Source organism: Nanorana parkeri, unplaced genomic scaffold (genome assembly GCF_000935625.1).
Source record: "Nanorana parkeri isolate BGI_ZX_2015 unplaced genomic scaffold, ASM93562v1 scaffold528, whole genome shotgun sequence".
Lineage (NCBI taxonomy): Eukaryota > Metazoa > Chordata > Amphibia > Anura > Dicroglossidae > Nanorana > Nanorana parkeri.
Genome location: NW_017306796.1, coordinates 1,015,513 through 1,077,996, shown reverse-complemented (window position 1 = coordinate 1,077,996; position 62,484 = coordinate 1,015,513). Strand labels below are relative to the sequence as shown.

At 41.3% G+C, this 62,484-nt stretch overlaps 2 protein-coding genes and 1 pseudogene across 2 annotated transcripts in view; 2 read left to right on the top strand and 1 right to left on the bottom strand.

Moving 5' to 3' along the window:
* Window positions 1-8,444: 8,444 nt before the first annotated feature.
* LOC108791120 (zinc finger protein 567-like) lies at window positions 8,445-20,933 on the bottom strand. The gene is made up of 8 exons (XM_018561504.1): window positions 20,902-20,933; window positions 18,033-18,142; window positions 17,177-17,236; window positions 15,110-15,257; window positions 14,409-14,507; window positions 12,798-12,905; window positions 10,927-11,022; window positions 8,445-9,422 (listed from the first exon to the last, which is right to left on the bottom strand). Exons 2-8 carry the CDS (start codon window positions 18,108-18,110, stop codon window positions 8,554-8,556), a joined length of 1,458 nt encoding a protein of 485 aa, XP_018417006.1. The 5' UTR covers window positions 18,111-18,142; window positions 20,902-20,933; the 3' UTR covers window positions 8,445-8,553.
* A 31,111-nt stretch (window positions 20,934-52,044) lies between these two features.
* Window positions 52,045-52,965, top strand: LOC108791119 (annotated as a pseudogene).
* A 3,513-nt stretch (window positions 52,966-56,478) lies between these two features.
* Window positions 56,479-62,484, top strand: part of LOC108791118 (zinc finger protein 436-like) — a 12,085-nt gene continuing 6,079 nt past the window's right edge. Inside the window, exons 1-3 of the mRNA XM_018561503.1 lie at window positions 56,479-56,536; window positions 59,951-60,470; window positions 62,283-62,368. Of these exons, the coding sequence (XP_018417005.1) occupies window positions 56,492-56,536; window positions 59,951-60,470; window positions 62,283-62,368 (651 nt within the window). The 5' untranslated portion in view covers window positions 56,479-56,491. The remainder of the gene's footprint in view (window positions 56,537-59,950; window positions 60,471-62,282; window positions 62,369-62,484) is intronic.

Sequence of the window (62,484 nt, the reverse complement as noted above, 5' to 3'; positions counted from 1 at the left end):
GGGAACACCCTCCCAATGCCGAGGGCACGTAGCCTGGTAAGACGCAGGGAGGGGGGGCGCCCGATCGTCCCCCCCCTTTCCTGCCCTGCCGGGCCAGTGCTCGGATCAAGGGTCTGGTAGGACTGTTAGGGGGACCCCATGTTTTTTTGTCCCCATTTTTGGGGGCTGAGGATCCCCTTTAAAATTCCTACCAGACCTAAAGGATCTGGTATGGATTTTGGGGGGAACCCCACGCACTTTTTTGTGTTATAACTGGGGGGGGCCCCTCCTAACATTCCTACCAGACCTAAAGGGTCTGGTATGAATTGGGGGGGAACCTCACGCTTTTTTTTTTCATCTTCTGCAGACAGTAAAAAAATATATATATATATCATTTTTTTTTTCCTAATGTCATTTTGCTGCAACGAATTCGTCCAATAACGCATTTCGTCCATTAAAGAATTTTGGCCGGACTACCGCTAACGAATTTCGGGAAATCGGGAATTCGGATTCGTTTGCATTCGTCTTAGCTGTAATTCGGAATTCGTTGCAGCAAAATGACATTAGGGGGAAAAAAAATTTCATATATTTCTATGCCATATATTCAATTAAATCTACCGCAATCATTTATGTTTTATCACTCTGACGTATAGATCTTTCTTTATGATCAATCCAAGATACTACTGGATATAGCATCGCATATGGTAGACAGAGATTGTGTAGTCTGTGCTTAAAGGAGAACTATGAGGTGAGTGCTTTTCACTCACCTCATAGTTCTAGCCGACCTGTGACAATGAGACTATCACAGGTCGGCTCAGTAGATCGGGAGGTGAGCGAACACATATCGGCGTTCGCTCACCTCTCGATCCTGTCACGGCTCTCTGGCATTGGGCGTTATTGTTTTATATTATAAGGAAATTATTGTTTATTGTATCTTCTTCATCTAAGAAAAAAACCATATGTATATATTTATATAAATGTTGCATACGCTCTGCTGCCTTGTGTGTGCAGACTAGAATCTGCAAGCTTCTGGAGAGGTGAGTGCTCCTGGAATATAAGATTTCATATAGTGTAGATATCACTCTGTCATTAGTCAGTAAATGGAAGGGAAATGTTAAAGGAGAACTATGAGGTGAGTGCTTTTCACTCATCCTCATAGTTCTAGCCGACCTGTGACAATGAAACTGTCACAGGTTGGCTCAGTAGATCGGGAAGTGAGCGAACACATACCGGCGTTCACTCACTTCTCGATCCTGTCACGGCTCTCTGCCGTGACAGGGGAGGGACTGGATCCCCCCCTCTCCGATCTTCCAGCACTGACTGGCGGAACGGACGGGGGAGGGGGCGGGTACAGCTGGCTCTGCCTCTAGATAGGCAGAGCCAGCTGTCAGTCACGCAGCTGGGCGGATCCCGGCACAATTGTCGGGATCCGTTTCAGCTGCGGCATCTCAGTATACCGCGAGCTGTAGCCTAGGGTGACGGGAGGACGCTAGTTTGTGTCCTCTCGTTACCCTAAGGAGAACTATGGGGAAAAGCCTTAACCCCATAGTTCTCCTTTAACATCCAGATATTTACTCCGTTGCTTTTGCACCTCTGCTGAAAAGTCCGGAAAAAAAGATATCTTAGATCCTTCATACATAATTTCTCTTTTCAATCGAGCTTTAAGTCGGATATTATCACGATCTTTATAATGAAGCAGTTTCACAATAAGGGGTCTTGGAAACCTCCCGGATTGCATTGATCTTGTAGGTATGCGATGAGCCCTCTCCACTGAAAAAAATGGGGAAAAGGACTCCTTACCAAAAATCTCTACTAGCCATTGCTCAATAAATGTACCAGAGTCCTTGCCTTCTACCTGCTCTGGGAGACCAAGTATACGAATATTATTTCTACGAAATCTATTTTCCATGTCTTCCAGATGTTTTAAATGTATTGCCACAGCTGACTACATTGTTATCATCTCTCCTTATAGGAGAAATATCATTTTCCAAGGAGTTAACTCTTTCCTCCACCTCCAGCATTCTCCCTTTCATTTCCTGCATAGCTTGCCGCAAGCAATTTAAATCAATTTGTATATTTTGAACTTGACCAGATAAACTGTTCAGGGAGACATTGCAGGCTTGTATCGCTGTAAATATGTCTCGAAGGGATGGCTCAGATTCCCCCACCGAATCCAACTGTAGAGGCTGGAGGGGAGGACTCTCGGTCGGAACCCCTGATGACATAGGGGGTCTCCCCACAACTTGTCCACTCCACCTTCCACCTCCTCCCCCTGTTGTGTCTGTCCAGCTTCACACATTCCCCCCAGACTGTCTCTGCCCTTGACAGGCTGTTTAATAGTGTCCTCACCAGGTGTTCGGGCAAACTTCTCCAGCTTACTAGCTGCCTCCTTCTGTCTCTCCTGCATGGAGCATTGTGCTGGGGAGCCAGCTCCATCTTGGATACGTTGATTGGAGGATGAGGAGGAGGAAGCCACTCCGTCTTTCTTCCCCCTCGTCATTCTGAATTTGCGGCTCTGAAGTCTCCCAACCCATCATCCACTTCCCCGTGCAGAGCCCTCAAAGCAGAGCAGTCGCGGTAGTTAGTTGAATTCGTGCCTTCCATGCACTATCTCACTGTCTCCATACTCGCGGGGAAAAGACTGGCCTGCGGCCGTTACGTTCGCCGCCACGCCCCCTTGAACGTCCGGCATCTCCAAGCTCAGATCCCTAGCATTGATCTTACACCAAAAGTCTCTATTTTAAGCAGCCCTAGGTACAGAAAATCAATCTCTAAAGGAACCAGGTCCCTGCCCTATGTTCCTCACAGGAAGGGGGAAGATCCATCGAGCTATCACATGGAAGGCCTGGGTGTCTCTCAACGTATAGAAAATATGGTATTTGTATGTCAGCCTTTGCAGAAATGACCTGTATTACCCAGCCACCAGCGCCATTCCTCCTGATCAGAAGGAGAATGTCTCCAACCGGAACACCTAAACTCTGCTGCTGTACTATGGTGGAAGGAAGGGGGCCAAACCTTGACAGCACTGCTTACGGTGGAAGAAAGAGGGACAAACTTTCACTGCGCTGAGTATTAGTGTTTTCTTTGAAAGCTGCAAAGTTTTAGTGGGCAAGTGAAATGACCCGACAATTCATTGTTCTTACCAGTTGTACAGCATTTAGGTATGTGTCCGCTCATGCATGACAAGAAAAGTGCTTGTCAGAAGCAGGAATCCACATAACCCCTCAGCCAGGATCATCTATTAAAAGACTGCTAGCCCCCAAGCGGTAAGATGCCTTACTTGACTTGCCACGACTAAGGTTTGAAGTAGGTCAGGTCAAATTCATAAGGTGCAGATCAGCTCAGTTTGACCTTGGCACAAACACAAAGAATTTAACAGCATGACCCAGCAGAGCTTTTACAACACTGTGATCTTTCTGTAGGAGCTGCAAGCTCTTGGGATTTGTCTTTCTGTATTTCAGGGGGGTTTTTCTGGGTGATTCTGCATTACAACAGCACAATGGTTGTGGCCCTTCCAACTCAAGCTAAGTGGGGGGAAAAATTGTCAGCATTGGGATTTGAATCCACGCCTCCATTTGGACACCAGAACACCCAGGCAAGGTGAAGAGACATCTCTTGAGTCTGGCACCTTAGACCACTTGGCCATCCTGACAAGACCTATGGGTGCTTCTGGCCTCCCTCTTGGAATATCCTCAACTCATGAGGATTAATGAGACCTTCCTTGATGTCATAAAAAGGTATGCTCCCTTGATTCTTCCTTTAGTGGGGATCGGTCACTGCAACTAGGGTACTTTGAGCAAACGAGTGGTTCCCATGTCTGCCAAGTGGTGCCCGTGGCTGCTGTTGGCATTCTCCCCAAAATACAGAAGAAATCCCATGCAGTACACGGTCTGCTTCTATGACTGGCATGTGTGGGAGAGGACTTGCAAGCAATGCCTTCCCAAAAATTAGCATGTCAGATCTAGATCAATAAAAAGTTTAGGCTGGAGTTGGGCTTTGAGCCTTATGTAACCGGTACAATGAACTTCTCTTGTTTTCTCCATCTCTGTTAATGTATGTAAACCCGCTCAATTAAATTCTGTTTGCTCTGATGAAAGCAATTTGTTGTATCTATTTGATAATTGCAAAAGCCCCAAAAAACTGTTGATCCTGACAGAAATCTGGTGAGCGCAAGCAGTATCAGCCTTGCAAAACACCTCCAGTGAGTAAGCATTGTCACCCAAGTACATGAAGTGTGATATCGGCAGGATCAGCAGGAAAAAAATATAGAAAAAAAGCCTAGAAAAAGAAAACTAATGCAGCCACCACATATAGGTAGCTGTATGGTACAATATATTACATTTTTGTTCTTTGGTTTAGATACACTTCAAGTCCACTTTAAGTATGTACAGAGGTTAAGAAGGTTCACACAGTGTTTTGTTATCATTGGCAAAATAAGAGATTCATAGCACCATTTGCCCTATAAGCACTTTTTAGTGTGTAATGGAATAGGTATGCTATTTTATTTAACGTGGACCCGAAATTGAAAAGTAGATCTTTTATCATATAAGGAGCATCACAACATTGTAATTGTGCTTAAGCAGTACACTGAAGAACTATGCCTTTACTGAAAAGATAGCAGTGCACTTCCAGGCACATGACTATGACTAGACACAAAGTACTAGGTACTAAGTACAGCTGCCACAAATATAGAGGTTGCCCTCTTCCTTATGAAAATGCTATCTTCCTGCCTCAGAGTCGCATAACCAGACCAAGTATGCATCAAATGATAGACATAGAAATCTTAAAATTACGTATATTTTTCTTGTTCTGGATCAGTAATTCAGAACATATTGAGGCCAGAGCATCAACAAGACAGCCAAGCAACAAGCATCAGATGGCAAGGACCGAATTGCAGCCTTCCTACCCTGTTTCCCTGAAAATAAGACCTATCCCGAAAATAAGACCTAGTACTATTTTTGGGAATTGCTAAAATATAAGACCTACCCCAAAAATAAGACCTAGTTGTGACCATTCCCAGGGCCGGTGGTGGCATAAGGGGGAACTTGAAGAGCCGCAGGAGAGAATCAGCGTTGCCAACGAAGCCAGCGCTAGTGGAAGCAAAGCGGCACCGGAGGGAGCAGAGCCGCATAAGCCAATGCTCCTCTATAGTGCCGGCTCCTGTCACAGGCGGAGTGATACCAAATGCACTCCGCCTGTGAGGAATCATAGTGAAAGTGCGCTTCGCTCATTCTGGTTACCAAATCGCTCTTTGAAAGGTACGGCACCCCTGATTGCCCTGATCACCCTATTCTTAACTTTGCCATTTTGGATTATTCACTTTGGATTTGCATGAACTTTGGATTGTTGTATAAAAAAAAAATAAGACCTACCCTGAAAATAAGACCTAGTGTGTTTATTTGAGGCCAAAAAAATATAAGACAGTGTCCTATTTTTGGGGAAACACGGTATATCTCTCCACACAGGTGTACTAAAAAGGGAACTCCAGCCAAACCTTTTTATTTATTCTTTAGTTACATAGAAATGGGATAAAAACCTGTCTCATGTTTTCTCTCTGCCTGTATTCCCTCTGAGGCAGTATCCCCTCAGGTGGTCAGTGGAACAGGAAGTGAGAAAAAATCTCTCCAACAGGATCAAAGCAGAAATAAAGAGTTGAAAGTGGTTCTAACCCTTCTCTATCCTAACAATGTGCTTTTTCTGTCCCCCATCAACCCCCTCTGTTACAAACTCAACCTCCCTCCCTCATTCACAGCACTTGCTTCACAACCACCTTTACCCTGGTCTCTATACCTCCCTGCCACACACCTGTACCTCCCCCATCTCCCTTTTACTCTGGACACAGCATCTCTCTGTGCCACCCACTTTACTCCACCAAGTCACATGATCTCCCTCTTATCCACTTAACATCCCCCAGTCACAGTGCCTTTCTGCCATTCACCACTCCTGCATTTCCAGGCACAGAACCTCTCTGCCACCATCACCTCCCCCGGCATGCACCTCACACCCTGGTAAAAAGGCCTCCCTTTTACCCCACCCCACCCTCCCTGTAGATTTTTTTATAAAATATACCAGCCAAACAAATCCACAATCCACATTTTTTTAAGAAAGCAGACAGGACATTAACATTTAAAGGCAAAATTACATAAAATTAGGTGCCAGGGGTACCATTTATGCAGGTTTGCTGGTACTGTGTATATTATTATCATTTTCATTTTATCCTGTATATTACTCAGAAGATTCAACATTCACTATAGCCTATAGACGGTATGTACAGTTGAAGCAGCTGCTATATCTTTCTGATACCCTAATGCAGGGCTCAAAATCTCCACTCGCCTGCTCGCATTTGGCGAGTAAAAATAAAGTGAGGGCGAGTGGAAATTTGGGTCTCCAAGTACTGGTCCGCAGGCCAACTCCGGCTCACGAGCCGGTACTATGTGACTTTTTATGTGTGGGAGGTTAATAAGGGGGAGCGTATTATTTTATGTGTGGGGGGGTTAATAAGGGGGGAGTATATTATTTTATGTGTGGGGGGGTTAATAAGGGGGGAGTATTTTATTTTATGTGTGTGAGGGGGCTTATAACAGCGGGGGGGGGGTGTGCGGGGGGGTGTAACGTTGAGAAGTGTATTATTGTGTTTTAAGCTGCCTATACACCTTACAACCATAGCACAACGTTTGTTATGCGCTGGTTGTAAGGTCATTAAAATTTTGTACGATCGTACTTGGACAAGCAGATCGTACTTACAATCATTGCAAGCCCGCCCCGCTGAGGGGAGGGCTACCGATGATTGCAGTGCTGAGCAGGCAGTGTGCGCTTGCGCACACCGGCCCATGCGGCATTTGCCTTCCGGCCACACCACCAACCCACCAAAAATCGTACGATTTTATGCAGGTTTTCCAGCGTGCTTGGAAGATGAAAGTCGTACGACTGTACAGTAGAAGCGGTCGCACGCTGCCCATACACCTCCCGATTAACGTACGATCGCGGGATCACCCGCGATTATTGTACGATAATCGTCAGGTGTATGGGCACCTTTAGTGTATGTGTATATTAGGCCCCATTCACACCTACAGTATATTTCAGGTTCCTGTGTCAGGAACTTGCTTTTTCCTGCAACAGGAATCCCTAATCTGACGTTTACAAGCGGTAACTATCATAAGATAAGAATTATCATAAAATTATTGAAGGGGGTGTGTTTAGGGGCAGAGTTAAGGCCAGCGCAGGGTAAGGGTTAGGTGGGGCAACTCGTGGCTAGTAACTCTTAAGGCCTGGCTAGTAGCTCAGGACTTGAAATTTTGAGCCCTGCCCTAATGTATCCCTTCCAGCAAATGGCACAGAGATCTTCTTGATTTGAGTTTCATTAAAAAACATTAAAAAAACACAAGACTCTTTAGAGACAATTTAAAGACCATTAATTAAAGGCTAAACCAGAGGCTGATATAATATATCAATTCACAAAACCCTAGTGATATTTCTAAGGGTACTAATAAACCTGGAGAATTATAGCTCAAATTCAGACAATGATGGGGACTTCAGAGTACAGCTGGAGAGTGTAGAAACTTGGAAGTATTGAAAAAGATAGCAAAAGAAAATACATATGCAAATCTTAAATGTCCTTATCCAGCTTTACAATATTCTCCAAGTGTCAGATTATTCTTAAGAGAAAAATTGTGAACTCTGATGTACTGGTACTTTTAGTGCTATCACTAGTTCGTTTTACAGACATTTAAAATGACACTTTTAGTATGCTGATCCTAGCAATACAGAGACTTTCTTTTGCTTAATCATAGATTTAGCTTGGGGGTATAGTGCCTCCAACATGTTCTTGATCTGCATTGGGTCTTTTCAAAACTGGATGTGTCCGTAACTGGTCCGGTGGGCATTCTCAGCGAGCATCTTCATAGGGCATTCGGACCATCTCAGCTGCCTCTTGTGACTAACTTCAAATCAACTGAGACGATGGAAATGTTATTGTTCGAAAGTAAAGTTTTGGTAGCTATTTAACTTCTCTTTAGTCTTGCAACCTATATCTCAGAAATCTGTGCACCAAAAAAACTCCAGCTGGTGCCTGTATTTTTTGAGCATTTGCTTTTGTCAGTGGAAATACACGTGCTCTGGTTGCTAGAGAATGTCTGTTGTCCTTCAGTTTGGATTGACCAGCAATTACGTTTTACATTATTTGTTCAAACCTTTTTAAAGGCAATAGACGCTAGGGCAGTTATAAAACAAGAAGATTTCTTACCAAGGATAACAGGCAGGGAAATGTTTGCCTCTCCACCATGAACTTCTCTCCAGTGACTGATAGTATAACTGCATGTAGCAAAAAAATCTGGTGCACAGTTGTGCTGAGAGGCCAGTGAAGATAATAATGTGCATTTCTGACCTTGGAAGCCCTCATTATTTATCTGATATCAACTCCTAGATCCAAAAGGTACAGTTGACAAAAATGAGGATCAAATCTATCACGTTACTTGCTTTTTTTTCTGTAATGTGTAAGGCAGCCTAAAAACTGAGTTAGCCTCTACAATGAAAGCCTCCACTATGTAAATTACAGGTTAAACTTTTTTAGAAGTGTTATTTGCACTTTCCTCTCTGGTGTGTCCTCTGATGTGTAGTATAACTGTATTTAGAGTTGAAGTGCTTGCCACACTCTCTGCAGACATAAGGCTTGTTCTCTGTGTGAGTGTTCTGGTGCTTGCGTAGGTTCGACTTGTCTGTGAAGCATTTCCCACATTGTGGGCACATGTGGGGTCGTTCCCCTGAGTGGATCCTCTGATGAATTATCAGATATGATTTGTAGGCAAAGTTCTTCCCACACAGGCTGCAGGTATGAGGTTTTTCCCCCGTATGAGTCCTTTGATGCATGGTAATCTGCGATTTGTATGTAAAGTGTTTTCCGCACTGGTCGCACCGGTGTGGTTTCCCACTCAGGTGAGTTCTCTTGTGGATGGTCAAATGAGATTTGGTGGCATAACGCTTATCACACTCATCACAGCCATATGGCTTTTCACCTGTATGAGTTCTCTGGTGTCGAATAAGATTGGATTTGTAATCAAAGTATTTTCCACACTCATCACAGTGATGAGGTTTTTCCTCAACATGCAGAGCTTGATTGCTGGTTTGAGAATACGATCTCCTAACTCTTTCAGAATTCTTTCCAACATTCCTGATCTCTGACTGCTTGTCTCCCTTTGGTTCTTCATGATCTATATTGGTAAAGCTCTCATTTAGAAGCAGCGATCCTTGTTCACATTCTTCAGACACAGAAGTAAATGTGAGATTGCCTGTCTCATAGGAAGGTGATTTTTCAGGTGAATTTTCTTCTTGAAGCCCATGAAAAAAGCTAAGGTCATCCTCTGCTAAACCATCCGGTGAGCAGTTCACACTATAGGAGTCTTCAGGAATAGTCCTGTCTATAAAACTATCAGTGAATGCAGGGTGCGCTGGAAAGAGTAAGGAGAATGTATTATTACTGAGAAAAAACCTAATGGATAAGAGAAGCATTTAAGGGGCACATATCAAAATGCAAATATGTAAAATGTAATATTTATATAGGAAATAGGTGTAGCTTGAAAATGTAAACATATAAATTATAATAGAGGAAATACTAAAAAAATTGTTCCTCTTCCCTTCACAGTTCAAAATGATGTACTGTCTATGCCAGAAAGTAAGACCATAACCGAGTACGCAGTAACGCTAATATTACTAAATAGGTGAACAAAATGCTTCTTTCAAACACAAATCATTAAAAAGATTAAAAATGTTCTCGCCAGTGCAAAGACACTAATTTAGTGTTACACTAAGGGGTTTATTTATACATATTTTCACTTCCAATTCACACAACTTTGCACCGAGGGTACACACATTTTCCAACTGAATACAATGAATGATTGAAAGTTGAGTGAATTTTGAGTGTGTGTGTGTGTGTGGGTGTATGTATGTGTGTGTGTATAAATAAACGCCCAAGATTTTAGGTGATAACAATTACGGGCTTAAGAAACAATTTAAGTAAATATAGATATGCTTTTGCAATAAAATACATAATCATTCTTACAGTAGAAATAAACAGCAGTTAGGGATGAGCAAAGTTATTTTGGTAAACGTTCTCCTTTTTTTCCCTGTTATTTGGAAGGTATATTATGTTTTAAGAGGGGGTATTTAGCATAGTTTAGTTTGGGGGTTTTTAGAGCTTTTTCTATTTGTGTTTTTTATTTATTTATTTTATTGTTTATTTTGTTGTTACTTGTGTACTGTTGCTTTTTTTCCCCATTTTGTGTTTCCTATCCGTTTTGTGCAAAAGAATACATAAAATAATGAGGGCCTGTTTTTTTTAGCACAAGAGCAGGTCCAGGATAGCTTAAAAGAGCTTCAATAACCCTTCGGAGCTATTAAATGCCCACTGCACCCTTAACAAAACATTCCCCATTAAGATCAATGCATTTCAGTAAAATCTCTTGGATTTTCCAGAAAATTTCAAGGAATTTGTTTTTCTCAATTTCAGTCATCCTTAACAGCAACACCTCACTTTCAGGTAAACCTAGGTAGGACAGGGAAGGCTATCACTGAGGGACTGAGTTAAAAGGTAAAGTCTTCTGCTATCAGCACCACAGGAGAATAAAACTGGGCACAATAAGTGAAATTGAAACTTTTTTATGGACTAGTTTTCTGTGACTTTGAGCTAAATTGTACGATATAAATTTATATCAAAACCTTGAGATTCACAAAACTAATGTGTGCAAGGAGACCATTTGACCATTTACAACTGTCATTTTTAAGCTGTCCACTTAAAACAGATTAAACCTTTCATAAGATAATAAAGCTTGGGGTAAAATGCCACTGCACATGCTTCTTTGGGAGGAAATGTCAACCTTTATTTGATCTGTCATGAATCATTCTGTGAGATGTTCCAAAGGAGTTGCAAAGCAAAGTCCAGTAACGCTGTCTTACCTGTCCAAGCATCAACGTGGGTTTCCTGCTCGCAGGTCCTGGCATATAGATCCTCAGTTTGATCATTGTCAGATACATGGTTAGGGTAATATTCTTCTGTCATATGGAATGGAAAACACAAAAATATCATGTTTATGGCTGACACTCCTATTTTTTAAACCAGCATTAACTCTTTTCCACCCAATTAATGCACGATGTTAATTTTTAAAGCATGGTGTCCTAAGCTATTTATGCATTAATAAACATCCTCCCTCTCAATCCCGGGTCACCGGCAGCTCCATTTCCCGCTGATGATCAGGAACCAACAAGAATGGTTCCCAATCATGTAATCACTTTGTCAACGATGACACAGTAATTGCATGCAGGCTGGAGGCTTCCTTGACAAAAGAAGCATTCAGTCTGCAGATGGAACTACAGATGCCTTTTCATCCTGAAGGTGGCAGTGGTCATCAGTTTAATAATGTAACTGTGTGATACAAATAGATATTGATCTATTTGTTAGAATATTGATAGAAAAAATTAGTCATATAGTTATTGTCAAATTAGCCAAAGCATGTTGATACTGCTAAACTTCTACTGGGCATCAAGGACCTCTGGTAATAAAAGGGTTAAAGGGCATATTTAAGTTACTCCACCAAAAAGGGGTCAGCAACTTTATTAATGGGTATACTGTATCATGAAGATGAACTACAAAGTAACAATTCACATACCTAGACTACAATGCAATTTGTATATACTGTATAAAAAATGATTTTTTACATCTTATAATAGCTGTTTTGGCATTTAAAATGTATCTATACCCAAACCTTTTTATTTTAGTTTTGGATAGAATGGGGAAAATTTAGAACTTCCTGTCAGGTTTTACTGCTATCCGGGGCTCCGTGAGAGCGATTTCCCCTCACTTTCTCTTCTGGGAACAATCTTCTACCAAAAAGAAAGAGGGAAAACAGACAACAATAAAAAAAAGCTGGACGCTCTGGCATTCCCCTGCATAACTTTAAGGGGTAAAAAAACCTTTTCACCAGACAGAAAGTGAGGGAATCTCTTCAACAGAGTCTACAGCTGCAGTAAAATAGTGAAATATGACAAGAGTTCTAAACCTTCCCCACGGTATCCACAGCTAAAAAAAAGTTTTCGATATAGATACACATGAATTAATTTTTATCAAAACTGGTTATTTATTTTGTTTTCTTTAAGGCTGTTAAAGTATAATTTTTATTTAAAGAGTATTTTAGGTAGTGGGAAACGATTTGACCCTGTGTCAGTTTTTTACTATTCTACTGCAAAGTAAGGCAGTAATACAGCATACAAATCATTTTATTTTTTTTGCGGAGTGTGTCTTTGTTGAAGTTAAAGGCTGGGTTCACACCTAGGCGTATCGAATATGCGCGTTTGTCGCGCGTTTTTACCACGATTCGCGTTTCCGAGGGCTACTTGGCTGTATCCCAATGGAAACGCGCAACAAAAATGCCCCAAAGAAGCTCCTGTACTTCTTTGGGCATAGGGCGTTCTGTAGCGCGTTCATACGGCCTGTAATACGCCCGGTGTGAACCATACCCATAGGAAATAATGTATTTTGGTGTTTGAGCGTTTTGCAGAGTGTTCAAATGCGCTACAAAGCTCCCAGGTGTGAACCAGGCCTTATCCTCACTTCCTGTTCAGGTGACAATGTTATCACTGGGAGAGAAACTGGGGATAAATCTTTTCAATGAGGCATCAGACAGCACTAAAAACCTGCCAGGGGTTATACCCATTCCTTACTCTGTCCAAAGTTTAAAAACAAAAACGGTTTTGAATGAAGTTATAATTTAAGTATATTAGATTCTAATCTTTGAATTGCAATGATCGCTCAGTTCTGAACCTGATCTTACCAGAATAGATTTGTGAGTCAATTTCCACCTGAAGAATGTCATTTTCATTTGTTTCACAGTCGTCCCTCTCATTGATTAGGGCATTGTCCTGCTCATCTATAAAATTGTCTGGTAATATAAATGAAAAATACAACAATTCAACATTATCTGTCATACAAGTAATAATACCAAAACATTATTTAATACACGTTGTATAATTTTCCCACCCACAGTTTAAAGCAAGTTTAAAGTAGCATAATAAAACCAGGAAAAGACATGCATACTGCCACTGTATGCCCCTCTCCTAATAGCCTGTATGGCTATTAGGAGAGGGGCATACAGTGGCAGTATGCAGTTTACCTTTATCCCTTTACAGTCTATCCCTTTACAGGCTATTATGAGAGGGGCATACAGTGGCAGTATGCAGGTTACCAGAGGGGCCCCTAAAAATGGAGCTTCCAGGAATGGGGTTATTCTTTTTATATGCATGTCTTTTCCTGGTTTTATATGCTGCCACATACACAGTCATGCAAGGTTTTATGGGAGAACAAAGACAGCAATAATAAAACCCCCTTCATTAGTATCAGTGGCAGCAATAATAACCATTCCTCCTTCACTGGTGACAGTGGCAGCAATGATAACCTCCTCTATCAATGGTATCAGTGGAAACAATATTAAACCCCCTTTATTGGTGTCAGTGGTGTTGTCAGCAATAAATAATGCCCATTCAATGGTATTTAGTGGCAGGGCCAGCAAGAAATATTTCACCTTCATTGGTGTTCAGTGGCAGCAGTAAAGAGTTACATATGTACAATGTATACCCAAAAGACAAAAGAAATCTAAGGAATCCCAAAAGCTTGCATGTTTAATAACCTAACATAGCCAATAAAGAGTATTACTTAAGGCAGAAGTAAAGCATCTATAAAAAATATAAAAAGGTTGGGCCAGGTGCTTTTAGCCATAATGTGCTAGTATCCAAAGCATATTAGCACATTATGGCAGACTTACCTGCCAAACCAATCACCTTCAGCGCTGCACTTCTCCCACACTGGCACTTCCATTTCCCTTCCTGTCTTCAGCAGCTTGATTGGCTGGCTGATGACACAACTCCCACGCATTGTGCATGAGAGTTACTTCACCTTGGCATGTCAGGTCTGTGCTCTGAGCTGCGCATGCACGGCTTAGTGTACAGCAAAAATAATGCTGAATGGCAGCACGAAGCTTTTATGGCATGAATGGCAGAAGAGACTAACACAGTCTCTTCTGCCATTCATGCCTACCTACCACTGGAAGTGTGCTGATCTACCTCCAATCAAGGTGGAAAGACCTGCCATGCCAGTCTCAGGCCCGCACAGGGGAAAGTGGAACCCGAGATAGCTGGCAGCAGTGGCGGGGGGGAGGGGGGGTGGTCAACACACTCGCCAGCAGTGTACAAACAATGTTTATTTACATATTGCAGCCCTAAAGAGGTTAAACTACAAACCTTCTGCACTAATCAATGGCTAACACAAGACTCTGCTACTGCTACATATCATTTTGTCAGAGATGGTAGGTTTTGCCTTGTCCGGACCTCTTTGGTATTAGTTGTGTAGTATGTAATTAAATTACAAAGGAGATATTTATTTTACTCACCTGCACAGTTGCTCGAAAGCATTTCATCCTGTTGAGCGCCCATTATTCCTCCATCCATTATGTCCTTCATATATAGAGGGTCATTATTCTCATGACATTCTGTAAATATCAGGAAGATACTTAGTCACAAATGTACATACACAATAAAAGCAATGTATTAAATTAATTAATTGAAAGGAATACTTAATTGAAAGGAGGTTTAATCTTAGGATTTCAGAAGGGCTTCTTTACTGTTGGAGCAAAGTAATTGTGGAACTCTCTTCACAAGATAATGGTGTTAGCCAAGAGAGTTAATAAAGTTAAGATGTCGTTTTGCAGGGAGCATAATAAACAGAACTACGGGAATTACAATGGGCTAACACTCACACACATAGGTTGAACTGGATTCAGCTTTATCCACTATGTAACAATTATTTCAGACATTAGAGTGAAATTGATTAAACCTGCTCCCCTTATGCGGTGCCCCGCCCCTGTCATTCAAATATCAAGTACTAGAACTGTGGATCTGTTCATAAGAAGGGGAATGGGGAAAATAGAGTTTCTTCTTTTTTGGATGTTTAAAGCAAACAGAGGTTAATTTTTTTTAAATAAAAGTGGGCCTTATGCCTGTATTATCTCAGCCATGCACAGCTTAGAGCAGCATAATAGACAAAAATATACTTACTGATGAAATGTTTGAAACTTCTTTGACTTTTACCCACCTTGGCTAATATCTGCTAGGACGTCAGAAGGATGACATTTCTTTGGGTTCTGCACTGTAACCTCATGATAAAATTGTTTATGTTCCTCTATAAAGTCCCACTCTTCTAAAGAGAAATAGATTGAGACATCCCCACATTTTATAGGCACCTGAAATACACAAAGTGGGAGTGTCTAGAAAAAAGATTTTTGAGTATTTTATCTCCAACCCCATTGTTTTTGTCAGTTTTGGATAGAGTAGGGAAGGATTAGAAAATTTGTCAGGATTTCATGGTACCTTGTGTCCTCGCTGAGATGATTTATACTCCCTTTTTGCTGTGCTTGCTTGTAACTGGGACAAAATGTGATGGGAAATTTGAAGATTTTACAGTTGTCACCACCACAGGAGGGGGAAAACTCTATTACCTGGGACAACTGTTTTAGTGACACCTGTCCTCTCATTTTAGGTAGATTTATTCTCTTATCCTGTGGCATCTCTTGGGCACGAAGGGAAGAAAAATCACCCTCATGGGGACACAGACAACAAAAATAAAACAGGAGTTCTAATCATTCCCTATTCTATCCAAAACACAAAAAAGGTGGGGATGTACTTTTAAGCAAAGCGCAAGGTAAACAGCTAATTACACCGCTGAATACATGCAACTTGTATATCCAGCTAAACAAAATATTTTCTAAAAAATGCTCACACCTAAAAGTTTGAAAATCTTGTTACAGGATGTTTTAAACAACATCTGTAATAAAAAGTCAAGCACTATCAAGGCTAAATCTAAGAAACAGGGTTGGACAAATGGGTAGGCAAATGCCATGCCATATAAGCATTGGGGTGTAAACTGTAAACTAAAAATTCTATATAGGTTCACCCCAACCTCCTAATCACCCAAGCCATATATCATACAGACCTCATTATGCCTGCAGCATGCCCACTTCCTTGTAAAATTTTGGATCTTAACACTCCACTCCTAGTCTGATTCCCTGTTAAAAAATACGGCCATGTGCCCTGAAAGGGCATAGGCTGTGTGCAAAAAGGCAAGCGTAGGTGTCATTCTTTTTGGCTGTGCATGGTGCTTGTACATCTTTTTAGGAGGCAGGAGTGTGTAGGAGAGGATAGAGGAATAGAAATTCTGCAGGGAAGCAAACAAGTCATGAGTACTGTATACTGGTTAGTGTGCACTTGAGGTCTGTAATATATATGCCAAGGGTGATTATGAGGGCAATAGGGTGGGGCTTGTTTGTGGCCCAACTAGGTCAACATAACCAATACAGAGAGAATGCAATAGGACAAAAATAGTTAGAGATGTAAAGTCACACTAACACTGAATTAAAATTCGGTGGACACATTTTTCCCCACAAGCAAATCATCAAAAATATGAATACCATACTAACGTTGTTGGTGACCACTACATGTTCACAGCACATATCCATATTAAGATTCACCAATACACTATTGTCTTAAAAGGAAAAAAAAGACAGGAAACCATCAAAGTGAATATATAAAAGACACCTAACTACAAATATAGAAAAAGTTTCAACACCTAAAGAGTTGTGGCAGGGAGTCTGAGACACCGTCACAACCAAATATTATTATTTGTTTGCATTTTTGCAAAGTATTGAAGTTTTATACTATGTTCAGTCTAACCATTAAAGGAGAACTATCACGTACCTGATGGGAGACTGACCGTGTGAGGAGGCTTCCCTTGCACCTCATGTCCTGAGGCCTCTGGAAGTGGAGACAAAGACCTGGCGGACAGCGAGTGGCACAGGTGCCAGTGGTGTTGAAACCATGCAAGCAGAAGGTTGCTTCTGTAGCTGAGCAGGGGTAATCCAGAAATCCGGGGCAAAGCACATGCGCCCAAGTGTTCTATGAACATCACGGAGAACTGGATTTGGCGCATGCGCAGAAGGTGAGGGTTGCTGACAAGAACTATGGGGTTAGGGCTTTTCCCCATAGTTCGCCTTAGGGTAACGGGAGGACACAAACTAGCGTCCTCCCGTCACCCTAAGCTAATTTACTGACTAATGACAGAGTGATATCTACACTATATGAAATCTTATATTCCAGGAGTACTCACCTCTCCAGACAGTAGGTGGGTGGCCCTATGAGGGGAATTCTTCTTCACTATTACATACTCCTAAACAACAGAAAACAATGATATGACAGATATGTCTACTAGCCATTTCAGTTAGTTACAGATTATAAAGCACAGCAAGGTATTTAATCCATTTGCCATTTTTACCAACGTGCTCCATACACTTTGAAACTTGCAGATTCTAGTCTGCACACACAAGGCAGCAGAGCGTATGCAACATTTATGGGGTTTTTTCTTAGATGAAGAAGATACAATAATTTCCTTATAATATAAAACAATAACGCCCAATGCCAGTAGCCTTCATTGTTTTATTTTGGGCTATAAGGAGGCTATTCAGAGTGGGATACTCCCTGTCAACTGGGTATGGCTACAAGGGACTACTCTGAACGGGATACTCCGTGTCAATGGTGCATGGCTTTAGTGGCTATTCAGAGCAGGATACTCCAGGTCAATGGGGTATGGCTATGAGGGGCTATTCAGACTGGAATACTTTGTGTCAATGGGGCAAAACTATGAGGGGCTACTTAGAGCAAGATACTTCATGTGGGATGTGGAAATATCAAGGGACTCTGTGTGTAGCTTAAGATGGTCTGACTGATTGTCGTCCAATGTCCACTAAGGTGATAGTATGGGTGATGGTTTGCACTCCCACTGTCTCTACCCCGGGTGAGTTTTCGTAGGTAAAATGCCATTATCAAAAAATTAGAGGTTCAATAACTACTCTTATGCTATCCAAATTTAATATTTACATATACCTCAACTTGCTTTTAGTACAATTGTTTCCTCTCAAAGATTCATTTAAAGTTTGCCTTATATGACTAGTGTTATATGTTTTTACCTCTCCAGTAAGCAGGTAGATGATCCCCAGGGCATGATTCAAGATCCTCTCAGTTAGGTGCCTCTTTTCCTTTTTCATTTTGGTGTAAATAAATGCTGCAAGCACTGATTCTAAAAAAGAAATGTTGGAGAATTAGGTGAAGCCAGCTAGTTACTCAGATACAGCACATGCAATCAAAAATTTTATTGATGTCCATCAACTTGTATCAGCTTCATCCTGCACAAGTGGCAAAACAGTGGCAACTATATGCTTCCCCCCCCCCCCCCCCCCCCTCAATCCCCCCCACTGCAAGGGTTAAGTGCTTCTTAGGTCTAGGTGGGAGAAAAAGAGGCTGTATTACTTACCTTAACCACTTTCCTCTTCTCCCTGATGCTCCAGGCTGTGTGTGGTCACTCAAAGTCATCACATACAATGCAAGGCTATTAACCCTGCATTGTACGTAGAGGAGGCAGGTGTGTGATCGTGGCCAGGAGCGCTTTAGAGAGACAGCTTCACAGATGGAAGGAAGACCTTGCTGGAGTGAGGTATAAGGTGAATATTACAGCTTATTCCTCTACCCCTAGATAAAAAGAGCGATTAACCCCTGCAGTATGGGGTGTTTTTTTTCTTGTGCACTGATTTGAGCTTTAAGTTTGGAGTTTAGGTGATACCCATTATTGTTTGACTTAAGGTATTAAAGATAAAAATCTTTTGGAACCCCTTAGATGGCTTCTACAGGTTTTATACATTTCTAAAAATGGTTCTGCAACCTACAGATTTATACACAGAGTTGAAAGGAGGGGCAATGAAATATTACTATTTAAATAATACAACTGTTTATTTTGACACACTTAAAAATGAATGGCTATCATAAAGGGTTAGGCTTTAGAGAAAGAGATTAGAGCTTGGGAATGTGATTGGCGTATTTGACTTGGAGATAAGTCCAGGCACAATCCGCACCTCAAATTATTATTATTATTAAATAGTATTTATATAGCGCCAACAGTTTGCGCAGCGCTTTACAATATAAGGAAGACATTACAATTCAAGACAAGATGGTAAGGAGGGCCCTGCCCCTGAAGGCTTACAATCTGAAAGAGGGGGAAATTATACATGAGGGGGTAGCTGTGTGGGGATGAATGAGAGTCATTTTGAAATGACCATATACCAGAGATGCAATTAAATACAACCACAATAGTAATTAGATCTTAAGAGTGGTATTGGGGTGCTTGACGTCACACTTCAGTGAAAATGAGAGTCCCTTTGACATGTTCATATACCTTTGATCAAAGGCTTAACGAGAAACAGGCTTTACTGTCAAAGGTCAGAAATTCAATTACATTTATAGTGGTACATAACATTCCTGTCCCTATTTAAAACCACAGACTAGTATTGTATATATTTGTACAAATTTAGATTCCCATTTCAGCATTATATCAGAGTAATTATGTCTCCCATTACAGCCACTAAGCTTATTCCAACATGCCAGAAGCAAAAATAACAAAAGGATTGCAGAGATAAATACTGTTGAATCTATCAAGAGAAAAAGAAAGTATTTTATTCAAAGCAAAAATCAAGGCAAAAAACCCCCAAACATTTGCAGCATATCACGGAAATACCAGTACAGTTGGAGCCTTTACATGTACATTGTGTTCCTTCGCAAACCTTGTAAGTACAGAAAAATACATGGAGATCCACCGGAAATTGAGTCAGCTCTTTAATTTCAAATTATGAGTTGATGTGGATTACTTATAAACTATAAACAAAAAATACACTTTTTTTGTCTTGATATTCATCCAAACTTCTCATCCCCCTCCCTCTTCCCCCAAAGTCTATATTTGTTATATCTTAGTCTGCAACTTTAATATATACTGACTTATGTTGAAGAAATGTAATTCATCTGTAACTTGAACTGTTACTACTTAATTTAAAAAAAATAAAACAATTAAGTACAAAAAAAAGAGAATTATAAGTCTAAAAACACATATTGATACAATTAATGTGTGTGGCTAAGATAAGAAAATAGCACTGAGCTGAGTTCTGTACATTCTGGTCCTGGTTACATGTCCTAAAATTCCTTTCTTTAGTTAGACTTCTACATACTACCTGCAACCTGCAGAAAACACATACATCTGGTGTAAAAAAAAAAAAAAAGCAACTGACTAGATTCCAGGTGTCATTTTGCCAGCATGGACCAATTAATAAAGTACAGTATCTGATTTGCTGCAATCTATGTTTTGTCTTATATTGTCTTATTTTTGTTTAATTTATGTATTTGTCCTGTAATAAAAAAATATGTTTTCAGGGTTTTTTTTCATTTAAGCTAATAAAGATATATATATATAATTTTATTTTTTTAAGTTCTAAATGAGAAAGATACAGCCTGACAGGAGGACACTATATTTTTTATTTAAAAAAAAAATCTGTCTATTACAATAAACGTACAAAATAAACGCAGTGCTAAGTAAACCATTATGTAAAAAGTACACAAATTACAGTTTAAACACCCAGTAATTATCCTCTTCCCCTCTATTAAATTTACAGGAGCCCTCATGTCTCCTTTTATTTATGCAATTAAATTCCAATTAAGTATTCATTTCATTATATTATATTCTACTACTCTGGAAACTTATAAATCAAAAGGTTCTATTGCTGATTATTGCTATAGCCATAATATGAAAGATTAGATTAAAACAACTTCTAGGTAGCATGATGCAGTGCATGCAGAAATGAAAGCTACTAGATTACCCCTGAAAAGTGCTAGTAAACAATATTTCTAAAATCAGATTTCTAAGCACAATATTTGAGACATCACTTTGTATGAGCGCACATAGAAATACAGAAACTACACAGAGATAAGGCTCTTCTAACAAAGCAGTTCAGCCCATACCTTGCAGTCAAATAGGGTTTTAAAAGGAAGTGATGTTGTGTCCACTCTATCCCAGGATTCTGGGAGTTGTAGTAGTCTAGACTGGTACAGCTGGGACACAGATGCACTGACTGGACTGCAATTCCCAGTGTCCCCTGAACAGTGTGTCTCATTGTGAGGGGTAACCAATCATAGCTTGAAGCAGGATCAGGCATCATTTGTAACTTCACATCTCGCTGCCTCTCTGGGCATTTCATGTGCATTATTGGTCTTTTGTATCATTGGGCTCTGAAGAATAAACATGGATTTCAATATTCTGTGGTATCTGCTAGCATGGAAGCAGAATCTTTGTAGGAGAAGAAGAGGATGTGTGTCAACACACAACATGGAACTGCAACTGTTGCAAGTTATGTAAATAAATATGCCGATCCTGCTTGTAACTGAGACATAGATTTGTAGAAAAGAAGAATGAAACATCTGTATTTATTAATTAATGTTATTTAGTTTAATAATATTTCTTTATTATTTCTGGATATAACAATATAAACATCATATTAAAGAGAGTTACCCTTAAGGGTCTCAGCTAGAAAAAAGAAATAAAGGGGGGAAAAAACAAGAACCCAAAACCCCTCCCAACCCTAATCCAAACAAAGCAAACAAAAAAGAAAGAAAAAGAAAATTTCACAGTCTCATCTCCTCCTCTCCTATCTCCTTTCCCAACATCTGTATTCATTATTACAATAGTGTTTTGTTTTTGTTTAAGCAGTTATTACATTAGCATTGTTACAGAGGAACTCCAAGATTTGGAAAAGTAAAAGGAGAACTATGAGGTGAGCAAAAATCACTCAGCCTCATAGTTCGAGCCGACGTGTGACAATGAAAATGTCATACGTCGACTCTATAGATCGGGAAGTGAGTGAACACATACGGTCGCTCGCTCATTTCTCGATCCTGTCCCTGCAGAGAGCCGTGACGGCTCCCTGGAGGGATTCCCCCCCTCCCCCTCCGATCCTCCAGCGCTGACTGGCGGAACAGAAGGGGAGGGGGTGGGTAAAGCTGACAGTGCCTCTAGATAGGCAGAGCCAGCTGATGGGTGAATCTCGACAGTAATGTCGGGATCCGTCACGGCTGTGGCGGTCTCAGTATATGGCGAGCTGTAGCTCGCCATATACTGAGCTTTGTGTAACGGGAGGACGCTAGTATATGTCCTCCCGTGACCCTAAAAAGAACTTTGGGGAAAACACTGACCCCATAGTTCTTTTTTAACCCTTGCAGTGGGGCTATAATCAAATACGCTATGTGTTGCGCTATGCCTATACACCAATGTGTGTGAACAAATGAAACAATGTGTATCTCTTATTTAGTGACAATCTAGCATGTACTATATTAGGATAAGTCCCATTCATGATTGTAAATCACCTGTGCCATACTACGCTCTGGATGTTTGTGTAACCATCAGAAAGTTGTTTAATGGGTGTGTCTACCTCCAATTTTGTCCAATCCCAAATAGATGCATGCAATGGAACCAGACACACATCATAAACAAATTAGTGCATACTGTTCACGAATACAAAGTGTCCATATAACCAATTAGTCCAGTATTGTGAAGGAAACAAAATAAATAAATAGAGAGCTTCCCCCACACTGCGAGGGTTAAATGCTCGTTCTTCTCTAGGGGCAAAAATAGAGAAAACCTGATGCTGGGTCCTGCGGCAGTGACCACTCACCTTTCTCCCCCGCCGCTAAAGCTGTGGAATGTCCCTGAGTGTCCTCACATCTAATAAACCTGCATTAGATGTGATAACTCACGGATCCTTAGACTGCCGGAGCCCGGGGGAGAAGAGGCTGTGGGGACCGGTCTAGCAGCCAGGCAGGACTTAGAATCAGGTGATTGTATTTTTTTTATTTTAGTACCTAGACTAAAACAAGCAGTTAAACCTTGCAGTGCAGGGACCAGTCTAGCAGCCAGACGGGACCAAGGATTGGGTATTTCATCTTTATTGTCACCCCCTAGACAAAACAAGCAGTTAACCCTTGCAGTGCGGGGACCAGTCTAGCAGCCAGGTGAGGCCAAGGATTGGGTGAGTATTTCTTCTTTGTCGCCCCCTAGACAAAACAAACAGCACCACTGCAAGGGTTAAAAAAGGACAAATGTTTATTAACCCTTGCAGTGGGGTTACCCTTGCACTGCAAGGGTTAACTGCCCATTTTTGTCAGTTAAAAAAGTTATACTTCTTAAACCAATGCACCGCGCTGAGCCTCTCCTAACAGTATATCAAACAAAAAGTGTGTTCAAGTAGGTGACATGTGTACTTGAACAAGTAATACATTCTTTAATAGTAAAGGTTCTACCGTTCACGGATGAATAGAATTGGTTAACTTTGATTGTTAGTAACTTCACACACATTACAATTTTTACACGGATAGAATCCTATTCCTCCAAAAAACAGAAACATTTTCTTAGGGGGGTCCAATACATTTTTTGCAATCTTATCTCTTAATGTAGGGGCCCTTTTATAGATCACCTTCGGTTTCTCAGGAATAATGGGTCCCAATATTTTGTCATGTTTTAGGATATTCCAGTGTCTCCAAATAATTTTTTCCAGATCTCTGTACTGTGTTGTATAATCAGTAATAAAGCATAGAGGTATTTCCTCATTCTTAGTCGACTTATTCTTCAGCAGTTCACTTCTATCCAATCGGACTATCTTCCCCTGTATGTCTTCTGTATATTCTTTTCTATATCCTTTTTCTTGGACAAGATGTGGTTTGATTGTTCCTCATAGTCACATAGTAAGGTACAATTACGTCTAATACGAACTAATTGTCCTTTTGGGACATATCGAATCCATTTCGGATGATGACAGCTATGAATAGGAATATACCCATTTCTATCTGTAGTTTTAAAAAAAGGTTTTGGTACAAATGTTTCCTCCGTTGATAAAAATATGTAAATCTAAAAACTGAGCTTCTTTGCCCCCTATATTATGGGTACATCTAATTCCATACTCATTATTGTCCGATCCATCCAAGAAGTTCACCAATAGGCTCATTGGTCCTTTCCAAACAATTAGTCCATCATCAATAAATCTTTTCCATATTAATACCTCTTTCAATTTTTGGTTAAAAATTACTTCCTCCTCCCATTTAGCCATAAAAACATTCGCCAAACTTGGAGCAAATTTGGCTCCCATTGCTACACCCTTATATTGCTCAAAGACGTCTCCCTTGTACCAGAAGTAATTTTCGGATAATGCAAATTTTAGCATCTTATTAAAAAAAACATTTGCAGTGGTTCAAATGAGCCATATCTCTCCAAAGCCCATTTTACCGCTTCAACACCTTTTTCTTGGGGGATATTGGTATAGAGTGAAACTACATCTACTGTAGCAAATTGCAGATCATCTGTGTACTCAATCTTATCCAACACAGTTAGGATATCCTTCCTGTCTTTTATAAATGCCCTTGTTTGTCTCACTATAGGATGCAGGAACCAGTCGATATATTCCCCCAACCTAGCCAGCACAGACTCAATTCCATTCACAATAGATCTTCCTGGTGGTGTTCTTTTATTCTTTATGTATTTTGGGTAAAAAAGATATTATGGGTACTTTACAACATGATGGTATCAGGTATTCCCATTCTTTTTTGTTTAAAATCCCCTTCTTATATCCACTTGTAACCAGTTTCTTGAGTGCTTTTTTTATATTCCAGGGTGGGGTCTCCCCTTAATTTCCTATATGTCTGATCATCCGAGAGGATATTCTGCATTTCTTCCTCGTAATAACTTTTGTCCATCACAATGACTCCTCCCCCTTTATCTGCTGGTCTTATCACCACATTTTTCTTCTTCTCTAATGACATAACACCCTTCTGGATATCTCCTAAGTCTTCTCTAGGTTTTAATGGTAATTAATTTAGATCTTTTTCAACCAAATTCTTATAAACTTCTACAAAATGATTGCTTTTAATTTGAGTATTAAATGTAGAATTATTTCTATTATTCCATGAAAAAACCATATTGGTTTAAGAATTTCACACTACATAGTTGGCACGGCAGCGGACTTTATATATTTAATTTTGACACTTAGCTTATTGGTATCCATTTAGCGTGGATTAGCTGTTGAAAAAAAAAGTTATACTTACCTGAACCGCAGAGCTGGCTTGTTCTTAGACCGGTCCTTCCAGCCTCTCTCCCCTTCCTCTGCAGCGGTCTAAGGTCTCGTAGATCCTCATGTTCTATGTACAGAGTATAAACATAAGGATGTCGGGGGACATGCCAATGCTGTAGGGTAGGAGGAGAAAGGCTGGAGGGAGCGCTGTGAAAGCTGGGCAGCTCGGAGCTTCATGTGAGTATAACTTTGTTATTTTAGAACCTAGAAAACAATGAGCACTTAACCCCTGCAGTGTGGAGGTAGCCACACTGCAAGGGTTAATTAAAAAAATTCCTGAAGTTCTTTAACGTTTCAAAATCCCGGAGTTCCACTTTGAAGCTGGACTTTGGGATAAGCAAATATTGTCTAAATACAAGAGCCCCGTGTATTCTTGGTGAGCTTTGTGTACTTCTATCAGATCTGTGCAGTAATCCAGAGTGAAACTATACCTCTGTGCAGGAGCTTCCTGTAGGAAAAGAAGTCACTACTGCTCTCTCTCCTTATGCAGGGTGACTGGTCTTGTCTCCGCCCCCTCCTGTAGTTTTCTGCAGGTAGCCTGTAGTTGGTGGGGCTTGCTGGGTCTCTCACACAGCTTTGCTCTCTGCACAGTGATGAGGTCATTACTACTTTTACAAGATAATATCTAGGATAGTAAAGGCATTTGGTGCACACAAAGTGGATTTATATCTTTTGTGGCTATAACACAGGTCGAAGTTTAGTTTTAAAACAGAATTCTAGTCCCAGAAAAATAAGGGTTTCGTAAGTCTGATCATGTACGGTAGTTCTTATGTGTTAGACTACCACCTTTGCAAAAAGTTTTTCATAACACTATGTTTGCCGTGTGTGCAGCTCAGGTTTGCAATCTTCTGATCTATGGAAAACTGACCAGGGTTGGGGCCCTAAAGTGCACACGACAGTGGAAATGTGGGTGTGGCATATCTAAAGTGGGCGTAGTTCAATATGTGGTCACAAAATGTGATTGAGTCACCATAAGCATGGTGAAAAAGAGGCAAGTTTTTATTAAAATGATGATAAATCGCACAATACCTTGTGATTACTGCACGCTACCGCAAAGCACGCCTAGCATGCATTATTACTAGGGATGCACAGATACTGATTTTTTGTTGTCGGTACTCGCCGATACTGAATACCGATACCGGTGCTTCCGCTGGCATGGAGCCGACTTCCTGGGCAATCAGGAAGCTAGGCAGCGGGTAATGACACGCCGCTTGGCTTCCTGATTTCAAGGGAAGCCGACTCCATGTTTGGCCGGTTTTATGCTGATTGGCCGGGAAGCCGGCTTCTCAGCCAATCAACATGGCGTCTGCAAAGGGGGAGCCACACAGTGGCGTAACAATCCCCATAGCGACCCAGGTGGCCGCTATGGGGCCCGGAGCACAGGGGGGCTTGGCCGGGACATCCCCCCGAGTGCCGTACGGGCTGCCTGCGTCGCTATGGCATCTCAGGCTGCTGGCTGTCACTGGCGGGTGTGAGGAGGAATGTGTCACTGTTAGATCACCGACAACCTGTCAGTGATCTGTGCAGCGGCGCGTTCCTCCTCACAGCCGCTATTGAGTCAGTGACAGCCAGCAGCTGTGGAGGAGGAAGGCTGCGCCCGGTGTCAGAAGAGGAGGAGGAGGTGGGCTCGACAATGGAAGAGGAGGTGGGCCCGACAATGGAAGAGGAGGCGGGGCCCAGAGACAGAAGAGGAGGTGGGGTCCGGCGACGGAGGAGGCAGGGCCTGCCAGCGACCATGGAGGCGGACAGCGGATCGGGGCTGACAGGTAAGAGGTGTGCAGCCCACCCGAGAACCTGCAGAGCCCACCATAGAAAGTCTATGGCGGGCTCTGCAGGGTCACTCTCTGGTGGGCTTTTTTAGATCTTAGGTGGGCTCTGCAAGGGCATAACTAGAAATCAAAGGGTTCCATACAAAATTTTGCTATGTGATTTCTATTTACGCCCCTGAATTCGCACCAAGGCATTTGTCGCTCAAAGGTAAGTGCAACAAAACACCCCAGACAAGGAATCCCATTAATTTCTATGGTCCCTGTTCACAGCCGACTGTTTTGTCGCAAGCAGAAAAAACGCCTGTCGCTGGAAAAAGTACATGAGCTACTTTTTGGCCGATTTACAAAGCTTTTTGGTTCCATAGACTTCAATGGGAAACGTTGTGCGACAAAACACGCAAAAATGCTTGAAATGTGCGTTTCCAATTGAAGTCTACGGAACAAAAAAGCGCTGTAATCTGCCAAAAAGTAGCTCATGTACTTTTTCCAGCGACAGGCGTTTTTGTGCTTGCGACAAAACACTCAGGGGCCAGAAATGAGAAATTAATGGGATTCCTTGTCTTAAGCGCTTTGTCGCTCTTGGCGTTGAGCAACAAAACGCCTTAGGTGTGAATGGAGCCTAATGAACCATCCCTGAAAGCCCAGTTATTCTTTGATATGTCAAAGCTCGAGGTCTTAGTGACTCAGTTCATATACACTTTATAAATACAGAATTGCCGATTGTTTTATCTTTCTAAGCTACATAGAAGACCAATATTTACAAACTCTATAAACATATAATAAGATAAACAATAATATGAGAACCTCCAGAAGTATTATATATCTACATAATAAAAAACAATATATATATACACACACCAGTGCAGCAGGTACTAGCCTTTTACAATAACAATCAACAGTTAGCATTCCTGCACATAACATGCATTACAGTACTGGGAAAGTGTCTCCTCATTTTCTGCTTATTGGTTGTTACGAGTCAAATGGTTTCCTCCAAAAGGATTGTGGGAGATGTAGTCACACTCAGCTGGGAACGGCTAGAGTGTGAGTGACTGGAAACCACAACTCCCATCATGCTTCGGAGGCAAACTCACCCTGGTGTCTATTCCAGCACTTCCCCAAGTCTTCACTTCCTCCAAATACAACGCGAGTGTTGCAAGGTAGGTGAGGGCAGAATGTCTTCCGTGTGTGTCACAAGGTCTTTATTGTGCTCTGAACAGGGAGGAGAGGGCTGAGACCCTGCAGCTTCTGGAGAACCACAAGTCCCAGCATGTTCTGTGAGCAGACTCCTGCTGGTTGATGGTGTGTCTGAACAGCTGTAGAAGATCAGTGAACTTCCCTAGAGTCAGTGTGAAGTGTCGGTGTCTATAGGGCCATGGTGCCCTGCGTAGCGGAAATCTTCATTTGTTTTTATTTCCCATGGGAAGGGGGGGCTGCTGCTGCTGTGGGGACTCTGCTGTGTAGATTTGTTTGACAGGTTTTTGGATACAAACCCCCTTTTTTTTCACTTTTTTTAGACTTCTATTTTGTGAAGTGTAGTGTTCTGACTTCAAAATAAGGGACAGGTGTGGCGTTTTCTGGGTCATCACATGATAAAGAGCAACTCCAGGAAGTATACATGACTGTGGGAAGACAGTGTCATGCAGGGGTGGGTCGATGAATATGGAATTTTGGAGCCAACAAGATGTTTTAGGAGCCAGCACCATTGACAACATATAGAGAAAACCTCACAAGTTAGGTGCCAGCTGTCATTTTTAAGGAGCATTGGCTACCTGGCTCCTGGGATTTGTCCAGCCCCGGTGTAATGAGTCCATTGTGTTTACTAAAAAAAAAAAAAGAACAGTGTTTTGAAAACCACTGTGAGTGCATGCATACCACTACCTGAACGGTTCTGGTGCCTGTGTCATCATTGTAAAAGTTGGACCTACTGGCCCCCTGCTAATTCAGTTCAAATAAAAGGCAAGAACCAGAAGTGCTGGCAAATGCAGCTCCTATATTTCTGTCTTGGCAGCTTCACTTTAAAGCATATTTCCACTTTTGCAGCCAAATTGGCATAATGCCTACCGTATATACTCGAGTATAAGCCGTCCTGAATATAAGCCGAGGTACCTAATTTTACCACAAAAAACTGGGAAAAAGTATTGACCCGAATATAAGCCGAGGGTGGGAAATGAGGCAGCTACTGGTAGATAGATACCAATAAAATTACATTAATATTTATTTAAAAGAAAAATAACCTAGCTCTGTAAGTGGAAAAGGGGGTACAGGGCTACATATCATGTACTACGGATCATTTAACCCATTCATATTAGCAGAGGATAATTGTAAATCTATTGTTCAGTGCATTCTATATGTAGTATATAGTACATGTACATATAGAGTGCCTGCAACAATACATTTACAATGATCCTCTGCTAACATGAATGGGTTAAATGATCCATAGTACAGGGCTACATACAGATCATTTAATACATTCATGTTAGTATAATTGTAAATGTATTGTCTGCACTGTATTAGCAGTATATACTCTACATAGAGTATATACTGCTAATACAGCGCAGACAATACATATATAATTGCTTAATAAATCTCTCCTCGCCCCGCCCTCACTCACTGTGTCCGTGTGCCGGTGATCGATCATCACATCACAGGAGAGAGTCAGCGGCGCGCTGGTCCAGTGGGAGGAGCTCCAGGTGGGGTCCTAATTTAGCTGACTTAGAGGCGCCTGCCCGCTAAATTACAACCCCACCTGGAGCTCCTCTCGCCTGATCGATCATCACATCACAGGAGAGAGCAGGAACAAGTCAGCGGCGCGCTGGTCCAGTGGGAGGAGCTCCAGGTGGGGTCCTAATTTAGCTGACTTAGAGGTGCCTGCCCGTTCGCGTCACTGCTGCTCCGGTGGGCGGCGCTCCGAGCGGGGTCATCTGGCAGTCTCTGGCCACCTAAATTAGGACCCAGAGACTGCCAGATGACCCTGCTTGGAGCGCCGCCCACCGGAGCAGCAGTGACGCGACGCTCGGCGAGGTAAGTAAGAAGAAATTACGCTGACCCGAGTATAAGCCGAGGGGGGGCACTTTTCAGCAAAAAAAATGGGCTGAAAATCTCGGCTTATACTCGAGTATATACGGTACTTTATATTTGTTACATGTTTCCATTCACATAGCATAACCTAAAGCCCAACTCCGGGCAGGATTACCTTCACAGGTTTAAAGTGGGCAAACATTCTCCTTCCTCGGAAGGACCTCACTGTCATGCAGGCATACCTCGAAGTCCTGCATTTAACCACTTCATTACCAGGCCAGTTTTCAGCGCTGTGCCAATCAGCATGGAGCCGGCTTCCCGGTCAATCAGGAAGCCAGGCTGCGAGTCATTACCTGCGGCCGAGCTTCGTGATTGGCCATGAAGCCGGCACTATGGTCCCTCATGGCACTACCGGTCAGAGAAAATCTCCCTCTGACCAGAAGTTCCGGTGTCAAAGCACCTATATTGATATTAGTACCAAAAAATCTGAGAAAAAGCAAGTCAGGACACTATAAAAAAATCCATGAAATGGCCCCTTTTTGGAAAGTAGACACCCCATGGTGATTTTTTTTTTATGCCACAATTTTTTGGGAAATTAAGAAACATGCCGGTATTGAGGGGTAAAGCATGGCGTTTAGTGATAGTGCACAAGATTCAGTAAATGTTCAGGTCATAAACAGAGGGTGGCAGAGTTGAAGGGGTTAATGTACAGGTCACATACAGTGGGAGGATGGAGATGAAGGGGCTAATGTTTAGATGTGCAGGATAAGGGAGGTGAAAGGGTTAATATACAGGTCAGAGTAGAGAGAGAATGGATCCAACATAAAGAGGAAAGGAGGGAGTTAAATTATGTGAATTCTTTTGTTTTTGCTGCTACTGCAGCTTGTTTTTACTAGTGACTGATGACTCATCCATTCATTAGTCACTTTATTCTCCCCTGCCTCTGATGTAAGAGGAAGGGGAGGACTTGGCAATGTAAACATTGCCATGTGACCGCTGTGAAAACCAATCACAGGACACAGAGCCGGTCCGATCAGTGTCCAATGCTGCTGTTCTCCTCAGTCTAAAGATAGTGGGAGCATTGGCTGCATGTGCAGGTACACCCTCCCGGAACAATGCGCCAGCAGACCAGCTGCTTTAATACAGTGGGCGGTCCACAGGTGGTTAAAATAGATTTAAAACATTTTGACTTTAATACCATTTTGTTGCACTTTTAAATGTTAGTTCTCCATTTCATAAAAAATGAAAAGGTAAACTAAGTCACATGACTCTAATCCCTTGGTCCCTGCTGCACTTCCCTGCTGTGAGCACCATCTCCTGCCACCCACTCCATCTGGTGTAATGATCCAGGTGCTTGAATACTTTACTACATAGCTCTGGAGGCTGTACAGCACCATAATGCTACATTCGTTTGTCAGTCATGTGACCGATCTGACCTATGAAAATGTCTTATGAGCGTTCTTTCTTCTGGGAAGGTAAAAGAAGAGATTCTCATTGGTCAAAGACCGCTAGCCATTGCCAGCATTATGGTGCTACACAGCCTTCAGGGTTTATGTAGTAAAGGGTATGTTTGGACTAAAACATGGGGCTGGGGGGGGGTTGCATCTGTATGGTTTTTGGAGATTGGGAGGTTAATTTATAAAAGTTCCATCCAGCATATACTATTCACATGGCACTTGTGCCCCTAGAGGGCGCTGGTGATGAGTATAGGAATCTAGCAAACAGCTTCCACCCAGTGTACAGATTTTATAAATGATCCCTTATTTGTATTTTTATTGGAAATTATAATCAGGACACAAACACTTCAGGAACTAGGCTGTCATATAATGTAGGGATCGGCAAACTTGGCACTCCAGCTGTTAGGAAACTACAAGCCCCATGAGGCATTTTTTTTTTTATAAACCTTTATTTATAATTTTATCTTTATAAATTCAAAAACATATACATGTCCATACAAACAAACGTAAGAAAAATAAGAGAATTTCCTGGATTACCAATATCACATAACAAATATATATACAAGACTGACTCCATAGATCATGAATCCAGCAAACAGCCTCAACCAAAAAAATTAATTGGATACCCTCTTAATAAAAAAAATATTTCCATATTCCAAAACCCTCCCCCCAAATTCCCACCCTAAAGGTTCATCGAGCTATAATCAATCCAAATATCCCATTTACTGAAGAACGCGTCAGGATTCTCTCTACCCCCCATGAGGCATTTTAAGACTGACAGCCACAGCCATAACATGATGGGATTTGTAGTTTCACCACAGCTAGAGTGCCCAAGTTGGACACTCCTGATATAATGTATACATTTTCATAAACAAATGCGATTCAACATTTATATGCAGTTCACATGCTGTTCAGGTTACGTTTCAGAAGTGTCCATGTGTGTGCTGTACAAGGGTAACATCACTGTGCGGGTAATAACATGAAGGTGGTCATATTACTGTACATTATTGACTACAATAAAAACAAGGTCTGGTTAACGAGCTCCTTCATATGTGAGGCCGGACGTCATTAGTTATATGATGCATTACTGACACATACAACGTCACTGCCAATGCTTCACCCTCAATATTTAAATTTGTTGTTGTCTTTTGTGTCTCAGAAATGATTGCCAAAATGAACAAGAAACAACTGAGTGAGAAGATCTTGAATCATGCCCTGGGCATCATCTACCTCCTGACTGGAGAGGTAAGTGCAACTGGATATTTTCCTTAGAAGAGGTAACACAAATAAATGAGGACATGAAAAATGGAAGTCCTTCAGATACTGCTGACTTCCTGTCACCTAATCTGCAGTGCAGGACATAGAAATAGAAAATACATATAATAATATAAAGGGAATATATAAACATGTTGTGTTTTCTAATTTCTTTTGTGAATCAGAAAGTTTTTTCCTGTTCTTTTGTGATGGTCTATAAATTGCAAGTTTAGTGTTTTGTTTGTTTTTTTACTTGAAAAACTGTTTGTTTTTTCAACTTAGAGTGGTATAAAAACTCTTAATCAATTTTTCAATAATTAATCCAGATCAATACATACTAAGTCATTGCTCAAGCACTTACAGTCACCCTATGCCTTAACAGCTGGCTACAACTCTCTCAGCTCTGCTTACCCAAACTTCCTGTCTAGTACACGATCTCTATGGGGAGCAGTCTGCAGCAGCTGCCTATCTATTAGCTTGAAGAAAATAGAAGGAAGGAAGGAGGAGAGCGGTGGGCTGGGGGGAGTGGCTTACCCTGCTGTGCATGGTGAGCCATGCACAGCAGTGGTTTACTAAAGGGGTTCTAAACCCTCCGGTTTTTTTTGCCTATATCTACTGCTCTACGGTTTAAACTTACCGTGTTTATTGCCCGCGCGCTCTCGCCCGAGAATCCGAAACTGCTCGGGCGGCCACAAAGCATCTTGGAGCGGGAGCATGCGCAGTTCGGATTTTCGGCCAGGACACGAGCAAAGACGCAAGGTAAGTCTATGGACGCGTGCACTCGCATGGAAACATTGCGGGATCGGAAGTGCCTGCAGGTACAGAGGAGTCGGCGCTGGATCGGAGAGCTGCCGCACCGCTGGAGGGACAGATGAAAACATCAGGAAAGAAGAAGATCGGATTAAGAGACATCAATTAAGGTAAGTGCTGACATTAACATTTGGGGGAGGGGGGGAAAAAAATAGACTTTAATGTCACTTAAGCCTAAGGAGTGTTGGAAAGTAGCCACCACTCCAAGCTCACCCCTGTGATAGATACAATCTTATTTTTAGTGTACTAATTTCTCTTGAGTGAGCTTGGAGCGGTGACTATTTTACAACACACACAGGGAGCATGGAGAACAAAAGTAGCCCCCGTCCAGAAGGAAGGACAGTGACAGCACCAATTCAGAGATGATTTGAGGATCTACAGCCGAGTGATACACACATAAAATACATTTTTGTTAATGGTTAAGGTATTTGAGTGGGTTTTTTAATATTTAACTCCTGAGTTTAGTGTCACTTTACCTATGTATGCCCTTCAATTAGCTTTTTACACTCTTACCACAGTAGCATTAAAAAAGTTTCCTGTACAGTTTTTTCTTCTGTTCTTACCATGGGGATGTTAATGACTAGTCATTGCCCATGTTTTTGGTAGTATTTAAGATCTAGATTATTTATTTGTTATATATTTTTATATTTTTTCAGTTAAGATATGGTTTATGTCCAGCATGGGTCTTTACTATAAAACCACAGAAAGCTTTCTCTGCTTTGAACATTGTTTTCTATCCTACAGGAATATGAGGTTGTAAAGAAGAATTCACCGCACAGCACCACACATTTACTGACTGGAGATGTAAGTTTTGCTGACATTTACTGGTTGGCTCCTGACAAATCGGCATCAGATCACAATATATGTGGAGTTTTCTTCCATTTTTATTGTATACTGATTACTTAAAGTGCACCCATGATCAGTCCCACATCACATTTATCAGTAAGGCAAATTTTGGCATCAACAAATATTATATTTTGGAGGACCTTTTTCTTGCCACAAAAAAAAGTATCACATGGTCTCTGGCTATGAGCTGCATTGTGGGTGCTTGACATCTATTAGATACAGTATGTCAGACAGACGTCACTTAATTAAGATGTTTGTGTATCTATAAGTCATATAAATAGCTCTTTTATATAAGCTAACTTGTATTTGATTGCAACCTCCCTTTTTATTTAAGGTACCAATAAAATGTGGTGACATATCCATTTATTTCTCAATGGAGGAATGGGATTACATAGAAGAAAACAAGAATCGTTATAAAGATGTGACAGTTAATAATGGCCAAACCTTCAATGAAATGAGAATGGAATCCAAACTGAGCTTAGGTGATTTTTAACTTACTGAATACAGCAAATGTGACAATTATTTTCCACATGTATGGAATCGGAAAGCTTGCCACTGACATCTTTTTAGATAATTGAAGCGTAACCCCCCCCCCTTTTTTTTTTTCTTCTTCACAGTAAAGATAATAAATCACTAATGGGTCAGTTCACTGAAACTTTTCAAAAGCAACCTTTTCATTACATGCATATTCTGCTAATTGTTATTACCTAAAATTATGTTTTCAATTCACTAACTTGAATTTTGATGGAAGTATGGTATATTATTGATTTTTGGATTGTGTAGAAGCCAGTCCCACAAAAATGTGCTTAGTTTTTCCAATGTTTCTAGCTTCTGACACTTTAGCAAAAATTGAGCCTAGTGCATCTTAACCCAAGAACAGCAGCATACCAGTCCTTAGATGAGCGAGTTGCATTAGTTTTACTTTTTTTAGGGCTTTATTTCCCCTGGTAATCCGGCAAAGGACATACTTCCTGTTGCTGGGTGGTTACATTCATTCTCTCTACTGTATCTGTAGAGACAGTTGTTACCCAGGCTGGACTTCAAACATATCTGCCTTTATTCATCTACATTGCATGGGGGATGATGAAATTACTAGTTTACATAAGAAAGATAAGATAGTTTTGCTCCGAATATTGTAAATCAGGCCTGGACAAATCCCAGGATCCAGGTTGCCAATGCTTCTTAAAAAGTGCAGCTGCCGCTTAACTTTTGTAGCTTTTCTTTTTGTTGTATCTAGCTCGTAGAAAAACATATATCCTGCTGGCTCCTGGATTAGACAGACTGACTCCTGAATTCCATATACATTTGTCCACCCCTATTGTAAAGTATGATCGTGTTGAAGTAGTTTTTTGACTTTGTGCTGAAAGTCAAATTCCAGCAGCTAAATACACACATGAAATGCATATAATGGAGCTGTTCTACTTGACGAAGAATATCTATTTCTCTTCATTCCATTTTGAGGTTTACACGGCCCTAGTAGACAGGACAGCCAGGTGGATGAGTCCACTTCCCCTGCTACTGTCATGGAAAACAGTGGTGTCATCAACCCATCCCCAGCCTGCTGACTAGTCAGTGAAAGAGACCACTGAGGTCATTCCTTTGCTCACTCTGCTTTCTTTCTGTCAGCAAATTCCCTGTCAGTATATCTGCATGCAGCACACCGGATTGTCTGCTAGTGCTGCTGCTCCCTCTCCCACACTGAGCTCTGCTGTATAGCGAATTTAGGTATAATAGTTGCAATAAAAAAAAACCACAAATGATTCATTAAAAATTACAGAGCTGCATTATCGTCTTTGTATCTGCCTGGAGTTCAGCTAATATCTGAGTAGCCTGTTTAATGTATTTGCTGACAGTGAAATACTAAAGGTGATGTAAGTGATATCATGGGGGGTTTTTATCTTCACTCTGATATGCAGATGTTCAGGAGGAAGAAATAGAATGTGTGTCAATACCTGATGGAGTGGAGGATACAGAAAGGAGAGAAGAAACCAGTAAACATGTAGATATAGAACCAAGCGTTATTATTGGTGAGTGTTTTTTTTGCAGTTGTATGCAGCAAAGGGATCAGTATACCTGAAGTAAAACTATAACATGAATTGTACTATCTGTCACTGGCATTGATACAGTAGTATTGGTTTTTCTAGTTTGCCCATTTAACATAGTTTTATTACCTGTTGATCCTCCCAGTAGATCTGTTACTTTCCGCTTCCTCTAACAGGCCAAGCAAAGCAGTCCAGCAAAATTTACTGTTACAGGAAGTCCAAGTCTTAGGCTCTGTTCACACCTAGGCGCATCGAATATGCGCGTTTGTAGCGCGTTTCTACCGCGATTCGCGGTAAAAAAACTGCGCGTTTCCGAGTGCTACTTGGCTGTATCCCAGTGGAAACACGGAACAAAAACGCTGCAAAGAAGCTCATGTACCTCTTCAGGCATAGGCCGTTTTGTAGCGCGTTCAGACGGGCTGAAATACGGCAAGGTGTGAACCATACCCATAGAAAACAATGGGATTTTCATGTTTGAGCGTTTTGTAGAGCGTTCGTCGAGCGTTGAACGCGCTACAAATAGTTCAGGTGTGAACCAGGCCTTAGCCCTGGTTCACACCTAGGCGTATTGCATATGCGCGGTTGTCGCACGTTTTTTGCGGTAAAAAAATTGTGCGACAAACGCGCGTTTCCGAGGGCTACTTGGCTGTATCCCAATGGAAACGCTCAACAAAAACGGCCCAAAGTAGTACATGTACCTTTTCAGGCGTGGGCCGTTTTGTAGCGCGTTAGGGACGGGCTGAAATACGCCAAGGTGTGAACCAGACCCATTGAATACAATGGGATTTAGGTGTTTGAGCGTTTTGTAGAGCGTTCGTCGAGCGTAGAACGCGCTACAAAACGTTCAGGTGTGAACGAGGGCTTAGCTGCTAAATGGTCAGAGTAACAGCCAATCTACCAGTACGGACCATTGACTGCAATGGATTGGATGAAAGCATGGCTGCTTGCAGTTCACACAATAGGGTAACCATGTTCCTGCAGGATTGGAAGCTGTTGGCCAAAGAAGGACTTAGAGAGAACAGAAGCTGGCAGGATCAACAGGTCTTTTATTTAACATTTAAATGAGGGCTATATTAAAAAAAACCTTGCACAACTACATTTTCAAAGCAAAAAGGGAGCTACTTACAAAAGTTTAGTATTTGGATTTACATGCACTTAAAGTTTCAGGCCAGTAGTGGTCATGTTAGCAAAGATAGACAGAAATCGGCACAACGGCAGACTATTGTCACAGGTTTGCAGTCATTAAAATCCTGAATGACATTGCACTCTGTTACGAATCCTTGATGCTCAAGCAGTTAAAGGGGATGTTATCCAAAGCATTCAACATATTTGTTAGAATCTGGGGATTCGTGTATTTTGTTGACTTAGGTTTATTACATTTTGATTAGATTACTTTTTTCATGGTGGTTCTACGTCTGGTCAGTGGAGATCTGATTCTGCCCCAAAGTGGACCAACAGATTACTTCTAATAATGATCTACTGCTGGCTATAATCATCCTGCAATAGATCAGTATCAGGGAGAAGCAGTACAGATCTGTATCAGCTTTGTCCTTGCCTTCAGTTAGACAATTACACAATGCAAAAGCATTTCTCTGTTACTGAGTGCTACTATTGCGTGCTCTGTAGCAGGAGCAGTACCATGGGAGCTTATCAATCCAGTTCCTGGGCTTAATGCCGAACCTTGCTGCTAAAGCCTGCTCAAACCTCCAGCACTCAGTGTACAGCATGCTGTGCTTCCATCCTGATTTGAGCAATTGAGCAACTTTAGGTCATGTCTGACTCGTGCTAAAGTGCATCGTATATTCACATGTTTGTTTAAAAATGTCTGCCCTGGCTTTATCTTTGTTGCCCTACTAGGGTGGCCCAAAAACAGCACATATTCCAACAGCTAATGGCGCTTTAACATATTTTATTTAATGAAACCCTATTTGCATCTGGCTAGTTTTGTACAAATTTGGAAAATTATGATAATGATGATAATTTTGTGCAGGTGATGTTAATGACTCTGCAGCTAGCATTGAACAAGTGGATGAGATGCATGAAAGTGGACATTTGGTGGATACGCAGGAGACCATCACTGATGTCACAGGTGGGTAGAATTTGATACTGTTAATGGAAATTTGTAATTGGGTGAAATGCCTTTTTGATGGCAGCTGCCATTGTCTTACTTATAAGCTGCATACTGTTTCCAATGCAGTGAAGCTTAAAATGTGGAATATAACATGGGTGCAAAAAATGAAAAAAAGGCCTCAGTCATGAAGGGGTTAAACCAGCTTGTAGGGCAGACAGTGGTGGCCTCCATTGTCAATGCCTGGGTAATATGGCCAAAATTTGCCCAGAGTTAAAGCAGTATTAACTCAAACGTTTTTCAATAATGAACTAGATCAAACAAATAAATATACATTGCCCAGCAAAATTCTTTCTTTACATTTTTGCCCAAGCACTTACAGTCATCATGTTTCTTAACAGGTCTGAACCTAGTCTCCCAACTTGGCTTCCCTGAACTTTTTGTCCAGTACAAGCTCACAAGGGAAAGCAAAGTCTCCAGCAGCCGTCCATCTACTAGCTTGGAGAAGGGAGGAAGAAAGGAGAGGAGGGAGGGGTGGGGATCCGGGAGCAGGGGAGAGGCCTGCCTTGCTGCGTCTGTGCATTTGTGGAGACACACACAACTTACTAGCACACACAAGGATAGTTCCATAGTAGCCTACAAGGGAAAGGAGCCACCCTAAAACAGGATATCTGGGCCAGTGCTCAGGTGACCAGCTGATTCTGCAGGAAACTAAACTTTTTGAACATCAAGGAGCAGCATCCATTGTAATTGATTTAATCAGCATTTGGAATTGCTTAAAAACCCTTTGACTTTAATATCACCTAAAGCTTAAATTATGAAAGGTTAGGCATGTTTGAAAATCATATTGTTGATGTATAGTTTGATATGTGAGGAATTTATTCATGCAGTCCACTTTAAGCAGTGCGCTTTTTTTTAAAATCCATTTGTTCTTTGCACAGGTGATTCCGTGTTGGTGAGGACAGTAGAGAAATCTCATTCCATGCTTGTTCCCAATGAAGCGTCAGTCGAAAGAACTTACATTACTGATGCGTTTCAGGAAGAAAACTATATCAGTAGCTTCTCTAATGATTCTTACGATGTTGTAAATGTCATGCCTGACCCTTTGCCTAATCAGCACGAACCTAAACCATACCCTCTAGTTGAAAGTTTTCTCCATGAAAATAATACAACATGGGATAATTTGCATCTTATGAGACGAAAGAGTAGGAAGCAAGACCTGCATTCCAAAGCAGAACATTTTGAATTTGAAGCAATCCCCAACGAAGACCAGCTTGATGAATTTGACAATGACTTGACATACAAATCGTGTCTTACGTTACCTCAAGAACCGGCCACACCTTTTATATGCGGAGAATGTGGCAAATGTTTCATCTCTGAGCCGTTCCTTGCAGAGCATATGAAGAAGCATTCAGTTGAGAAGCCTCATAGATGCCACCAGTGTGGCAGAGAGTTTGAGTACAGATCCCGTCTTGTGGTACACCTAAGGACTCACAATGGGGAAAAGCCCCATAAATGTGAGGAGTGTGGGAAGGACTTTAACTACAGGTCGCGCCTTCTCGTACATCAGCGGAAACACACAGGGGTAAAGCCTCACAAGTGTAATCTGTGTGGCAAACAGTTTGATTACAGATCTCACCTCCTTAGACATCAGAGAACACATACATGAATACAGAGCATTTATTTTTCCACTCTGAGGTGTTGCCGAGAAGTCTGGTCTCTTCCAGTCACTGATTGGGTTATGGAATATAGATGGAGCATGTACTGAAACTCAGTACATGCTGCTGTCATGCATACCACAGAAGACAACCGTTTCCGGTGCAGCTTAAGCATTTTTCAGCGTGGGAAGTGTTGACGAAGAAACATTTGATTTGTAGAGAAAAAAAAAAATGTGTGGTCTTGGTAAGATGTCCTACTATGTGAATGATGACTTGAGAGTCATATCTGAAACCTCTGCAATCTAGAAGCACAAGAAAGAGCTGCAGGAGCTAATAGGTGGTTCTGAACCTGATCAGAGTATGGGCTTGGACATTTACAGATTGCAGGTTTGCGGGTCCACTTGCAGGCTGCTGTTTCTTGATATCCAGGGAAGAAGGCAGGAATCACAGAAGTAATCAAGAACATATTTCTTTTTGGAGATATACAGCAAACAAATAGCAAACCAGTACTTTATAGTCTGTGGAAAGTAGACAAAGAGTAATCAAGAAAAATTAATATATGCCTGAAAGTTAAAACCATAAATGTCTCTTCCAAAAAGTAATATTGGTAGTTAGTCCCAAGACATGGATTCCATCATAAGAGGGATGTGTAAAGACAGATATTTGAAGATATATCCAGATATTTGAGCAACCATTTTAGGTTCTTATTAAAATTTTTTAACATGTACTAAAATAGCTGGAATATGGTTTACATGAGCAGCACAAATCACTTTTAGTGATATATAGTTAACATGGCACCTCAGTCATCATTATGATTACTTTGCATTACTAAAGTCCTGTATTCAGTTCCCTCCAAGGACATCCCATGAAGTATACATGTTCTTCCATATTCTATTGCATTTAAAGTGAACCTTGCAGTAAAATGCAAATTCCCCTTTTAGTGTCCAGGCCCCCTCTTGCTTCACAAATCACCTACTATTAGTGGGTGTAAAATGTACCTGTAAAAGTTATTGTCTGTACTTCCCTTACCCCCATCTTCCACCCACAAAGCCTGGATCCTGTGGAATACAGAGCAGCTATATCGTGAGGGAGGTGATTTATAAAGGGAGGGGGCTCGGGTAATTTAAGCAGACCTTGAATTTTACTACAAGGTCCACTTTAAGAAACATACTGGCAGATCATTTAACTTTTGCCTAAGATAACCCTATTGAATTATGGGACACTGTATTGTTTGAGGCACAAAGCAGAGCCATAAGTCCTGATTTCTAATGTACACTGTTGTGCATGCAGTGTCTGAAGTGCAACTGTTAAAGCTGAACTCTAAGCAAATATAATAGACACTAATATAATATGCAACTTGACATTCATTAGTAAATCAGTAAATGCATTTTTCTAATGCAACTAGTGTAAGTATCTGAATTTGACTTATTATCAGCTTCTTATATTGCCCTGAACAGCACCAGTTACACTGGGAGCAAATCATGGATGCTGCAAGCAAATGCATTGACAAGAAGCATGCTGAAAGAAAAAAAGAGCAGTGGGATGACCTCATCACTCTACTGCTGATACTTTAATGTGCATTCAGCAGGCTGGGGGTGAAGAAAGTACACCTATGTATTCCTCAATTGTAAGTGGTGTCATCCAGCTGGCTGTGCTGGTAAAATCGCTTCCTTATTTGTAGTTAATCTCTAACAATATACCAACTGAGACTGCACTATCCCATGCATTTGTTAGGACATTGAGTTTTACATTTATATCGTTTTTAACATCTAGCTATCTCCAGTTTTAAATTCTGTATTTTAACTATGCGTAAGTTTTATAGTACAGGAAGCCCAGAGAGTACTTTTAGTAAAATTATACCAGAATTGCTACAGGAATTAACAGTTTGTTTGGAAATTAAACAATAGTATTGTTTTTCATCAGCTCATGTTTTAAGAATTGGTTTAGTACTAAGCAATTCTGTTCTGCTCCAGTGTTTCAGTAACATAGTCTGTTAGCCTGAGAAGTTTTGGAGTATTCCTGCTAATGGTGGTATTAAAATGTAGGGAAGAATATCCAGACTTCTGTGATGGCTTAAGCCATATTTGCTGAGAATAATCCCCTTGTGCTATACTGAAAAAGATAAAGCTGATCCCTAGGCAGATATAAAAGATACAAATTAATACATCATTAAATGTATTTTTTAAAACAAAAAGTGTAAGTGCCTGATTTTCACCTTATATCTACCTCTTGCAGCCCTGGTTCTGTAGATCCTTAAAGGAGAACTATGGGGTTAAGTCTTTTCCCCAAAGTTCTCCTTAGGGTAACGGGAGGACACAAACTAGCGTCCTCCCGTTACCCTAAGCTCAGAGACGCCGCAGCTGAAGCGGATCCCGACAATTGTGCCGGGATCCGCCCAGCTGCGTTACTGACAGCTGGCTCTGCCTATCTAAAGGCAGAGCCAGCTGTACCCTCCCCCGTCCGTTCCGCCAGTCAGCGCTGGTGGAGCGGAGAGGGGGGAATCCAGCCCCTCCCCCTGTCACGGCAGAGAGCCGTGACAGGATCGAGAGGTGAGCGAACGCCGGTATGTGTTCGCTCACCTCCCGATCTACTGAGCCGACGTGTGACAGTCTTATTGTCGCAGGTGGCTAGCACGATGAGGTGAGTGAAAAGCACTCACCTCATAGTTCTCCTTTAAGTGTGAGAGGAGGAAGCAGAACATAGAGCCAATGAGTTCATGTGATTAGATAAGCTCAATATTGTGCTGTAACTTCTTTCACTGTCACATATTGGGGGAATAAGGTTGAATGATGCTAGCTACCAGACTAAGGGCAGCAGTAAAAAGTACCGCGGGGGTAGAAATCTCTGGTTGAAAGTGAATATTACAGAAAAAGCTTGTTTTATTATTTTAATGGAATATTAATTTTATGTTGTTGTTTTTGGCTGGAGTTCTGCTTTAAGAGGTTTTTAAATGATCTATTACATATTCTCCACTGGTTATGGTTTGCCAAATCCTCTGTGGTGCAGTGTTCTTTGATTGTGTCACAATCTAGTGTAGCTACTTATTAGTATGTTATCCATGTAGGAAAGTCATGCTAGTAATGCTCCCAGTTCAAGCATCAGGATCAGATAAAGTTTGAACCATGTAGAAGGAGGATTACAGCGGGCCTGACCTTCATTAGGGCAGGTTCAAGCATGGGCAAATGTCTCCTGATTGTCATCTTTGTTTCTATACAAATATCCTTGTATCTTTACATGGAGTTTTGGTCAACCCCTGTAACCTAGTGCATCAGTATTAGTTCCTAAATTAAACAATTTGTTTATGATGATCTTTTGTCTATTTTTTAATTATTTAATAATTGTCTATATTTAAATTTTTATTGAGCCTATTCTGCTAAATATATTAAAAATGCACTTATGGCTATGGAACTCTTTTACCAATACCGTTACCACCATGTTATATTGCCTACAAAAACTAATGGCAGTAAAGACTCAGCCTGCCTATGGACCAGGTACAGAAATCTGAGCCTCCTCTCCTACTAGTGACATGCAGAAACATGCAAACAACCCTGGGGGACAGACTTGTACCGGGGGTTTGCATAAGAAGCTGAAGCTCAAAGACAGACACTCTCTAAAGGAGGTACCGTTACGTAGGGTTATAAATGTGCACATGACTCAGTTGATCAGCACTGTCACGTGGGGATGGGGGGGTTCAAAGTCTTGTGTAAACTACAACTCCAGCGACTCTTAAAGGAGAACTATGGGGTCAGGGCTTTTCCCCACAGTTCTCCTTAGGGTAGCGGGAGGACACAAACTAGCGTCCTCCCGTCACCCTATGCTCAGTATACCGCGAGCTGTAGTGTACTGAGTGCTGTACTGAGACGCCGGAGCGGATCCCGACATCGATGTTGAGATCCGCCCAGCTGCGTGAGCGACGGCTGGCTCTGCCTATCTAGAGGCAGAGCCAGCCGTCGCTCACGCAGCTGGGCGGATCTCAACATCGATGTCGGGATCCGCTCCGGCGTCTCAGTACAGCACTCAGTACACTACAGCTCGCGGTATACTGAGCATAGGGTGACGGGAGGGCGCTAGTTTGTGTCCTCCCGCTACCCTAAGGAGAACTGTGGGGAAAAGCCCTGACCCCATAGTTCTCCTTTAACTTACACAGGGCTTTTCTTTGGGTGGGAAGCAAAACTTTTTTACATTTTGAATAGAAAAAGGAAAGGTTCAACCTCTGTCATGTTTTTTATTGCTGTCTGTGTTTCCATTGGGAGATTTCCTCTCACTTCCTGTTCCCGATCACTGGAACAGGAACTAAGGAGAATTCACACACAGACAAAACTGTAATATGAGCACCTTTTTAAGTAGAGTAGGAGGGAATAAGGTCGAATGTATTTTCCAGGATTCAACAACTTTTACTTCTTGTGAACTAAAATCCAGACTGCACCAGAAATAATTTATTGTATTCTGCTAGCGTTTTAATTAGTCATACTTGAAAAAGAAAGAAAGTACCTAGAGATCCTCACCCCAAGTTTATTTTTGAGTTGTATAACTCTGCTAAGTAACTCTCAAAACGACCAACCTCCTGCTGCTATGGCAGTACACGAGAAAAACGATTTGTTCAGCCAAGAGAGGCTCTTGAACAGAGTGCAGCTACATAAGAGGGAGTCGGAGAGTTAAATAGTAATGTAAAAAAGATGATTTATTAAATATTCACAATAAACAAAAATTAAATGGCACATAAACCGACTGCACAGTTGATACCTTCTAACCCCACACCTTTAAAAATGATGAATATTTAATAAATCATCTTTTTTACATTACTATTTAACTCTCCGACTCCCTAATTAGTCATACTTGCCTTCACTGAAAGCTGTAATTGCATTTTTTTTCCCTTTTACCTAGCCAACTGAACAAAGGATGAGCCATCCAATTTGGATTTTATAGTGTCCATCACTGGCTAGAAATATTGGTGTTAAAAGTTAATCAGTGGCAGTCAACAAACTGTCAGAAATCTTAAACAAATAGCTCCACTGTGATTCAGAAAGTTAGACAAATGTATTTGATGGATGTGACAAAAATGCAGTCTGATTTTTGGACAGTCTGTGCAAGACACGGGGCCGGCGCTGCCACTAGACAAACTTCCCTGTACACTCACTATTACAGCCTATCTTGTAGGGTGACTGGTGAACCAAGGTGGTCTGGCAATATAAGAAGAATCTGTAGTAGAATTAAATCTCTGATCTATATGCAGATCAGATTTGTTTTCTAAATAAGTCATAAGTACAATATATCATCATCACTTTGCTGTATTTCTAAAGTGTTTACATTTTTTAAATGTAGTTGTCACATATTATTCTCTAGGGTTGTCTGTGAATGTTCTCATTCATCCAGGTCATGATATATCTGTAAAAAATAAGTCAAGGCAACTGGACTTGCTGTATTTTTTTTTAATCTGGTGAGAATTTTCTCTGCCCGGTGGTGTCCAGTCCAGTTTGTGGTCTAGAGGGTGGTGGGTGTCTAATATCAGGTACTTGTCCGTGTGTGTTGGTTTTTCCTTCTTCTATTGTTACCAAACAGTCCAAGAAAGCCAGTTTGTTGTTTTGCATATCTTCCCGCGTAAACTTGATGTTATGATCCAATCAGTTGATATGGTTAGTGGATAATAACATCAAGTTTACGCGGGAAGATATGCAAAACAACAAACTGGCTTTCTTGGACTGTTTAGTAACAGTAGAAGAGGGAAGGAGGCTGGAAATAGAGGTCTAACGAAAACCAACACACACAGACCAGTACCTGCTATTTGACTCTCACCACCCTCTAGACCACAAAATGGGAGTCATCAGGACACTACACCACCGAGCAGAGAAATTTCCCACCTGATTCAAGAAAAATACAGCAAGTCCAGTTGCCTTGATTTCTTTTTTACAGATATTCTCTAAGGTTGTTCTACATTTTGTCTTTGTTTAAACATTTCAGCTCCCATTAGGACACATTATTTGCTAACAGAAGTGTCTGAAAATACATTCTCATTAATGTTTAAAAATAGAAGGTCTACTGATATTTTTGCTCCTGGGAAATAAACCATCATATTTTGTTATAACTAACGAGGTAAAACAACAAAAAAAACCATGTAAAGCCAAAACATTTTTATTAGTTTTAGTTAGATTAGAGAAGAGTTAAAATCCTATATTTGTATTGCTGTGTCCCCAGTTAGGAAGATTCACCCATTACTATTGGTCCTGGTGATCATTGTCTCCATTACAGAAAGTGATGAGAAACCAAAAATCTTGAGTTGATGATCTTCCAATGGGGAAACCTGCTCTGGTGACAACTGTGTCTTAAGTTGGATCTCCTCTTATTTCCTGCTTTGTCTCTGGGACAGGATCTTCATATAATTAAATGTAATACAGCATAGTTTTACTGCCAGCCTGGGATCACACCTTTGGGCCGGAAAGAAATTCTATGCACATCAGCACGAGTTACATCATTCCTGCCCGGTCAATCAAGATCGATGAAGATTCGGAACATGGAAGAAGACAGGGGGAAGATGTTGGTGCCAGCAAAGGAAGGTGAGTTTAGTTCTGCCTTAAAGTGTATGTTAGGGCAAAATTTAAAAAAACACATGCCCCTTAAAGGCGCTACAGGTACAGAAAAATACCTATTGATCTGCCGACTGGGCCATACACTGATTGAATTTTGGTTGAATCAGCAAGACTCAGCCGCCTACTATATGCTGACTTTGGGGGTCACATGAGTGCATTAGTAAATGTACTCTTGTGACCCAAAAAGAGAACTAAAGCCAAAAAAAAAGGTATGGCTTAGTTGTATTTTAAAGCCAAACTGCAGCTCAAACTTGTTTTTGTTAGTTTGAGCTAGAGTGTTCGTTCAGCTTCTGTCAACTTTTTACTGCTGTACTTGTGCAAGAGGTGCTAGATTTGCAGTTTTTAATATCCACTATTGCAAGTAACTAATTCAATTAATAAAGCAAACTAGTTTGGGCAAGGCTGCTCTCAAAAAGCACAGGGCCCCTAGTGGGGGGTCCTAGAAGAAGTCCGTAACTAACAAAAGCAATAAAACTGCCACGACAATGTTCATAGAGTAAACCTTGTTAGATTGGAATAAAGCAACCAACACATTTTAGGTGTTTAGTCACCCCTCTTCATCAGGGTTTTAATGGTGTATAACCTTTACAGCACTGGACTCAGTAGAATGATTGCAGTACTTGTCAAGTATATGTCGAGTGTAGCTTTAGTTCAGTGTAATGTAAATGTAATGAAAGTATGAAATGACACAATCTGTATGAAGTTTATACTTCCAGCTACTCGGTTGTAGGCTGGAGTTGGTACTATAGGGACAGCCAATCCTTGCAGGCACTTTAACCAAGCATCAGTTCGCAAAGCTGCATAAGTTATTTTGCGTTGTATATTAGACTTGACTAAAGCTACATTCCACATGAACTGGACAAGTACTACAATCATTGTACTGAGTTCATGCATAAAAGTTCCCTTCCAGCGCTTTTCAGGATCCAGAGTCCACCTTTTCTTTATAAAGTCAATGCAAATATTAAGACAAAGGAGATGCGGCTCACTTAAGAGACAGGAAGCAACATTCAACAGTGAGAAGGCGCCTGTTCCTCGTTGGATACCTTTTATTATAATGGATAATACATGCTCCAGGGAGACCAACACACTTGCACTTCATTCGCCAAATTCATAAATTGTCTATTATGGAGCACGTACTATGGTGTGTGTTGGAAGATTTCTCCTTGCTATCCAGGCTGTTGCATTAGGTGGCATCTCTATGGGTCCAGTGAAGGAGGTGGCAGTCAGAGTAGCATTGCAGTGTGCCTTCTGCCGCCTTTTCAGCCAGAGCATCCCATGTTGCCAAGAGCCGGGAGGGGAGATGTGTAAGGGCCATGTACATCACCCTGCCCAGCTTTTAACAACCTGGGACGCTCTGGCCAGGTTCTGCCGAGCTCCTGATTGCCAGGACCTGAGCGGGGTGCTCTGCTCGGCTCAGAGAGAATCGTAACGGAGAATCGAGTTAAATCTTTGAGATCTAAGCTGAGGGAAAAGGAAAAAGGGTTCTTGGAGAAGTGAAGAGAAGAAGTCACAGAGTTAACATACTAAATACAGAACTTACCAAGCAGACTGAAGCTGCAACTTATCTATCTTTCCAGATGCATGCCATCAAACGGAAGCAGCAAAGCCCACAGCACAGCAATCGGGTATCATCTTGACCTCTCAGTAGTCAAGCAATCTTATTACAAAGAAAAGGACAGAAGGAGAGAGACAAGAAGCATAGTGCTCAGTAGGACACTGGCCAGCGTCCCGCCGAGCTCCTAGCAACCAGTGACATCAGTGTGCTGGACGGGATGCTGGCCAAAGCCAGATGATGCAGACGCCAAACCCCCCCTGAACGAGCACCACCAGAACCTCCGCCACCCCTCAGGTGGCGAAAATGTTAGGGACACCTTGTTGCTACCTGTCTATTTGATAGTTGTCGGAGAACAAAAAGTGAGGGAAATCCCTTTACTTCCTGTCTATCTGGTGTGTCAGACAGAACAGGATGTGAGGGCAAGTCCCCAACAAAGAGGATACAGGCAACAATAAAAACACAGGTTTAGAACCTATATCAGGGTTTTATTGCCCTCTGTGCCCCACTGAGGGAAGATTCCCTATCATTTTCTGTTTAAACAACAGGTGTCAGAATAGAAAGAAAAGAGAAAACACCTCTATTTGAACATATGCAGCATTTAAAATCTGACAGTGTTGCTAGCTCTTATCCGCTCTATTCACAAAGAAAAAAGTTTTGTCTGAAGTTAGGGTAATTAGCCATACTTTACCTAGTTTCTGACCTTGTGTATCAGGAATTGATGTGATTTGTTCACTATTCTCTATATATAATTTTAGTCATTCATATTAATGACTAAAATAATTTAACAAAACTACTGGGACTGAAAAGCTAACAGTATCAGCTATTAAACCTGTTGTTTTAATGTGAATGTAAATCCTAATTAATCTTCAGATTTCTAGACTTGTCCTAATGAGGTTTCTTCTCTGGGGAAAAATGACATTTTCTGCTATTATAACTATAACCGCTGCGTGTGCAGTATGTGCCATGGCTTTATGCATTTCATGCTTTCTGCAAAGGAACCGACTTCTTTTACATAGTATCTCATGTTTAATTTTTTACCATTCTGTTGAATACATCTGTAGATCTAGTAATATATATGTGATTGCTGGAGCCATGTCTGTGGTTTATACTGATGTCCAATAAAAAAAAAAAGAGTTTCACTTTGAGAATGCTGAATGTTGGCTTGTTTGTTCCTAAGCTGAAATGAAAAATACCGCAATCTTAAATAGATGGTAATTTCACAATGAAAGTCAAGTCAATCTACTTTCTCCTCAAATTTCTCATTCACCAAAGACATGCATGCAATCGGGGTGAGCAAAAAATGTTTGTGATGACACATCCTTATTAATTTATGTGCAATCAGTTTGTTTTTTTCTGTCTTTTTACCATAATTATCACAAGCCTAAGACAGTGAAAGTGCATTGTCACTGGCAGATCAGAATGGACAATCAGGCAGCTGACTGCAGACAATAGTGTACATTTAGGGCCTTTGCACACATACTGCAGTGACCTTTGTTAACCTCACCAGATAAACACAGGTCACCGCAAGGACACAAAGAAAACAATTGTCCTTAATCCTAAGAGCATGCATGTTAATGCACTTAGGAGGCATTTGTTGACAATGGTCCATTGGCCACAGATATTCAAACATCCCGGTAGACTTTCCCCAACAGGTAGTGGCTGGGTTGAGGCCTAATAATACTAGAAGACACCCTGTCCAACCATCCCAACGAATCCTTTAAAGCAGTGGGGGGTCAATGTACTGGATATAGGGGGACCCAGTTGTGGCCCAGACCTCAGGGGGCTGTACATAAAAGGAGAGAGACATATCAGAGACTGGGAACATAATAGAGAAAGTCAGAGACTGGCAACATTCTACAAGTCTGGTTTGAGACTGAACATATGGGGGGGGGAGACAGAGATTGAGGATATGTTACATCAAACTGCTGAAGATCACTGTCATTACAGCACCTTTATCAGTTAATGGTTCCACTCTCAGTACTGCTTCCGGGGGATCCCCAAGCCACAGGTTGGGTATCAGGGTTTTAAAGCTATGATGTATTGCATATAAACTAATTTTCCCACTGCTCAGCCCTTCAAGTCAGTAAAACCTAATAAATATCCAGCTTTTATTATATACAGACAGAGGTCTAAGTGGCAAATATTTGCAAACATGCATGGAAGCTATCCAATTAAGTTTCCCGGCACATACAGTTTAACATTTCTAATCTATGCAATAAGCAGCAATGGCACATACACTAAAGATACTGCGAACAAGGCTTACCTGTAGGTTAACCCCTCCTCAATTGTACAGCAGCACATTAGTGTCTATAACTAACACAACTGTCTTAGGCTAGTCTGGGATTCTTGTGTGTCCATATAACTTTTAGGAAGGCCAGGATAGTTAGGATTTGACAATATAGTCACATTATGGTAAGGTAGGCTAAGAAGAACTAAATGTAACTGATGTACTGTCTGTGACATACAGCCAGGGCCAGAATTCCCACAAGGGCACCGAGGCCAGGACCTTGGGGCAGCAGGGAGTAGAGGGGCAACAGGGGTGTGGAATTCCTATTGCCCGAAGCCTGGGACATGCAGTTCTGGGCACTGGGAAGGCCGTTTTTTTACACTTTTGGCAAGCAGGGCTAAATGTACAGTGGGGAGCCGCCACTTGTTTTGTACTAGTAATCCCGGAGATGTCGCTGAGATCACTTGTATGCAGCCTGTCAGGTCTGTTTAAATAACAGGCTGCATACAAGTGACCTCAGCGACATATCCGGGATCACTAGTACAAAACTAGTGCCCCTGCCATCTGGTTGCCATTCTCCATGGGGGAGGGGGAGTTTGGCAGGGATTGGGGCCCATTGAGGAACCTTGCCTTGGGGCAGCAGAGAGTAAAAAATCCGGCCCGCGTACAGCATTGCCTTCATAAAATAGGATGCATTTATATGCCTTTACTCCTATTATGAACACGAAAACCAAGAGCATTATTAGCATATAGAGCCATGAAAATCATTCTTGTATACATTATGGTCAGATGAACATCGAATATCCTTTGTTTATTACACAGACACATTTTTGTAAGATAGAGCCATTAAAGCATCTTAAATACTGCCATTTGAGCTTTGCAGTCCTCACAAGTGGAAGATATGTCCAACCAAGTCCTAGCCACTCATAGGACCGCAGCCTTGCCTGGCCACTGATGCATTATGAAATGAGGAAGTGAAGAAGTCTTATTATTATTATTATATAGGATTTATATAGCACCAACAGTTTGCGCAGCGCTTTACAATATAAGGAAGACATCACATTTACAATACAATTAAAGACAAGATGGAAAGGAGGGCCCTGCCCTTGAGGGCTTACAATCTAAAAGTATGAATAAACCTCCTGTGTCCTGGAAAGTATCTTTGCAAGTCATGATTTTCTTCTTCCTGATTTTCTATGATGTAGGACTTATAGAGAATCAAAACAGTACAACTAGGTAGGAGTGAGGGGACTAAAAGGAAGCAAAGTTACATAACAAAGAAAATGTTTTTTTGTTAAATGTTCATTGTATTTAAGTCGAGTAATGGGAGGCAAGTAAATCATCTCTTTATGCCCCTCTCACTGACTGTTTATCTAGAACCACAGTTTTATTATAACATATTCAAGCAAGAATACTCAACTTTTTATAACATTTGCATTCACCTTGAAGTGCAGTGAAACTGAAATGTGTATTTGTCAAGTTATAGAAAGGAAGGCCAAAAGGAAACAAAAAGCCCTCAAAGATATTCCATCCTAAAATGGTGTGCCCTGTTCATAAAGTGAGGATTTAACCCTGCATCTCTGGATTTTTGACTTTTGTGCAAGTGATGACATGCACATTTCTTGTGTGTGCATGTTTAGAATCTGTAAATTATTGAGTTTATGATGATTTCTTTCCACATTTCTTAGACAATTTCTTAGCTCGATGTATCTAACAAATCAGACAATGCTGACTTATTTTATCATTAAAGGGATTTCTGAGGATTCGAACCTTCAAGTTCCAATCTTCCTCCTGGTTCTTCTGATTTATCTGGTCACTCTTGGTGGAAATGCAACCATTCTCACGCTTGTCTGTCTAGATCCTGAGCTCCAAACCCCCATGTACTTCTTCTTGTGTGACTTGTCCATTTTGGACATGTCCTCCAGCACAGTCACCTTATACAAGATCCTTATTAGCTTTTTATCGGGAGATAACACCATTTCTGTAAAAGCTTGTATGACTCAAATGTTCATATTCACATCCCTAGTGTGCAATGAGCTCTTGATACTGACAGCCATGAGTTATGATCGCTATGTTGCCATCTGTAACCCCTTGCGTTACTCGACAGTTATGAGCCGTAGAATTTGTGGCATTTTGTCTGTCGCATGTTGGGTTCTGGGTTTCTTAGAATCTTTGCCTCATATTATTTTAATATCAAGGTTTACTTGCTACAAATGAAAGGACATAAACCATTTCTTCTGTGATATTGTCCCTCTCATAAAACTTTCCTGCAATGATACTTCACTGTCAGACTTTTTGATTTTTATCTGTAGACTTTTTCTGGCCACTTTTCCATTTCTTCTCACTTTCATCCCTTACATCTTCATTATTCACACTATTCAGAATATTCGCTCACAGAATGGAAAATATAAAGCTTTCTACACATGTTCCTCACACCTCACTGTGGTGATACTGCTCTATCTGACCCTTGTCTGTCAATACTTAAGACCAGCTTCAATGGACGCAATGGAGTCCAACAAAGTTTTCTCACTTTTTAACACAGCTGCTGTCCCCATGCTAAACCCATTGATCTACAGCTTAAAAAATAAGGATGTTCAAGCTGCACTCAAACGTTGTTGGTGTTGAATCTTGCAAAGATGTGAATATGTATTCAATAGTGATTAAAGGAGAACTATGGGGGTTAGGGCTTTTCCCCATAGTTCTCCTTAGGGTAACGGGAGGACACAAACTAGCGTCCTCCCATCACCCAAAGCTCAGTATACCGCGAGCTACAGCTCACGGTATACTGAGGCGCCGCAGCCGAAACGGATCCCGACAATTCTGTCTGGATCCGCACAGCTGCGTGAGTGACAGCTGGCTCTGCCTATCTAGAGGCAGAGCCAGCTGTACCCACCCCTCCCCCGTCCGTTCCGCCAGTCAGCGCTGGAGGATTGGAGTGGGGAGGGGGGAATCCAGTCACTCCCGTCACGGCTCTCTGCCGTGACAGGATCGAGAAGTGAGCGAACGCCGGTATGTGTTCGCTCACTTCCCGATCTACTGAGCCGACCTGTGACAGTTTCTTTGTCACACGTCGGCTAGAACAATGAGGTGAGTGAAAATCACTCACCTGATAATTCTCCTTTAACAAGATTTATGTGTATTCAAAAACATGTACCAGAATCAAGAACTGTCCTTAACATGCTTGGCTACCAATCAGTTCACAGATGTCTCGCTGTGCAGATTTAAAGGGCCTCCTTCACACAGCGTAAAGTCGGGCCGTACAGATCTGTGCAACATGCACGGCCGTATCGAGCCGTTCCCGGGAGGGGCAGGTGCTGCATGTGATTGCACGCAGCAGCCTGTTCTTCCCTATGGGAGGATGCGGCCGTACGCTGACATACGCACACCTGAACTGCACATCCGTGCGAGTCTGGATGTCTGTGCTTGGATACAGACAGGATCCATCCCCAATAATCAGGCTATGTGTGGCGTTTTCATCTGATGCTGAATGGCTGGGATTGTCACTGCTTTTCACTCCCCAGGATTGCTCAGATTTGGGCGTTGCCACATCTAGGCATATAAACTAGACTGAGCTGAGTAAATAAGTTACCAGACACTGTACAGAGTATCTGTTTTCATTGACCTCACCTAGCTTTCGAAAGAAATGGGGATCAGTCAGGCCAGCTCTGTATTCTATCATATGCATCCAATAGTCAGCGCTGACCATGTATCATCACTCTCTTCAAACTAAAGGATCTTCCTTGGAGGAAGGCAGCAGACCACATCCGACAGGGAAATCTTCGAATACATGAAAAGCAAACAAAAAGGACAGCACCTTCACCTTGTGAAGTATATCAAATGTATTTAATAAATAATAAAAAGAATAAAACTACTCACAAATGGAGTTGATCATATATGCATGTATGTACTGGTTACCATGGTAACCGACAGGACCGGTCCATGGTATATATCTGCTGCCAATACTTCTTTGCTGTGACATGTGATGTTTGGATGCGGGATATCAGTACGTACTGTACATGCATATATGATCACTCTGTATTCCATATGAAGAAGGCTGAGGCAAAAATGTTTGTCCCGGGACACAGAGAGCTTGCGTCCCAGTACAAACAGATCTCCCATTCCGCTTGTAATGTACCATGTACGAGTACAGGAGGATAGTAATGGACAGATGCGGATGCTTTCAGTCCATCATAAACCTGAAAGGGCACCGCGGTTACATCTGTGCGCACACATTTGGAATTCTTGCCGCAGGAATCTCCAACCGCAGCATGAACGCCGTGGGCATGAGGCCTTATAGTTAGTTTATAAATTCACTTGTTTAGAAATCTCATTTATTGTTTATTTGTTTCGGTCTGTTTTGCTTAGTGACAAAATGACATAATTCATTGAAGCAACAGGATGCTGTGTTGTCAAATAAAGGCCGTTAACCCTTTCGTGATCAGAGGTCATTGAAACCTGGATGCCCCAGATATAATTAGCAGTTTAGCATACATTGATTAACTTAGCTATAACTCCATATTTCTAATTCCTATACCTAATCACTTGTACACAGTGCCTTACAAACAAATTCACCTCCCTTGGCTTTGTTCCTGTCTTATTGCATTACAACCTGGAATTTAAAAAAAAATATTTCAGGGGGTGTATCATGTGATGTACAAATGTCTACCGGTTTGTAGATGCAAAATCATTTTTGTTATGATACAAGCAATTAAAAATATTTTGCACCTACAAAGTGGTAGGCATGTTGTCCCCCTCCCCCCCCCCAAAAAAAAAAAAAAAAATCAATTTTAATTCCAGGTTGTAATGCAATAAAACAGGAACAACACCAAGGTGGTGTATACTTTTGCAAGGCACTGCATATAGTTTTACAGCCTCTCAATACAAATTAGTAAACTGAATGTGAAATTGTAGTCCATCACAGTAGTGAGCTTGTAGCGGTGACTACTTTACAACACACACAGGGACAATGGGGAACAAAAGTAGTCACCCTCCAGAAGTCCAGAAGGAAGGACAGCGTCAGTACAAATTCAGAGATGATTTGAGGATCTACAGCTGAGTGATACACAAATAAGATAGATTTTTGTTAATAGTTCAGGTACTTGAATGTAGTTTGAAGATTTAACTCCTGAGTGTATTGTCACTTTAACTGAACAAACTGAAGAGAGAAGCTTATTGGTTACCATGGGCAACTGCTCCAGATACTGTCTGCATCCATTTTTATAAATTGCCCTCTGTGTGTGTGTGCAGTGTCGTCACAAGGGGGGTGCGGCCCGCACCCGAGTGACACCATTGGAGGGGTGACAGTCATTTTGGTGTCACCCTCTCTAGAAAGTCGGGCACTCGGTCATGGACTGAGAGCCCCATAGTGTCAGGAGAGAGGAGGGGAACCGGCGGCATACCTGATGACATCACACGCATGTGCGATGATGTCACGGCGGGGTGTCACCCGTTCACCGCTCCGGGTGACACCCGGCCTCGGGACGCCCCTGCTGTGTGTGTGTGTGTGTATATATACATGTATATATCAGATATTTTTATATTTTGGAAACTGGGTTTGTAACAAACATTACCAGAAAAGAGATTGTGGATTTTTAGAATTCTGCGCTTTTCGCACTTAATTCTAGTGCAGGGGGAGGACATTTATCCTCTTTTATAACCACTATAACCATTAGGTTCTATTTGTTCACGTTTATTGATGATAAAAGAGGCTTTCTTTCTGATACAGCTCCTCCCAAAAGTGGGGGAATGCATTTGCCTGTTATGTTCCTACCGTTGGAGAACTACAGGTCCCAGCAGCCCCTCCTATCCTAGGCAAACAGGATGTCCTGAAAAATATTAGCATAACCAATCCCATTTTGAAAGAATTAGGTTTACTTCCTCTGTAATTTTACACTCAGGCCTCCGCACACTGTAAAAGAATAAAACCCATCACTACCAACACAGCAGGAAGTGTGAGATAATATCTTCACTGTGTCCTGATTGGCAGATCCGTGGTGATTGTCAGTAGGACCGATGCTGCTATTGGCTCCTGGGAGTTGCAGTCCACTCCTCATTCCAGCGTCTGCCCCAGTCAACCATAGGGAACTACATTTCCCAGAAGGCTTTGCCTCGGGAACCAAAGGTCAGCCAATGAGCGCGAAAGGATTTTCATATGACTACGCCCACCGAGACCAGACGAGTCCTTGATTACAATAAGGTACAGTATAGACTGTGTTTTGTATTTATGGATGCGGAGTATCAGTGTGAAAGGTGAAGGTAAAAAGCTGAGTGCTGTCTGTAAGGACATAGGATGGTGCCTGCACACACTTCCATAGACAATGCACTGTACACAACGGCCGGCTGCAGCAGGGCAGAAGTTACAGACCTTCCAAGCAAAGTACAATGGAATGCAGATAGAGAAATAGATTATTACATCCCATAGATCGCACTCCATAATCACTATATATCACAGATCTGGATTGTATATGTTGTGGTATCTGTGATGCTTTCTGCTCTCCAGTATAGATATAGAATATTTTGTATAACTGGATTTGTATATGTTATAGTATCTGTGATGCTTTCTAGTATACATACCTGGAATACAGAATACTTTGCTATACTTCTATTTTTTATATCTGGACTTATATGTTATAGTGTTTGTGATGTTTTCTTCTTTCCATTGTATATACTTGGAAATACAGACAACTTTTAGTATGATGTGCAATACTTAGGCAGCACATTGAAAATGTATGTGTGTGTGTAATATAGAGCAGGGGTGGACAAAATAATATGGTGCTCAAGAACCAGTCTGTTCAATCCAGCAGTGTACAGGATTTGTTTTTAGGAGACAGCTCTATAGACAACAATTAGAAGAAAGTTCTCAACCTCAAAAGTTAGGCCCCTGCTGTCATTTTTTAGGAGCATTGCCTGGCTCCTGGGATTTGTCTAGCCTACATATATATAACTATACATACATATACATACTGCTCCCTCTCTTAGAGTGGAACTAAAGTTAAAGTGACACTATACTCTTAAAAATGCATTCTAGTACCTTAACTATTAACAAAAATGTATCTTATTTGTGTATCATAATAGAAGTCACCAGCACTCGATGATATGTGCAAGAAGTAAAGCACTTTTTATTCAATCGTCACATGTGTCAAACAGCCAACGTTTCTGGGCCAGACAGGGTCCCTTCTTCTGGGCGACATAGTGACTTCTATTATGGACTGTATCTGACACGGCACCATCCGTGTTGTCACTTCAAGCACCAACCTCCTACTCAAGGTCTGTATGCTGTACGGAGTGCAGGTGATTTTGTATTATTTATTTGTGTATCACTCGGCTTTAGATCCTCAAATCATCTCTGAATTGGTGCTGACATTGGTCCTTCCTTCTGGAGGGGGGCTATTTTTGTTCCCCATGGTCCCTGTGTGTGTTGTAAAGTAGCCACCGCTCCAAGCTCGCTCCTGTGATGGATTACAATGTCACGTTTAGTTACTAATTTGTATTGAGATTGTAGTCTATCAATCTTAATTCCAGGTTGTAATGCGATAAAACAGGAAAAACCCCAGGAAAAATAAATTTGCAAGGCACTGCATATAGTTTCACAAACAGCCACTCAGTACAAATTAGTAAACTAAAAGTAAGATTGTAGTCCATCACGGGAGTGAACTTGGAGCAGTGGCTACTTTACAACACACAGGGACCATGGCAAACAAAAGTAGCCACCCACCAGAAGGAAGGACAGTGTCAGCACCAATAAAGAGATGATTTGAGGATCTACAGCCGAGTGATACACAAATACATTTTGTTAATAACTAAGGCACTTGAATGTATTTTTAAGGTTTAATTCCTGAGTTTAGTGTCACTTTAAGAATAGCTACTGTATATGTCACAAAGTGGCGGGAAATACCCTTTCCACAACTGATTGTACTGGGGGGTTGGAGGGTGTTGGTCACAGTTTTGTGCAGGTTGGGTGAACTTGGTTTACATCAAGCCCCCACATATCACTGTTAGTTGGTCACATTCATCTGGATCTGTTCTGTAATGTTGTATACATTTCGTAGCTGGTATGGATGTTTCTTAGTGGTTTGGAAAAGTTACAAAATGTCTTCAACATTACAGAACAAGTGCAGTTGAATTTGACTAACTACGGCTAGCTAGCCAATGGCATTAGCAATATTTTACTATGGCAGATGTGCTTGCCCTGCCATTGAGTATTTTATGTTAGCTCATTCTCCAGAATGTAAAAACAGGAAAAATACACAGGGAGAAATAAGACTTTCTTGTAAAGGCCGTGCCTTGCTTGGAACCCCTAGCAGTCAACCAAATGTTTGGTAATGCAGCTCCAAGGCTACCAGCATCGGGCAATGCTGCTGTGTTTTCTTTGGGTTCATAGCCCACCTTCAGAAACCCATCTGTAATCAGCTTGGGCTTTATCAGGCAGGTATAGTCTGGCCCTAGAACCCTATTTCAGAATAATGCAGTTTTTAGGGAAAATGGGGATGGGGCAAACAAAGACAAACAGCTCTGCAATAGTCATAGAGCTGCTTTGTTGGCCTGTTAAAGTGTATGGCTGTGCAGAGTAACATAAATAAATACATCTCTGCACTTTTCTTAACATTTTATTGCTTTAGAAGTGCTGCAAGTGCACAAAAATGCCTGCTGGCCTGCCAGAAATGTGTTGAGTTTTAATTTCTGCAGTGCCTCTGCTGCACAGCAATCCAAAGTATCATTGTCAGTCCTTCATGAGTTCTCCCTTGGTGGACTACAGGACTATGCCTCTTCCTGCCCATCTCTGTCCCATTTTACATGTATACATTGATTTGTTTCCCAATAAAGTAATGATGATTCCTTGACTCCAAAGAACCTGCCCACGCACAGTGTGTAGGTTAAGGGCTCTAGGAGATGTAGTTCTGGGGGCGTACCTATGTCAGTAGGAACTGATGTAGGGCACCCTGCTGATCCCTCTTTCCATCAGTTGCTCCTGCAAGAATTTGACATGTCTGGTGAGTCACAGAGAATAATAAAAACTAGTTTTCACTACAGGAACAAGGTTAGAGAGAAAATTATAATATTGGGACATGTTGTGGAGGGGATGAGGGTGGATTGGGGGTAAAATTGGGTTAATCTTCAAAAGTGGAAACATTTTTTAAATTGGTACTTATATGTAGTTCTCCTTTATTGAGGAACTCCAGGCCATATAGAAATTAAGGGTTAACTGCTCATTTTGGTCTGGGGGCTAAAATAAAGAAAACATACTTACCTGATCCTCAGTCCTGCGCCGGTGTCTTCCCAGCTCTCTCCCCCTCTGCCCTGGCAGTGGAATGTCGCTCGGCATCCTCACATATAATGGAGTTGCATTAGACATGATGATGTCATGGGTCCTTAGACCGTTGGAGTACGGGGGAGAAGAGGCTGCAGGGACCGGTCCAGCAGCCAAAGGGAGACCAAAGGTCAGGTGAGTATATTTGTTTTATTTTAGCCGCTAGACCAAATTGAGCAGTTAACTCTTGCAGTGCAGGGATAGCCAAACTACAAGGGGTACCGTAATTCTTTCAACAGTTCTACCAGCTTTCTCAGCTATATCCATACAGTCTGTTTTAAAAATGACTCAATCCCCTTACAGGTGTCCACCATGACCAAGTGCATTGTTAAGAACTGTCACAGTACTTCTGGGACGGACAGTGGGGTGATGCTACATGGCTTTCCAAGCTCTCTTGACTTAATTAAACTTTGGCTGCAACAGACGGGTAACAGCTTCAACGACATAGACGCCTTTGCTCGGAACGTTCTCTATTCTAGATCTGGTCGCTATCAGATCTGCTCCAAACATTTCTCCCCGAAAAACTATGTTTTCAATGGCACAACAATGGTTCTGAAGCCCGATGCAGTTCCCACAGTTTCCCAAGAACCACAATCTGTCTCCAAAGCCCTACCAAGCCAGAAGGTCCGGGATGAAACAGACACACGTCTTCATTCTCCTCCATCCAAGGCTCATGTGGAGAATCAGCCCCCTTCACTACGACACAAACCAATACATCTACATACAGATGAGCAAGAAAATTCTGGATGTATGGAAGCTAAACAGTGTTCGACAGAGACCATGAAAATGATAGATAAAGCAGTCGGTACTGATCCATACTATGGTAAGATAGTCTTATGCTGGTCCTTATACTTATCTTGAAAGGTAGAGTATATTGTATTTTCAGTGAGCACGTATTTTCTGCAATTGCAGTGTTAACACCAATGTCATTTTTATATGACACTTTTTAAGCTTTCTCTTCCAGATTTGTATGTTTTAATACAGAGATTTGTATTTCTTTATAAAGTGTAGACATAGGATATTAGCCACATGGTAAATGCATTGTGATCAGTGTGCTGATTAACTCATAGTCTAGCATTGTAAGAAAGAGCAGTAAAGCACAATCAATGTATAGCAAAACCGTAAGCAGAGCCTGTGTATGTAATACACAAATATGGCTTTCCTCCACTATACATATATAATAGCAAGTTTTATACAGAAACAAGGTTTTAAGACATGAATGTATACCTTTTATTGAGGTCAGTCTGATCGCTTTTACATTTATATTTTTTTTAAAAAAGAGATTAAAATAACATACGTATTACCTGCAGCAACCAATCAAATTAGAGCTGTAATTCTTCCACTGCAGGTTAAACCAATGGCTTAAAAGCTGGTATAGAAATGCTTTGGACAGGCAAAGGGAAGCTTACTTGATCTGCTTGTTCTGCTATTTATCTGACCTCCTTATGATAGGAATTCTGAAAAGTAGAGTTCATGACTATGAGGTTAGGCAACAAAAGGGAGCTTCTGATTGGTTGCTGTAGACAATATAGAAAACTTCCCATTCGTCCCTTTGGGAAACATTACACTGCAATATACTAGTATCCACTGATTCTATGATTGTTGAATATCTCCTTTTCTCCTGCTTCAGCTGGGTGATAATAGGGGACTTTAGTCTGAATCAATCAGAGACACTCATCACCTTTTTTTCTTCTTGGGACTTAGAAATGAAGTCAAAGTTTTTTTGTTTGTATTTACTTCTCTTTTGGGTTCCTGGAATACATTTACTAATTGACTTCATTGATCCAAAGGCAGCATATACCAGCCTACTGCATGCTATCTGCTGATAGCACAGAGCCGCGCTACAGCCCGCGAAGTATACCAACAATATTGTGTGGATTCACCCGGCTGCCTAATTGACAGCTGGCTCAGTCTCTCTAGAGCCAAAGCAGCCATGCCCGTCCCCTCCCCTGTCTGTCCCTCCATTAAGCGCTGGAGGAATAGAGAGGGGAGGGGGGAATCTCTGCAGGGACAGTCCCCACTTTCTGCAGGGTGAAGAGACTGAGAGCTGGCCGATCACCGGTTACATGATCACTTAGCTCTTGGTATAAAGCCGGCGTGGGACAGTGCAGTGTCCTATACTGGCTCTAAACAACGGGGAGAGTATGTTTTACTCTACCAGCACTTCTTTATCAAATGTCACCAAATATTGGGGATACGTGCACATAAACCCATAGGATGAAGGCTTTCCATATACTGTAAATGCTTTAGTTTCTTATATAGATGCTATGTACTTATGCTCCAATCCTAAAAACACATTTCAGGTCTGTTATTTTAATAAATGATTAATTTTGCCATTTTTCATTTTGTATAATAAACATTTTTGTAAGGGTATACAGTTCTGTTTTTGATGTAGTATTTTTCGATGTTATACTATATTTTCTAGGTGTGATCCAATGAATCTTCAAACACATCCTCTTTGTTTTGGATCTATTAGGATTTTATACCATAGACACCAAATTTGTGAAAGGATTTGGTGTCCATAAGTTTTGTAATTATCAAACTTTCTCATTTGAAATGTTTTAGAATGAGGCTCAGGGTCTTGATTGCTGTAATATTAAGCAAACACTTTTGCTTTTTGTTGCTTTTGCTGCAGATATCATTGAGAGCAAAATTGAGAAGATGCTGAATAAAAGACTCTTAAACATTGCAATGGAAATAATCACTCTGCTTGCTGGTGAGGTGAGAACTATTTGATACTGTGTGATACTGCTTAATGACAGTTTGCAGTAAAATCTTTCACATTACACTTTGTCTGTGAAATAAACCCGACAATCCATTTTATTATATGGAGTAAC

What these genes read in the sequence shown, in the direction of transcription:
- LOC108791120 (XM_018561504.1), bottom strand. Translation starts at nt 18,110, where the DNA reads ATGAAAAAGGAAAAGAGGCACCTAACTGAGAGGATCTTGAATCATGCC. An exon ending in CCTAGCAGATATTAGCCAAG is followed by an intron (nt 14,508 to 15,109) that starts GTGGGTAAAAGT and finishes TGATATTTACAG; the next exon opens with AATGTCATGAGAATAATGAC. An exon ending in TGACTCACAAATCTATTCTG is followed by an intron (nt 11,023 to 12,797) that starts GTAAGATCAGGT and finishes TCCATATGACAG; the next exon opens with AAGAATATTACCCTAACCAT.